General features: G+C 41.1%; 3 protein-coding genes across 3 annotated transcripts in view; 2 read left to right on the top strand and 1 right to left on the bottom strand.

The window, feature by feature from the left end:
* The window catches only part of LOC124026615 (serine/threonine-protein kinase 35-like), a 9339-nt gene extending 310 nt beyond the window's left edge, over nucleotides 1-9029 (top strand). The window contains exons 1-3 of the mRNA XM_046339487.1: nucleotides 1-358; nucleotides 2576-3336; nucleotides 6371-9029. The exon at nucleotides 1-358 is cut by the window's left edge and continues 310 nt beyond it. Coding sequence (XP_046195443.1) covers nucleotides 1-358; nucleotides 2576-3297 — 1080 coding nt within the window. The 3' untranslated portion in view covers nucleotides 3298-3336; nucleotides 6371-9029. The remainder of the gene's footprint in view (nucleotides 359-2575; nucleotides 3337-6370) is intronic.
* Nucleotides 9030-26576: 17547 nt separating this feature from the next.
* On the top strand, nucleotides 26577-39243 carry LOC124026631 (fibronectin type III domain-containing protein 11-like). The gene is made up of 2 exons (XM_046339488.1): nucleotides 26577-26778; nucleotides 38159-39243. The coding sequence occupies exon 2, from the start codon at nucleotides 38164-38166 to the stop codon at nucleotides 39154-39156; it is 993 nt and encodes a 330-aa protein (XP_046195444.1). The 5' UTR covers nucleotides 26577-26778; nucleotides 38159-38163; the 3' UTR covers nucleotides 39157-39243.
* A 9779-nt stretch (nucleotides 39244-49022) lies between these two features.
* On the bottom strand, nucleotides 49023-53131 carry LOC124018673 (P2Y purinoceptor 1-like). The gene has a single exon (XM_046334018.1). The coding sequence runs from the start codon at nucleotides 52979-52981 to the stop codon at nucleotides 51962-51964; it is 1020 nt and encodes a 339-aa protein (XP_046189974.1). The 5' UTR covers nucleotides 52982-53131; the 3' UTR covers nucleotides 49023-51961.
* Nucleotides 53132-60948: the final 7817 nt, after the last annotated feature.

Consider the following 60948-nt stretch of genomic DNA (forward strand, 5'->3'; position numbering starts at 1 on the left):
GATGCCATGGAGGATGACGCTGGCTTTATCAAAAATTGGAGTTTGGAGCGAAAGGTCATGGCTCCGCGGTACAGTTTACTCCGTGAGGTCGGAAGGGGCAGCTATGGCGTGGTCTATGAAGCCATTGCACGGAGGTCGGGTGCAAGCGTTGCAGTAAAGAAACTTCGATGCGATGCACCAGAAAATGTCGAGCTTGCCTTGGCAGAATTCTGGGCCCTGGCTAGCCTTGAGAAACGACACGAGAATGTGGTGCAATTGGAAGAATGTGTGCTACAAAGAAACGGTATGGCTCAGAAAATGAGTCATGGGAACAAGAAATCCAAACAATACTTGCGGTTGGTGGAGACGTCATTAAAAGGTATGCTGCCTATGATGATTGTGTGGAAATCACAGTTCCATATAGTTCTATATATCAATTCACGTTACGTCATTTCTCTATGCCGGCAGCTGTCTTGTGGTATATGGTGGGCATTTTGTGTCGGTTCCATTGTCTAGTCAGTTCAACGAAAGTGTCAAATGAAACCAATGCGTGGAAGCGATTATTTATTTTTGTCCTCCAGTGATGATGCAACCTAATTTAGATGTATTATAGTGGCCTCTTTTTGTCAAGCAATTGATTATCATATCCACTAGACTGGGACGTTTTTAATATTCTAGTAGTATGAACACCGTAGATTTTGACGCTCACCGGTCATTTTCAAGATCAGTCGAGACGGTATAGCCTAGGTCAGGTTGAAGTGAAATGCTTGGAAACGATGTTACAATGAAGCAGCAATTGCATCAGTTATTGTCCGGTCTTGGGAGCTGTTTTTTACGTGAATACTTCAATCGGAATGCTTTTGAGCAAAGCCATTTGAGATACGTGAGTTGGTGTCACGTACCAGCTCTCATTGGGGGTCTTTGTGAGTGTCGTCATCTTGGCTCACTGAATGGAAGCCTCTTAAATGGTTGTGTCGCCCTCTTGTCACAATGCTGGCCCTCTCTGTTATGCAAGTGCTATTAGCCAGGCCATACCATACTCTGTAAGCCCTAGGGTTCACCCTGAAATATTTGTTTTCATTACAGTATAGAATGTCGATTTGCTTTTTGTTTTGAAGCCTTACGTTTACTTGCGTACAGTTATATACCACTTTATTTGGTGATGGAATCAGTATTTAAAATACTTATTCGAGTGGGATCATTTATCCACAGAGGACAGCTAATGATTGAGGTTCTCGTTCTTCGCACGTAGATAATTGTATCCTGTTTTCAAGTATGACCAGGACGATACCAGTAATCACGATACTCATTAGTATTGTGGTAAGGAAATAAAACACGAACAGGTTTTAACAACCGCCCTAATGTTGTAAACAAACATTAATTATGGTGTCATCTAGTCACATTTATTTATTGTCCCCAGGTAGGGCACACAATATTTAGCATGTATCAGGTTTTAAAGGACTAAAGAATAAGGTCTGCTTCGTGTTTTCATTTTTGCCATGGAAAGAATATCGCAATAAGGCTATTGTCACAGCCCTAGTTTCTGGTAGGCATAATTGCTGTATTTTATAGTGGGTCAAGGTCTTGACAGTTTGCTATGAGTGCATTCTTTACCACTCTTTCCACTCACAAGTTCAACTGCCTTGTCATGTGAAGTAGTTTCTCTTGTTTGTATTCAAATTAGTACCTATGATAGGATCACAGTTTGCCTGATTTTATTGCCTCATTAATGTTGTGTTTAACCCTTTAGCACCGTTTGTCTTTAAATGGGGATCCATTTGATAAACATTCCTTCTGATTTCTTGAGGTCATGCTTTGTTACAAAGCTTTGCATGAAGTTGCTCAAGGTTAGATTGTTGTTCAAGTAACAGAGGCATAGTGAAGAAAGCAGTTGCAGATATCACTGTCTATAATATAGCCTAGGTTAATATGTATTAATGTAGGCCTAGGTTAATATGTATTAATGTAGGCCTAGGTTAATATGTATTAATGTAGGCCTAGGTTAATATGTATTAATGTAGGCCTAGGTTAATATGTATTAATGTAGGCCTAGGTTAATATGTATTAATGTAGGCCTAGGTTAATATTAGGCTTATAAGAAGTTTGTGTAGCACCATAGTCATATCTGTTCCTGTTAGACGGCATTGTGTTGACAGTATACAAACAAGAGAACATTAAAGCTACTCCAAACCTGTTTTTTTTAACAGCCTAGCCCACTTGTAATTCCTATATTTTGCAGCTTGTCACAACCTTTTTTCCTGGAACACACACACCCTAGATAATGGGAGTTGGATTAACTGAGGTTATAGACTGAAATGTCCAATATGACTTCCTTGGCAATGCTGTGGCGAAGGATTTTGTAATTAAAGCATCTTATGTGTACATTTTGTAATATTATCCAGTTTGGGTATTAAACTGTGATCAGAAAAGAGAACCTGGTCATGATTGTCTTTTTGTCAAGCTAATCATTCATCTGTTTATTTCCTTTATTTTTCACAATAGTGGCTCATTTGGTATCCATGGTTCTGTAAGGTAGGGGTTTGTTTTACTGTTTAGTACTGCTGCACTTTTTTTGATTCATGTCCATCCATTGCAGGTGAGCGAGTGCTGAGCCACCCAGAGGAGCCCTGCTACCTTTGGTTCGTCATGGAGTTCTGTGAAGGTGGAGACCTGAACCAGTTCATCCTGTCGCGACGACCCAACCCGCTGACCAACAACAGTTTCATGCTCCAGCTCACCAGTGCCGTGGCCTTCCTGCATGAAAACAACATTGTCCACCGAGACCTCAAGCCTGACAACATCCTCATCTCTGAAAAGTCGGGGACACCAGTTCTCAAAGTCGCCGATTTCGGCCTCAGCAAGGTGTGTGCTGGCCTAGGGGGCGCTGGGAAGGACGACGAGGGCGAAGACAAGAATAAAAACGTTGTCAACGTCAACAAGTTCTGGTTGTCGTCGGCATGCGGCTCAGACTTCTACATGGCACCCGAGGTGTGGGAGGGCCACTACACGGCCAAGGCGGACATCTTCGCCCTTGGCATCATCATCTGGGCAATGCTGGAGCGGATCACCTTTATCGACGCTGAGTCCAAGCGCGAGCTGCTGGGAACTTACGTGAGGCAGGGCACCGACATCGTGCCAGTTGGCGAGGCACTGCTAGAGAACCCAAAGATGGTACTGAACATCCCGCAGAAGCGCAAGTCCTCCATGTCAGATGGGGTGAAGAAACTTTTGCAGGACATGCTGTCGGTCAACCCACAGGACCGTCCCGATGCGCTTGAGCTACACAACAGGATGGACCAGCTCACATGTGCTGCGTGACCCCCCCCCCCGAGCATCGGAACTAGAACTCTTCCCCAGGTACTTATCCATACATTTTAATCTTTTGTCTTGTTTTTGCATTGTCTACAATCAATGGTTGTTTCACGCTGGTTGTTTTGTCTAGATGTACTTTATTATCCACAAGCACTGTTCTGTTGACAGATTGGCTTTGAAAGATGTCTCCGTAGCCCAGTAGAGAGGTATGCATAGTGACAGAAGGTTCTGGTCAGGGCATCGGCTCATAAGTTCCAAATGTTTGTGCTGCCTGCTCCCCAGATGTTTTCAACTGAATTCCTTTAGCTCCGGCAGTTTAAACTGGTTGAGGAGTCCAGGGCTTTCTTCCTCATCCCAGCTGAAGGGCAGAGTTATTTCTATGTAGAGAGACACTAGTGAAAACATACGTGCAAAGAGATTAATTAATGGAAAATGTAATACATTTTTTATAATCAAGGCACGTCTTGCATATAACTGCATCCTTGACTTGTTTTGTTCATAACACCACTTAGGAAAAACTTAACAGCAGTTTGTGTTTCCTGTTCTGATAAGTCAATACTCCTTATGGGAAACTGCTTGGATTATGTCAGGGCTTGACTGAACAGCGTGTACTGTATGTCCTCTATGGGTGTATCCATGTGTAGAGAAGAGCGCTGTTCTCAGTAGATATAGACTGTGTTTGTGTGAGGGTCATTTCCATGACCACCAACATGTGAAGTTCATAGTAGCATGGAGCGCAGGTAGCCTAGTGATTAGAGTGTTGGGCCAGTAACCGAAAGGTTGCTGGATCGAATCCCGAGCTGACAAGGTAAAAATCTGTCATTCTGCCCCTCAACAAGGCAGTTAATCCACTGTTCCCCAGTAATCCACCATTGTAAATAAGAATTTGTTCTTAACTGACTTGCCTAGTTAAATACAGGTTCAATTAAAAAATCTCCATGGACAGAGAGCTGAGGCTTTAAATCCCCTTTAAACCAGTTACATAACAGGTTGGTGAGCAATCAGTAGGCAAGAATCTGCCACTGGCAGCCAAACAATGACAATCTGCATACAGTCCTCAGTCCTCAGTGGTAAACGCAATGGATTTCAAATAACTGCACAATATATGGAATACTAAAATTACTCTGGATTGATTCATGGGGATCCTAATAAAATATTATAGAACCCAGGCCTTCCTTCAGCAAAGGACCATGTGGATTTAAATCTCTCATGAGTCTTAATAATTCACATACAAGTGACTGTACTCCGACTGTAGAATTCGACCCTCCCCGGTGGAGCTACTGTCACTAAAGTTCAGGTAGAATTTTCCTATTCCTTTTTGATATAAATGTCATGTTTTATAGAAGGGTTCAGACTTTTCCATTTTTGGGGGGATGGGGGTCTTGTTTTTCTGAAACAATTAACTTACTCGTGTAGTATCAAGGCACGTAAAGTACATGAACAAAAAACACCCAAATACGTCCTTTTAGAAACGGACACACTCAGTAGAGTGGTGGTCTTTAGATGTATTATACATGAAATTGTCATTCCAAACTTTATCCGCTATATTCCATTTTGTGCATCACATGCCGATTCCTCTACCAGCTGTGCTGTGTGGGCTGTGTCTGTACTAAAGACACACTCGGCCTCCACAACTGCGAGGGGGAAACGACTCAACCAAAATTGATAATAACGTTGCGGATAAAGTTTGTAATGACACAATTTAATGTTTACAACATCTAAAGACTTGCATCACTATACTGAGTGTGTGTCCGTTTCGAAAAGGTGGGTGGGTGTTTTTTTTGTTCCATGTCTTTTGTGTGTCCCGATACCGCACAACAAGCAATGAGGAAGTGAATCGCAGCTGGGCAAAGTTTCCACAAAAAAAAAAACACAAAAAAAGAGTCTGGACCCTTCTATAACAAGCCATTTACATCACAAATAGAGGTTTTCTTCAGGAAAAGGTTAGTTCTCCTTTTACCCGTTCCTTATCCCTTTTATAGTACCTTCTATCAGGAAGCCAGGACTTAGAAGAAGCAAGGTTGTCATGTCTGGAAAATGGTATCTGTAATCAAGTTAATAAAAATTCCAGTGCAGTGCCTAACTAACAAAATCACACTGTCACAAACTAGCCTCTTCATATTTAAGGTGATGTCACATTCAACCCAAATATGACCCTATTACTGGGTTGTGTTCTTGCTGAGTAATGATATGATAAACAGTGCTATTGCGTCTTCGTGTCATGTTAGGGCAAAGTTTCAGTCAGCTGGGGTTTGTGGCTCAGACCCAGACAGTGGTCCCACTGCAGTGGCTGCTGCAGGTGAGTGGGACATGTAGGTAGTAGCCTGGTAATGGTCTGCAGCAGGACTGCTGCATTGACTCAGCAATACTAAACACTGACCTAGGCCACAAGTCTGGTTTTGTAGGCTATAGTAAGATTAATGTATTTATTGTAGTGAATATGGCTGTTTATCAATCTGTTTTTACACACTCCATGCCTGTCTTTCAGACTATGTAAACACACTGGTGAGTGTATAGCCCCTCAGACTAGCTGGTGGTTTGACCAGTTTCAATGTCCTCCGTATGGCCAGTGTGAAAGACCTGGGTGTTTGTTTAGCCTGGCCCGCATTCAGAGAAGGATTTCTGTGTGCAGTGTTAAGAGCCTCTAGTGTTTTAATGTCTCACGCTAGCTGCCGCTGACCCATTTGCGCTTAAGCCACACATTTAGGTCACGCAACCCATTTAGGTTATGCAACTGAAAAAGTCAGCTGGCTTGACATAACAGTACGTTTTTTAATAGCTTAGTCATTGAGATTAAGTTGTTTATGGTTAGGTGTGAATGCTCTCAATTGTGGTTTTAGATTGTTTTATTTTGTCTTGGCCCTGAACTCCTCCTCCTGCCACCCACACAACCTTGTGATGGAGAGGTTGGAAGGCCTAGCTACAAGGCTACATCTCTTTTTCCTGTGCCCCTTTGGGGTTTTTTGTGTGGGTTTTTTTGATTGAATATATACACTTTTTCTTTTAACTGAACATTCTTTGCATGTTAGCTCTGACTTAAATTATGCATTTATTTATGTTTTCCCCCTTGTCTCCTCAGGTACCACTTTCAAACTTCCTGGACCCAATGAATCAGTGAAAGTACACTTTACTTTGGAAGACTGTGAAATATCTACCGTGAGAAAAGAAAAAGGAAGCATTCGAGCCAACTGCTGATTGATACCGCAAATGGAATTAGTATTCTATCAGTACAGTTCTCGACCTATATTCTTACAGGGAATGTTTTACTTGGCCTGAAATTAATTGTACAATAATGATTACACATGTACTCCATTTGTATTGATATACCTGTTATATCTGCTGCTTTGTAGTAGGATGGCCATGTTTGTTTGTTTGTTTGTTTGTCCTGAATGTGTCTGTTTTGGGTTCACCCTGTGAACCGGTGGCACTATGTATCAAGACACGTTTGATATATGTTCAACACCTCGGCCACTTTGTGTGCATGCTTCACTGACACCCCACCATCTTGCCCCATCTTCCATTGACAAACTACATTATCCTACTGACAGCTTTTCATCCAGTTTCCCTTTAGCTTGTCCATCACTTGAAGGCATGACACAAAATGTTGAGCAAATTGTTGATTTGAAACCAGTGGACTGAAAATATATATTTCTTACAGATGGTCTGTGCACCTTTGCTTAAATGATTTAAATCCAAGTAGCCTTTTTTATTATGCCCCACTGTGCCTTGATAATCATCTGAAAGTGGGATTGAAATTACCATTTTAATTGTTTTCTTTCATTTGAATTTTGACTTTTTGGGGGGGGGGGGGGGGGGGGTTGGAAAGTGTGCATTTAAAGCCGATGGGTGCCATTTGAGATGTGATGAGATCGATGCTGTGGATATGGTGATATCACCCATAGGGATATTCTTTGATTTAGACTCAGCCCAGTCGTTGGTTAAAAGAAAAAATCTGTTTAAGGTGTACTGTGTTGGATTGCTCCTAAGAGACTGGCTACCACCTACATCACCTCTCCTCTCAACTCAGTATATTGACTGGTCATGTATTTTTGTGAATTGTTTTTGCCATCTCACACTTTACATAAGAGCAGCATATTGATCTATTTGATTCTGTTTTAAGATTGTTTGTTCTATAAAAAAAATGTTTTTAATGATTTTCTTTTTGAGCCATTTTGTTGAAGGGTATTTTATCTTTGAGCTTCCCAAACACCTGGGAGGATCTTACATATCGCAAATGTGTGACAAACACGGGATGGCACGGTTTTCTATTCGGGATAGTGATGTTGACTATTACTGAGAATCTTGATCACATTTAGAGAAATGTAACCTTTTGATCGGAGGAAATATCGACTGAAATTCACAATTGTTTTAGTTCAAAGTTAATTTTAACTACGTAACAAAACTACAATCTCAGATTTTTGTTTCTTTGTAAATCGTTGCAATTAATTGAGATCACTTTTAGTTCTGCATGGAAGTGTTTTCCTCTTTTGTGGTTTAGTCACTAAGCAGCCGTATAGACTTGTTTCCAATCCTCCTTTGTATTATGCTACCTCATTTGCCTGCACGTTTGCAGAGACTTTCCTCAATTGAGCCATCATGTTTGTCTGTGTATATATATTTTTCTGATTCTTTGGGAAGTGCAAGGTTGCGAATCCCATTGCTATCAGAACTAAGTTTATATAAGTTGTCTGTTCTATTTAACAGTATTTTTTTCCATATTTGTTGCTTAGATTTCATTTAAGCAAAGAAAATGGGTCATTTCTTGTTTAACCTTAAGATCTAAAGGGTTATCCAAATTACACAACTTCTGTCATTTTACACAAGTGGAACGGGTCAGTTAGGTTTTTTTGTTGTCTGTACCCATTTTGAGTTTGGTTTGCATTTAGCTGAAGCTTACTTTTAAGGCAGGCAATTGTCTTTCTAATACAATGGTCATCTTTCTCTTATGGTTTCTGCCATGTTTTGACCACCCTTCCCTTGAGAAATATACCTCATGTTCCACTACTTGTTTTCTGCCCGGGGTTGGTAAACTGTATGACCTGTAAGCAAGCTCACAGTCAGAATTGTTGTTGTTTTTTGAGATACCTAATTTAACGAAAGGGACCATAGAGACAAGTATAAGAGACTATTTTTTTTTTTTTTAAGAATCTTATTTATACTACTTTAATTCAGTTTATTTCAAACTCTTCATGCAATCTTTTTACTCAACTGAAAATATTCCTATAGTGTACTGTGGCAGGTTTTCTGTACAAGAGGTGACACCAAATATCCCAATAGTCTCAGATGTACAGTAAAACTAACTCTTCTTTTGCTGCTGGGTTTGGTCGATTACAGATCTACCTGTCGATGTTTAGTAACGTGTGGTTTGCTGCTGATTAGAGGCGCACTTTCGTCTCATGTTCTTTACTTTCTCAATCATGCAGAGATCGAGTATTTTATAGTTCCATTTGGTGACTCAAACAACAAGCTTCTATGCAACCTTCCCTCACTAAAAACACTGTGCAACGAAGCAGGTTTGACCTGTTTTTAATTTTTTGCTATTGCTTGTCATCTTCCTCTTGAGGGTTTAAAGGAGGAATCTCCATATTATTGTGATGTGAATTATACTTCCTATCATTTCAATGGAATTCACTGTCCTTGGTCTGGTCTTAGAGCGTACTAGAGATGTTAGCTTCAGTGAAGACTTCTCTTTGGTATTGTTGTCTTTTGGTTTCTCTTCCAATAAAGTCTATGAACAAAAAGAACATTGTTTTTTTGTCCTTTCTGTAAGAGTTCTAGGAAGTGTGTAGTCTGCCTGGTGAGACTGCAGTAAAGCAGTTCCTACCAAAGCACTTTGGCATTGGTTTTTATAATGGTTAGATGATGCCTGTGCTTGTTTAAACATGCCTTAAGCCCAATACCCAAAGGATATTTTCACATTATCATTATCGCCTAGTTAAGTAAAAATTAAATATAAAATGAGCTGGGAAGGGGCAAGTCTTTTACAAAGAGAAGCTGTCTCCCTTGAGGCTTGTCTTTTTTGTATTTATTATGGATCCCCATTGGTTCCTGCCAAGGCACCAGCTACTCTTCCTGGGATCCAGTGAAATTAAGACAGTTATACAATTTTAAAAAACATTTCACAACACATTGTGCCCCCTCAGGCCACTACTCTACCACATATCTACTACCAAAACCCATGTGTGTGTGTATGCATGTGTCTGTCTGTGCGCACGTGTCTGTCTGTGCGCACGTGTCTGTCTGTGTGCACGTGTCTGTCTGTGCACGTGTCTCCACAGTCCTCGCTGTTCCATAAAGTGTATTTATGTTTTTTATATTTCCTGCTTGCATGAGTTACTTGACGTGGAATAGAGTTCCATGTAGTCATGGCTCTATGTAGTACTCTGCATCTCCGATAGTTTGTTCTGGACTTGGGGACTGTGAAGAGACCCCTGGTGGCATGTCTTGTGGGGTATTTATGGGTGTCTGAGCTGTGTGCTATTAGTTTAAACAAACAGCTTAGTGCATTCAACATGTCAATACCTCTTAAAAATACAAGTAGTGATGAAGTCTATCTCTCCTATACTTTGAGCCAGGAGAGATTGACATGCATATTATTGTTAGCTCTTAGTATACATTTAAGGGCCAGGCATTCTGCCCTGTCCTGGACAAATAGGAAAAGTACAAAGTCCCTCTGTGGCAGCTAACCACATGACTGAACAGTAGTCCAGGTGCGACAAAACGAGGGCTGGTAGGACCTGCCTTGTTGTTAGTGCTGTTTAGACAGTGCTTTATTATGGACAGACTTCTCCCCATCAGAGCTACTGTTGTATCAATATGTTTTGGCCATGACAGTTTACAATCCAGGGTTACTCCAAGCTGTTGAGTCTCAACTTGCTCAATTACCAAATTATTCATTACAAGATTTAGTTGAATGAATGATTTGTCCCAAATAAAATGCTTTTAGTTTTGGAAATATTCAAATCAAATTTTAATTGTCACATGCGCCGTAAATAGCAGGTGTAGACCTTACCGTGAAATGCTTAGTTACAAGCACTTAACCAACAATGCAGTTCAAGAAATAGAGTTAAGAAAATATTTACTAAATAAACTAAAGTAAAAAATACAATAAAAAGTAACCCAATAAAATAACGAGGCTTTACACGGGGGTACCGGTACCAAGTCAATGTGCAGGGGTACAGGTTAGTCAAGGTAATTTATACATGTAAGTAGGGGTAAAGTTAGTCCTAACTTACCCATTCTGAATGCAGCTCTTAAATGTTGTAGTGGTTTCACCTGCTGTGATAGCTGGTGTGTATAGTGTTGAGTCATCAACATAACTGTTGATTCTCATGAAATACTGGTTTTGTTCATTCTAGAATAACCCCCCCATCACAACAGATGGGCCTTTGGAGCTGCGATGTCAAATGGCCGTCTCCCTCTAAGCAAGTTCAACAGAGGGAGTCTTGTGTGACTTCCACAAACACTGCATTCACACAACAGAAGTACAGTATGTAGCTATTCAAACGTGCTATTGGCACCTCTGACTGCACAATTCAAAATGAAATGCAGCGAACCCAGAGGGTCTTCTCAGAATCTAACACCCTAAAAAAATGTAACATTAAAAAGATATGATAGAACCAAATCATTGCAGGCAGGGCGAAGTGGATCTGCGGATTTCACAGAGATGTTAGAAGGTGCCAGACTGCCAGTAATGATGTCAACAAGCCCACTCATATTACGCGTAATTAGAATCACCTCATGAAAATCATTTCGTAAAGAACACGGGTAACATGTCACAACACATCCCAAGTCACACCAGGTGAATTCCCCTCAGGGGTGATGCTGTATTCATATGAACAGGAGGAAAAACAAGACAGAATAACACAACTGCCGTTTTGTGTCAGGAAGAGGAAACCGCTCTCCAACGGTCTTAAGAACTCTCCATCCTGGCAACTGAAAAGAAAAGGTCATATATAATGAAGAAAATACAACTGTAAAAATAATGCATGGTGTAGGTGAAATTGCCATGGGCCACTGCCTCAAAAAAATAAATTGGTGGGGAGTCTGGAGGGCGGAGGGCCACAGATTGTATATGAACACGTCATTGTGTCGAAATGTGAAGAATTGCAGAGAATTTGCTTTAAAGTAACTGTCCAGCGTTTCCAGATTTTGAAGAAATATGTCCTATAGTTAATTACAAAATGCATGAGTTCCACTTATACTGCATTTTCAAAATACCACTCCATATACACCCCTCCAGATACCCCTTCATATACCCCCCTCCAGATACCCCTCCATACTCCCTCAAAATACCCCCTCCATATAACCTCCTTACACCCCTCCAGATACTCCTCCAGATAACACTCCATACCTCCTCCAGATTCCCCATCCATATACCCCCCTCCAGATACCCCTCCAGATACCCCTCCTTACACCCCTCCAGATACTCCTCCAGATTCCCCATCCATACCCCCTCCATACACCATCCAGATACCCCTCCATATACCCCCTCCAGATACCCCTCCATACCCCCTCCAGATACTCCTCCAGATACCCCTCCATACCCCCTCCAGATACCCCTCCATACCCCATCCAGATACCCATCCATACCCCTCCAGATACTCTCCCAGATATCCATCCATATATCCCCCTCCAGATACCCCTCCAGATACTTCTCCAGATACCCCTCCATACCCCCTCCAGATATCCCTCCAGATACCCCTCCAGATACCCCTCCATACCCCCTCCATACCCCCTCCAGATACCTCTCCAGATATCCATCCATATACCCCTCTCCAGATACCCCTCCAGATACCCCTCCAGATACCTCTCCAGATACCCCTCCATACCCCTCCAGATACTCCTCCAGATATCCCTCCACATACCCCCTCCAGATATCCCTCCACATAACCCCCTCCAGATACTCCTCCATAAACCCCTCAAGAGAATAATAATTTGTCATCTCTAACAGTGTATAATTGCAGGATCTGTGTTTTGTTCGCCCCCCAATATCTACACCACAATTTTGCCTTGTGACGCATGGTAAACACAATGACAACTTTATATTGGTACTTTATATTGGTCCACCGTAACTGAGTTTACTAGTTGCTAATAGTTTCTGCAAGTGGCCATTTCTGTTGATTTCTAGAGATAGAATCTTAATTATGGGAAAGGCTACAAAGGTTTCTGCCTTACTGACTACATATATGAGTCTGGCAGAGCACCAGTCTCCCGGGGTACCCTGGGGTGTGACACCAGTGGCAAAATGACAAAAACAAAGGATTTCTTCCATTGTTCTTTGTGAAACGTCCTTACAAGTCATTTCCCAGCCCATTGTCATTGAGGAGCATTAGTAGTGCAACACATAGTCACCTGTGTAGATGACATAAGCATAATGTCCTAACCATGCATGCCTCTGCACAGTTCTGTTCTAGATAACAAAGACAGTGAGAAAATGGAGGGTTGTGCCCACTGCTCACCCTGGCACCAGAGCACCACATTGGGTCCCCCTCTAATTGTGTCACTCCTCCCAGTACAGGCAAGGCACCGTGGGGAGGGTTGTCTAAGAACCACCCCCCTCCCTTCAGTAAGAGCTCCAACAACATGTCACCTAACAGTGTACTAACATGGCCATGAAAGCCAGGGTCAAAAAACCCACAACAGCCCACCAAAGAGCTGCTGACCTCTCGTAAAAACCTATACACTGCAAACATGCCTGGGTTCACAATAGTCATGTGTGATCACTACTGGGGGGATATATTTTTCACTTTATCAACAAAAGGGTCATTAGATACATGATGGAATGGTCTGTCGACTTCAAGATGAGTAATAAGAAACATTATGTGCTCTATGACAAAGCGCTATTGACATTGATGTTGTTTTAAGGTCAACGGTGACGAAAGGAGATAAAGGAGAGGGCATGTTTCTTTCCCATTTGCTGAAATCCCTGAAGAATTTCCTGGTCTAGAAAACTGACATGAAGAAGGGTAACGTTCCAACTGAAAACAAAGGACCGAAAAAGACTTCAATTAACACATTTTCCTCATTTTATTGTTGTTTTCTCGTCCGGATGGCTGTTAATTAATGAATAAATAGGTACAGAATATTACATAACAATTCACACAAGTTCTATTCCAAGTTCTAGACCCACTTTTCTCAGGGGCTACTGATATAGAGGCCCTTGTTTGTGAGGAGCAATCAAACCAGGTGTTCAGTTGGTGGTGCATTTACAATCATTTTGCTACACCCATAATAACATCTGCTAAACACATGTATGTGACCAATACATGTTTGTTTTCTTGGTGTCATATGCATATCCACTCAAAACCCTTTTTCATGTTTTTCTTCATTAGTCCACTGTTAAAGCTGCAATATGTCATTTTTTGGGTGACCTGACCAAATTCACATAGAATTGTGAGTTATAGATCTGCCATTCTCATTGAACACAAGTGTAAGGAGTGGTACATCGGTTCTATGTGCTATATTTCTATGCTTCCCATTCTTAAGTTTTTGCATCTTTTACTTTCAGTTTTCTACACCAGTTTCAAACAGCTGAAATTACAATATTTTGGTTTAATGAAAATATATTTCACAGCGGTTTAAATGGTACAATGTTTCTCTACACCTTTCAAACTCAACTCGGGACCTCGAAGCCAGTTTCACTGCATTTTGTCATTGTTCCCCTCTAATCAGGGACTGACTTAGAACTGGGACACCAGGTGTGTTTAATTCATTTTCAGGTAGAACAGAATACCAGCAGGCAACGGACCTTGTAGGGTAAAGATGCTCTACATAACCCATGGCTTGTTTTGTCACATAATCTGAAATTAGGCAAACTATTTGTACTTGCAACCAGGAAATGGCGGAGCGCCTTCTGCATATTGCACCTTTAATACAGTCCCAAAATGTTTTGCATGTCAGCAGTCACGATATTGGCCTTTCAAGAAGCGAAGTGTCACTTGCCACATCATCACGATGATGTAAAACGCGTCATCATATGATGCAAAACGCATCATCATGATGATGTGGCAAGTGACACTTTGCTTCTTGAAAGTCCACTATCTTGAAAACTTGACCGCTAACATGCAAAATATTTTGGGACTGTGTCAACAGTAGACTAATGAAAAAAATACCAAAATATAGTTTTTGAGTGGAATTTTCCTTTAAGAGGACCAGACTGACATGTGGTAGTAAGTAAGGACTACACAACAGCCAGCCAACAACCACACAATACAGCTAAACATGGGAGACAAAGACAAAAACAGGAAGCTACAGCAAGAATATGGTGGAAGGGGATTTCGCTAACAGGGGGAGAGTGTGGACAAAGTTAGGTATTTGCTCACTGAACATGGGGGAAGGGTAGCATCTATGAAAATGAAAGGGTGAGTGGAGAAAGGCTGCTAGGGGGAAGAGGAAGAGCATGCGCGTGCGTGTGTGTGTGTGCGTGTGTGCGTTTCTATGTCTGGGTGTGTGTGTGCCTGCACATACATCTGTGTGTCTGCACTCAATGACCGGGCAGAGGGAGGCACCGAGGAATGGCAGGATCACGAGGGTGGGTTTGCAGCCTTGTGTGTGAATGGAGTCAGTTGCTGATGATGTTATGTCAGCTGACTGACAAACACTGGTGTGTGGAAGGCAAGTCTGATAGACAGTAACTGATAGCCCAGTGTGTTAGAGCTTAGTAGTGCTTATTGTGACTGAGTAGTACTTTCAATGTAAATGTGTTGTATTGTTTACGCCACACCTAGACTAATAGGTCTAGAGGCAAAATAGAGGGGCAATAGTACTACTGTAATCGGGAATTAAACCAAACGCTGTAGCTCATTTTCTGACGTACGACATGTTTGTTTGTTTGACAGATTATTCGATTGTATGGATGTGTCTTGATCGCCACAATGGCCAACACACAGTACAGTTGCGTGATAATACGCAAACACATACTGATGTAAGCATTATCATATTACAAAGCCAGAGACCGTTTCCAAGTACAGGTATTCAAATATCTTTTCTCTGCCAATAACCTGTCAGGTAAACTCACTAGGCACACGGCCATCAAATATCTACTTCTCTCACATTACATGCCTCAACGCTCATAGAAAAACAAACAAAACTTCCACTAATTCATGAGCACAGCCGATTGGGACTTTGAAGCTGTCAAATGTGTTTAACAGGTGATTTAGGCTGATATGGTATGACAGATTTCTGTGGCTATTGATCAAAACAAAACAGCCTGACAGAGCGCACCAGTATAATCCCATTTAGCAGGAGCACGTAACCCCAAACCCCTAACCTTATACTTTTTTTTCACACTACTGAGCTATTCCTGGGCTGGCTACACATCCATCACTACTGTACTATTCCTGGGCTGGCTACACATCCATCACTACTGTACTATTCATGGGCTGGCTACACATCCATCACTACTGTATTATTCCTGGGCTGGCTACACATCCATCACTACTGTACTATTCATGGGCTGGCTACACATCCATCACTACTGTATTATTCCTGGGCTGGCTACACATCCATCACTACTGTACTATTCCTGGGCTGGCTACACATCCATCACTACTGTACTATTCCTGGGCTGGCTACACATCCATCACTACTGTATTATTCCTGGGCTGGCTACACATCCATCACTACTGTACTATTCATGGGCTGTCTACACATCCATCACTACTGTACTATTCCTGGGCTGGCTACACATCCATCACTACTGTACTATTCCTGGGCTGGCTACACATCCATCACTACTGTACTATTCATGGGCTGGCTACACATCCATCACTACTGTACTATTCCTGGGCTGGCTACACATCCATCACTACTGTACTATTCCTGGGCTGGCTACACATCCATCACTACTGTACTATTCATGGGCTGGCTACACATCCATCACTACTGTACTATTCCTGGGCTGGCTACACATCCATCACTACTGTACTATTCATGGGCTGGCTACACATCCATCACTACTGTACTATTCCTGGGCTGGCTACACATCCATCACTACTGTACTATTCATGGGCTGGCTACACATCCATCACTACTGTACTATTCATGGGCTGGCTACACATCCATCACTACTGTACTATTCCTGGGCTGGCTACACATCCATCACTACTGTACTATTCATGGGCTGGCTACACATCCATCACTACTGTACTATTCCTGGGCTGGCTAAACATCCATCACTACTGTACTATTCCTGGGCTGGCTACACATCCATCACTACTGTACTATTCCTGGGCTGGCTACACATCCATCTCTACTGTACTATTCCTGGGCTGGCTACACATCCATCACTACTGTACTATTCCTGGGCTGGCTACACATCCATCACTACTGTACTATTCCTGGGCTGGCTACACATCCATCACTACTGTACTATTCCTGGGCTGGCTACACATCCATCACTACTGTACTATTCCTGGGCTGGCTACACATCCATCACTACTGTACTATTCCTGGGCTGGCTACACATCCATCACTACTGTACTATTCCTGGGCTGGCTACACATCCATCACTACTGTACTATTCCTGGGCTGGCTACACATCCATCACTACTGTACTATTCCTGGGCTGGCTACACATCCATCACTACTGTACTATTCCTGGGCTGGCTACACATCCATCACTACTGTACTATTCCTGGGCTGGCTACACATCCATCACTACTGTACTATTCCTGGGCTGGCTACACATCCATCACTACTGTACTATTCATGGGCTGGCTACACATCCATCACTACTGTATTATTCCTGGGCTGGCTACACATCCATCACTACTGTACTATTCCTGGGCTGGCTACACATCCATCACTACTGTACTATTCCTGGGCTGGCTACACATCCATCACTACTGTACTATTCCTGGGCTGGCTACACATCCATCACTACTGTACTATTCCTGGGCTGGCTACACATCCATCACTACTGTACTATTCCTGGGCTGGCTACACATCCATCACTACTGTACTATTCCTGGGCTGGCTACACATCCATCACTACTGTACTATTCCTGGGCTGGCTACACATCCATCACTACTGTACTATTCCTGGGCTGGCTACACATCCATCACTACTGTACTATTCCTGGGCTGGCTACACATCCATCACTACTGTACTATTCATGGGCTGGCTACACATCCATCACTACTGTACTATTCATGGGCTGGCTACACATCCATCACTACTGTACTATTCCTGGGCTGGCTACACATCCATCACTACTGTACTATTCCTGGGCTGGCTACACATCCATCACTACTGTACTATTCCTGGGCTGTCTACACATCCATCACTACTGTACTATTCCTGGGCTGGCTACACATCCATCACTACTGTACTATTCCTGGGCTGGCTACACATCCATCACTACTGTACTATTCCTGGGCTGGCTACACATCCATCACTACTGTACTATTCCTGGGCTGGCTACACATCCATCACTACTGTACTATTCCTGGGCTGGCTACACATCCATCACTACTGTACTATTCCTGGGCTGGCTACACATCCATCACTACTGTACTATTCCTGGGCTGGCTACACATCCATCTCTACTGTACTATTCCTGGGCTGGCTACACATCCATCACTACTGTACTATTCCTGGGCTGGCTACACATCCACCACTACTGTACTATTCCTGGGCTGGCTACACATCCATCACTACTGTACTATTCCTGGGCTGGCTACACATCCATCACTACTGTACTATTCCTGGGCTGGCTACACATCCATCACTACTGTACTATTCCTGGGCTGGCTACACATCCATCACTACTGTACTATTCCTGGGCTGGCTACACATCCATCACTACTGTACTATTCCTGGGCTGGCTACACATCCATCACTACTGTACTATTCATGGGCTGGCTACACATCCATCACTACTGTACTATTCATGGGTTGGCTACACATCCATCACTACTGTACTATTCCTGGGCTGGCTACACATCCATCTCTACTGTACTATTCCTGGGCTGGCTCCATCTTTCTGATCTGCAATGTACGTTAGGGCTAGTCAGGGGCTATGGATTGTCTCTGGACAGTGCCAAACAACTCAGGCACTCAAAACAAACCACTTTTACATTCACTTCCCTCCAGACATTTACATTACATTTAAGTCATTTAGCAGACGCTCTTATCCAGAGCGACTTACAAATTGGTGCATTCACCTTATGACATCCAGTGGAACAGCCACTTTACAATAGTGCATCTAAATATTTTAAGGGGGGGAGGGGGGGTGAGAGGGATTACTTATCCTATCCTAGGTATTCCTTAAAGAGGTGGGGTTTCAGGTGTCTCCGGAAGGTGGTGATTGACTCCGCTGTCCTGGCGTCGGGAGGGAGTTTGTTCCACCATTGGGGAGCCAGAGCAGCGAACAGTTTTGACTGGGCTGAGCGGGAACTGTACTTCCTCAGTGGTAGGGAGGCGAGCAGGCCAGAGGTGGATGAACTCAGTGCCCTTATTTGGGTGTAGGGCCTGATCAGAGCCTGGAGGTACTGAGGTGCCGTTCCCCTCACAGCTCCGTAGGCAAGCACCATGGTCTTGTAGCGGATGCGAGCTTCAACTGGAAGCCAGTGGAGAGAGCGGAGGAGCGGGGTGACGTGAGAGAACTTGGGAAGGTTGAACACTAGACGGACTGCGGCGTTCTGGATGAGTTGTAGGGGTTTAATGGCACAGGCAGGGAGCCCAGCCAACAGCGAGTTGCAGTAATCCAGACGGGAGATGAGAAGTGCCTGGATTAGGACCTGCGCCGCTTCCTGTGTGAGGCAGGGTCGTACTCTGCGGATGTTGTAGAGCATGAACCTACAGGAACGGGCCACCGCCTTGATGTTAGTTGAGAACGACAGGGTGTTGTCCAGGATCACGCCAAGGTTCTTAGCGCTCTGGGAGGAGGACACAATGGAGTTGTCAACCGTGATGGCGAGATCATGGAACGGGCAGTCCTTCCCCGGGAGGAAGAGCAGCTCCGTCTTGCCGAAGTTCAGCTTGAGGTGGTGATCCGTCATCCACACTGATATGTCTGCCAGACATGCAGAGATGCGATTCGCCACCTGGTCATCAGAAGGGGGAAAGATGCTCAATTTGAACCCTGTGACCTCTAGTATAATCCACAAAAGGCTTCCTTTCCTCAGTGTACATCCTTGAGCCATAACACCACAGTGTCAATCTAAACCACGTGACTGGGGCCTTCCTCATAATCTCATACATGGTTAGTTTAGCTTTTCCATTTCCTCTCACTGCAGTCTTACAGCTTTAATAGCAGCAGGTGGTTGGAAGGCACAGTCCTCTTCTATTTCAGGAAGTCGACATGCAATGTAAACCTGGTCAGTGGAGTAAAGTTAACAGACTATTTCATTAAAACCCATTCATAGTTTGTGGATCTTTATTTTATGACATGCATGTGTATACACTGAGTGTACAAAACATCAGGAATACTGTCCTAATATTGAGTTGCACCCCCTTTTGCCCTTAGAACAGCCTCAATTGGTCATGGCATGGACTCTACAAGGTGTCAAGCAATCCAAAGGGATGATGGCCCATGTTGACTCCAATGCTTCCCACTGTTGTGTCAAGTTGGCTGGATGTCCGTTGGGTGGTGGACCATTTTTGATACACATGGGAAACTGTTGAGAGTGAAAAACCCAGCAGCGTTGCAGTTCTTGACACACTCAAACCGGTGCGCCTGGCACCTACTACCATACCCCGTTGAAAGGCACTTCAATATTTTGTCTTCTTTAACCTCTCCTCACCTTCATCTACACTGATTGAAGTGGAATTAACTGTAAGGCATCAAAGCTTTCACCTGGATTCACCTGGTCAGTCTATGCCATGGTGTGTGGAGCAAAGCTAAGGTGAGAAGATGGTTGCCTTGACTGTTTGTGACAGGACCATTTACTGCTGGAGTGAATATCTGACGGTAATTGGAAAGGAGAGACGTTCTGTGTAATTACATGAAAAAATACTTTATTTATTTTCCTGGGAGTCTATCTATACAGGACGGACAGATGGAATCTTGGAATGTGACAGTGGGATTTTGTGAGTTCAATTATGGAAACGATTTAACCTTGTAATTGCTCACACAATCTGTCACCCACGGTGACAAGCCTGTCATTACAATTACAATCATGGCTAAAATATTTTCTGGCACAACCCACCTGCAGGTGTGATCTACCAACACGTGAGTAGATATCAGAACACTGGTTCCATTGTTGAAATGCTCAGATTTTCCGACTATCATCCATTTACTTCCCTTTTGATTTTGAGGAATCTCTTTATAGTTGTGTCACTTGACTGAAAGTACAGTACCAGTCAAAAGTTTGGACACACTTACTCATTCAAGGGTTTTTACTATTTTCTACATTGTAGAATATTAGTGAAGACATCAACGCTATGAAATAACAGATGGAATCATGTAGTACCCAAAAAAGTGTAAAACAAATCAAAATATATTTTAGATTTTAGATTCTTCAAAGAAGCCACCATTTGCCTTGATGACAGCTTTGCACACTCTTGGCATTCTCTTAACCAGCTTCATGAGGAATGCTTTTCCAACAGGCTTGAAGAAGTTCCCAGATATGCTGACCACTTATTGGCTGCTTTTTCTTCACTCTGCGGTCCAACTCATCCCAAACTATCTCAATTGGATTGAGGTCGGGTGATTGTGGAGGCCAGGTTATCTGATGCAGCACTCAATCACTCTCCTTCTTGGTCAAATAGCCCTTACACAGCCTGAAGTTGTGTTTTGGATCATTGTCCTGTTGAAAAACAAATGATAGTCCAACTAAGCTCAAACTAGATGGGATGGCGTGACGCTGTAGAATGCTATGTGCGGCAGGGTAGCCTAGTGGTTAGAGCGTTGGACTAGTAACCAGAAGGTTGCAAGTTCAAACCCCCGAGCTGACAAGGTACAAATCTGTTGTTCTGCCCCTGAACAGGCAGTTAACCCACTGTTCCTAGGCTGTCATTGAAAATAAGAATTTGTTCTTAACTGACTTGCCTAGTTAAATAAAGGTCAAATAAAAACTAATGAAATACATTCCACAAATACATTTAACAAGGCACACCTGTTAATTAAAATGCATTCCAGGTGACTACCTCATTAAGCTGGTTGAGAGAATGGCAAGAGTGTGCAAAGCTATCATCAAGGCAAAGGGTGGCTACTTTGAACAATCTCAAATCATATATTTTGATTTGTTGAACGCTTTTTTGGTTACTATATGATTCCAAATGTGTTATTTCATAGTTTAGATGTCTTCACCATTATTTCACAATGTAGAAAACAGTAAAAAAATTAAGAAAACCCCTTGAATGAGTACGTGTGTCCAAACATTTGACTGGTACTGCATGTATGTGTCCCTCAGATGTTGTAACACCAGGATATGGACACTTGCCCGTACTTCCTCTCCTAGTGTCTGTGACACTGTTGAGTTTCCTGTTTCAGCGCACAGACAGGTTGAAGTTGCTCCTAGACGGTGATCTTGGGTCAGTTTTGCATTTCCCACACTAATGGTTAAGGTTAGGATTGGGGGAGAGGAAGTACCTTGGGGAAACTTTACCCTGGGGCCATAGAGAGAGGCACAATATAATTTATTTTCTTCTTGCCACTCAAACCAGGTTAATCCTAATCTCATTGGTCCTATTATAACATGGCAGGGCTAGGATTCAAGTTCGTAGTGAAATTGGTGGGTAAGGATCATTGGATGAATAGGGACACTGACTGGAGCAGTGATTCATATCTTCATATATTGGGCCTATAAGTAGCCTTGGCTTGTGCACGCCAGAGCAGCTCGTAGGAGCAGGAGCCTATATCCTGTTTCTATGGCGTGAGGCATCTTAATGGCAGCTTTGGATAAAAATGTCTTCTAAATGGCATAAATATTGATGTACATGTACACCACCTGGACAGGACGCTAGTCTATCGCAGTTAATACTAAGTGCCAAACAGAGATGCATCTGGCCCCATTTTACAGCGTTTTGTACGACTTAGCCAGGGATCGAACTCCCAACCTTCCAAACTTTAACCACAAGCCCACTAAATAAGTTAAGTCCTATACTGACAGATATATTTTAGCAGATCCAATAGGCATGGAGGTGTATGTTCTTTAGACCATAGGTTATGGAACATGTTGAGACATCACACTAGTTATGATAGTGATGATTCACAGTTTGTGCAAATTCAAAGTGGTGACTGATATCAAACCAATTGAGGGGTCTAAAGCAACATGTTTACGTCAATGTGCCAGGCCATGCAAAACTGAAAATGCAAAACTGATCCCAGATCAGCATCTAGGGGCAACCTCACCCTACACCCGTATTGTATAACCAGGTAAGGCCATGTAAAGTCATTATCTGAATTTAAGTTAATCTCTACTGCTGAAATGTTAGTTTGACCTCATGAGGATTATCACTCGGCAGAGTGCAGTTCCGTTGCTTGAGCAGAGAGTCATGGTTAAAATTGGATTATTGAACCAGGTGGCCTTCTCCCCACCCAAGGGAAAGAATGGAACTGATAGGAATTGATTTGTCAAATCTCATGATATTTCTCAGACAGCAATAATAAATAAAACAATTCAAAGTGTTTGAAACTAAACATACATATTTTATCTTAAATTGTCTTTTAGACCTAGCAAACAAGAGTACTTCTCACGGTCGTGCTGCTAATCATTTATATCCAAATCTTCAGTCATCTTTTTACAGTAATTGATTAGTTCAATGATTTCATGGACGCACAAAAAAAAAAAACATTCTGGTCAGTAGGTATTCAGATGTTGCATTCCCACGGCTGCTACCAAAGGAAATTAGGTCACCTAAGATGGAGGGTGTGTGTGTGTGTCAGTCACCAAAAGGGTTGAGTTCAAAAAGGGTTATGACTGCTTCTCAAATGGAATACTATTCCCTATATAGTGCACTACTGTTGTAGAGCTCTAAATGGGAAAAAGTGTGCCATTTAGGATTTAACCTAGTTCTTCTTGCTAGAACAGAAAGAGTGAATAGTGAGTGGACTTCTGCACCTTTAAAAGAGAAGCAGTGAATGATAAAAGGACTACTGTACCTTTAAAAGAGTAACAGTGAATGAAGAGATGACTACTGTACCTTTAAAAGAGTAACAGTGAATGAAGAGAGGACTACTGTACCTTTAAAAGAGTAACAGTGAATGAAGAGAGGACTACTGTACCTTTAAAAGAGTAACAGTGAATGAAGAGAGGACTACTGTACCTTTAAAAGAGTAACAGTGAATGAAGAGAGGACTACTGTACCTTTAAAAGAGTAACAGTGAATGAAGAGAGGACTACTGTACCTTTAAAAGAGTAACAGTGAATGAAGAGATGACTACTGTACCTTTAAAAGAGTAACAGTGAATGAAGAGAGGACTACTGTACCTTTAAAAGAGTAACAGTGAATGAAGAGAGGACTACTGTACCTTTAAAAGAGTAACAGTGAATGAAGAGAAAGCTACTGTACCTTTAAAAGAGTAACAGTGAATGAAGAGATGACTCCTGTACCTTTAAAAGAGTAACAGTGAATGAAGAGAGGACTACTGTACCTTTAAAAGAGTAACAGTGAATGAAGAGAGGACTACTGTACCTTTAAAAGAGTAACAGTGAATGAAGAGAAGGCTACTGTACCCTTAAGAAATAAACAGTGAATGAGGAGGGGGTGGGGGGTCCTGGGCCTCACAACCAATGGAGAGGTACACATTGTACAAAGACAAAGGTTACCTCACAAATGGCACCCTCTTACCTCTATAACCCGCTACTTTTGACCAGGGCCCATCAAAATCTAAAATCATATCAGAGTTTTGTCTTATGCACAGGATACAGTGGTGTGTAAACTGTACAATTAAATGTTTACTGAGTGGTCTGGCCATAGGGGTCTGGTCAAAAGTAGTGCACTGTCTATGTAGGGATAGGGTGTAATTTGGGACGCAACCAGAGACAGAGACAGACAGTCTGTCAACATGTAGGCCTGATGCTCATATTTCGCCTTATCAGGCTTGCCATGAATGGGCAAAATGTGACCATGTGCTGACAAGCAGAGGCAAAACTGGTGCGCTTTGGGGGAATTTCCCCCTTGTAATCACTGTATGATCTGAAGAACCTTTATTGGTTTCTTGGTAACAGATTCTCTCTATGGTGTTTTTTGGTCTGAATAGAAGGTCATTGGGTTATTAAGATCTCCGTTGGAGAGGTCCATCATCACAGATCAGTCCTGGAAAGCAATGGTGTTGCTGATAACAGACTGCATAGACTTTTACTGGAATATCTCCCACATAAACAATGTAAAACATAATAGACGCTGCCCCTAATAGTAGAATCTATACATTGCCATATTCATGCTATCTATGGTTTATAAACAAATCTCAACCTAATTGGATAAAACAAATATTTTAAATTGGGTGTTGGATGAAATGCAATGTGGAATCCAATAGAAATGACAGATTTATAAGTTAAGGCGAAGCAAAACAACTATGTTGACAAAGTGATGGTAATACCATTATAGAATAGAGCTTATATAACGATTCATCCAATTATAGCCTTATAAGATGTCAGAGATGTTGTCATTTCAATATGAAAAACACTGGTGACAGAAGACTTAATCATGTAGCTAGAATAAACATTTGGAATATTCTCTTGACAAATCCAGTCATATGATTGAATATAATTGTTGAAACAAGCCTATGTAATGATGATTTAGTGTGTGTCCCAAATTGTACTTTGTTCCCTACATAATGCACTACTTTTGACCATAGGTCCTGGTCAAAAGTGGTGCACTATATAGGCCAGGGAATAGGATGCCATTTGGGACGCAACCCAGCTTTTAACACTATCTCACTCAGCTGTGCTGTGCAAATACAACTATCTTCAATTGAACAGACAGTGATCAGTAATGTAGTAGATCTACACTTGATAACTCTGATATACTCATATTATGAGTACATCAAAGTTATTACATTACTCACTGGACTATTACAGTCACAGATTGGAATGAATGCATTAGAGGTTGATAATGTCATCTCTGTCATAATGTCATCTCCTTAATGTCATGTCCATCCAATAATGTCAGGGGTGAACCATTATCTCAAATCAATGTTTATTGGTCATGTAGGCTACACAGATTTGCAGATGTTATTGCACGTGCAGCGAAAATACTTGTGTTTAGGGGTTATTCGCCTGGCACCAGTCCGCCAGGGCTCTCACCTCCTCCGTGTAGGCTGTCTCATCGCTGTTGGTAATCAGGCCTACCCCTGTTGTGCCAGAAGAGGCCTTATAGAAATGCTTTGCAATCGAAACTGTCTATAGGCCTATGGTCATTTATGATCATTTCAATTAATATAGACCATAATTCTTGGTCTTACATTGTGAAACAACAATTCATTTCCAACTGAAATGCAGCTAGCCTTTTGATTTGGAACCTGGGCACCCTTGAAAATGACAATTTCCTTCAGCTGATTTTTCAGTAGGCTACTTTACCTCATAAGTTTGTTATTCATTTTATAATTACATGTATTAAAAGTACATTTCTTCTTTGAGAAGTTTTTGGTACAATATGATGCTGACAGACATGGAAGCTCTGCTTCTAGCTCCTAAGTCCAAGCATTTCACTACACCCACAATAACCTCTGCCAAATATGTGTATGTGACCAATAACATTTGATTTGATCTTCCCAAGTGCACATGGTATGATTAGCCTAATGAACACACAAGTGAAATGACTTGGGACTGGTTTTCCAATGTTAGGCTATATTTGTGCGTGTATACGGCTTTAGATCATAGTCCTAACAATTGTTTTGAAGGTTCAGTCCTATAAATCTATTGATCAATCAGATGATGTGATTAACAAGTCATTACTGCAATTCCAGTGACAATTGCATAAAGCAACAGATGGTCTTTACTGCCACTTTGTGGTCGTCAATAGATGGTGCAGCTTTCAATATTCTCTCCACCATAGGTTTAAATGTCGGATTACGTCCTGTATTATCTACTGGAAAACATAGATTTTGGAATGAAAATGTCTTGCATTTCATGGTATTGGGGTAGGCCTAACGGGTGTAAAAATAGGCTAGTAAGTGCAAAGTCATTCGAAAAGACGCATGATCTCGCAAATGATTAATAGGCTAATAATCAATGTTATCGAACATTCAGTTTGCAAACGCATTATAAAGAGGTATAATATGTAAACAAATATATATACCATTTTATATATATAAATAAAAAATCGTTTACAATCTGATAGGTTTCTGGAAGCAGAAGATGATCCATTATATTGTAATGAAACGGCAGGGAGCAGGTCTGGAGTTGTGCCTAGAAATTAAGCCAAGACCTCTGGCTAATGTTATCGTCTCAACATGTATTCGAGTATGACCTCACAATGTTGCACCTGTGCCATTTGAGTTCGTAGCTATGGTAACTTTTAAAAGCACCAATTAAAAACAACATTTATTTTCAAACTATTCGTGGTGCAAGACGGCAATGCATTAGACCGAGCAGGTAAGACATTATGCTTGAATACAGTAGGCCTAATGAACACCGTCGGCTGGTCAAAGAGTTGAGCTTCTGTGAAATGAGCTTCGCCGTGCATGTTTTGAACACTGCATCGAAAGCCTAGCCCTTCTGTACATTTGCACAATGTTTTTAGTAGAGGAAGAGACGAAGCGAGAGTGATAACTGGGCCCAAAATCTGTCTTGTCCAGCAGGTTGCGGTTTTTAGTTGTTGTTTTTTTCGCTCAACAACCGATTCGTTTTTGTATGGAGGTCAGTGAGTGTCGAATTTGGTCCACAAAAAATGTAATGGCTTATTTGCTACGTGCGGCGTATTTGATCGAATAGAAGTGCGGTACTGCTTACGTTGTTACGAGTGTACCCGACAGCTAGCTAGGTAGGACACGGGGAGAATTGGCCAAGATGGCTGCTTGAACAGACGCTTTTTTACCGAGCTCCGTACCAAACTTCAGAAAGATTGTGAAGTTTAGTCATTATTATTTTTATTTGTTCAAGATATAAGGCCTTTCCTGTGACTGGAATGATAATTGGATAATTTATTTCAGCATGTCCATGCAAAGTCGTGACAAAAAAAGAAAGGAAAAAGTTAGCCGTTCTATTGCTAATCAACAAGAGAGAAACGTGCTTATAGACAACTGTCATAACTACACTTGGCCTATGGATAATATCATGCTTTCGAATGCTGAAGATGACGAATTCCCCTCTTTACCGGTTACTCCGTGCAAACCTCCACCCTCCAAAAAACCCAACATGAACTCTGACATCGTGGCTACCCTCTCCTTACTCATCAACTCCAGGTGTGACGCCATTGAGAAAATGGTAGGCGCGAACACCATGGTTATCGAAGGCTTGAAAAAGACTGTGGAGTTTGAATGTGGTGAAATTAATGATGTGAAAACGAGAGTGGCAAAAGTTGAAAAAAATGTGGAAAGGGTGGAAAAGAATAACAATGTCTACCATAGACGTCTCACTGATCTGGAACAATACACAAGAAAATGGAACCTGAGACTCTACGGCTTGCCAGAGGTGGAGAATGAAGATGTGCGAGTGTAACAGTATAATTTTAAACCGTCCCCTCGCGCGAACCAGGGACCTTCTGCACACATCAACAACAGTCACCCTCGAAGCATCGTTACCCATCGCTCCACAAAAGCCACGGCCCTTGCAGAGCAAGGGGAACTACTACTTCAAGGTCTCAGAGCAAGTGACGTAACCGATTGAAACGCTATTTAGCGCGCACCGCTAACTAAGCTAGCCGTTTCACCTCCGTTACACGAGGAAAGGCTATCCATATCTGCCAAGAAGTTTTGCCTGCAGAGAAGAACAAAGTTGGTGATACCATCGACGTTGTACATCGCCTCGGCAAGAAGCAACAGCAAAGCGATTCAAGACCCAGGGGTATCATCATCCTCTTCACTACCAGATTCTACAGGGATGCTGTCTGGAAAGCTGCTAGGAAGAACGCCTTCCTTCAGAGCCATGGTATGCGTTTCGCCGAGCATCTCAGCCCGGAAGACATAGAAAGAAGGAACAAGTTGTGGCCAACGATCAAGATAGCACGAAGTGAGGGGAAGGCTGCTTACTTCGTTGGAGGACGAGGCTTCATCAACGGTTCAGAAATCCATATTCCTCCCTAAAATCTCACCAGAAGGAACAGGTTGATGGTTTCAGCCATGGTATTCTCATTTTCCTTATGTTGTTTACCTAACAAGTATCAGGTGACTATTTTAAAGGAATACTCAGGTATTTCAATTCATTAGTTTGTTCTTGTATGACCAGAAGTCCTATTTTGTTTATAAACTTGTATGACCAGAAGAATAAACTTACGATTGAAAGCTGAATTTATGTTTTATGTATACAGTAACTAAGATACTGTTTTAAATGGCATACAGGTTTGCTCTGACTTTACACGGTTATTGTTCTATTTAGTTATTAATACTTCTTTCCAAAAAAGGTCTTAGGAACGTTTATATGTAAAACATTTTGTTATTCAATTATTTTATGATCAGTTTTCATATGTACTTAAAATAGTAGGTACCCTTTTATTTAAATTATTATTTGTTTGATTTCTCAGAATAGTTTCTGACTACTCTAAAGAGGGTTTTTAGTCTCTCTTACTACAAGAACCCTTGGTTTGGTCTTGAACATAATTTCCAGTTGAGTTGCATTTCAAAGGTTATGGAATAAGCTATTTTCACTTTAAATTGACTTAAATGGTGCAGATCTCGGTTCCTTATCGTTTACGTTCACTGCTCCTACGTCTTTGACTCATCCTACTACAGTTTATACTTTTATATAATCTTTGTTGTTTTGTCTTTGTCTATATTATCTCTTAATGCTAGGGGGTTACGAAACAGTCTGAAGCGCAAGGCCTTATTTTTATTTGCTAAACAATTTCGAACAGATTTTTGCTTTTTTCAAGAGTCTCACTCAATTTCTGCTGATGCCAACTTCTGGAGGTCACAGTGGGGCAACGATATTTGGCTTTCCCATGGATCTGAACGCTCTGCTGGTGTCACTACAATGAAAAATACCTTTGGCGGTAATATTCTACACTCGGAATGTGACCCCTTTGGTCACTTTATTTGTCTTGTGATCAGTTACAATGACATTACACTCATTACTGTAAACTTCTACGGGTACAACACCAAACATGAGAATGATGAGTTGCTTGAATCTATAGAGAAACATATACTTCATTGGTTATCTAAATTTCCCAATTCGTTATTATTGATAGGAGGGGACTTTAACATTACAATAGATAATTCAACTGATAGATGGCCCCCAGGTAGGCCAACCAATCAGAATTTGGGTTTAATACTTTTTATGGAAAAGTTTGATCTTACTGATATATGGAGAGAGAGGTTTCCGGCCGAAAGATCATTCACTTGGAGTAACAAAACAGGCTCCAGACAATCCAGAATAGATTTTTGACTTATATCCAAATGTATTGATAGTGAGTGTGTTACTACAAATATTTGTACTACTCCCCTCACAGACCATAAGGCTATTTACATTGATATCAAAATATTTACCCCTCTTTTTAAAGAGTATTAAAAACAATGTTCTCCCTCCTACAATGAGTCAGGGGTTAATAACACTGATACCTGTAAGCCTAAAAAAGAAGTGCTGCTCATCGATAATTGCCGTCCAATTTTTCTTCTTAATAATGACTATAAGATATTAGCCTCACTACTTGCAAAAATAATTAAAGAAGTTCTGGATGCAATCATTGATGAAACACAGTCTGGCTTCATGAGGAACAGACATATTTCTAACAATGTCAGACTAGTAATTAGACGTACTTGACTACTCAGACCTAATAACTGAGGATAGCTTCATATTATTTTTTAGATTTTTATAAAGCATTTGACACAGTAGAGCATCAGTTTCTCTTCCACTCCCTTGAGAGACTTGGCTTTGGGGATTTTTTCTGTGAGGCTATTAAGACTCTCTATGCAAATGGTAACAGCTCTATCAAATTGAAATATGGCACCTCACCTAGATTTGAATTAAAGAGAGGAATTAGGACAACCTTGCCTATCTCTCAGTACCTGTTTTTATTAATCACCCAACTTCTTGCAAATTCTTTAAATAATAGTCCTGTACAAGGTATTTCCATAGCTGGTAAAGAAATTATTATAAGCCAGCTGGCTGACGATACTACACTTTTTCTGAAAGACGCTAACCAAATTCCCATATCGATCAATGTGATACAATCCTTTTCCAAAGCGTCTGGTCTATATCTTAACATTAAGAAATGTGAACTCATGGCTGTCAAAGATTGTGTGACACCTTCATATTATGGTATTCCAGTAAAAGAAGAACTTACATATTTAGGCATAACCATTACAAAGAATCAGAAGTCTAGAGGCTTACTAAATTTTAACCCTCTTATTAAAAAAACCCAGAAGAAACTAAATCAATGGCTACAGAGGGACTTATCTTTAAAAGGTAGAGTCCTAATAACCAAGTCTGAAGGTATCTCTAGACTAACATATGGTGCTCTATCTTTATATCTTGACCGTAAAATAAGCAAGGAGATAGACCAGATGCTTTTCAACTTTCTTTGGAGAAACCGTACCCATTACATTAGGAAAACTGTTGTAATGAACACTTATGAGAATGGTGGACAGAATTTTCTGGATTTTACTACTTTAAATAATACTTTCAAGATCAATTGGATAAAACAATTCCTAAGAAGACCCACTTCTATCTGGAATTTTATTCCTCATCATGTCTTCTCTACTTTTGGTGGCCTTAAATGTTGTTTTGCAATTATAATATTGACAAAGTTCCAGTGAAACTTTCTGCTTTTCATCGGCAGGTTTTCTTGTCATGGTCCTTAATTTATAAACACAATTTTTCTCCACACAGATATTATATATGGAATAATCGGGATATATTGTATAAAAATACCTCTCTGTTTTTAGAATATTGGTTCAGAAATAATATCCTATTGGTGAGCCAACTGGTAAATGCAGAGGGTCTTTTACTCAGTTATAAAGAATTCTTATCACTTTACAAAGTCCCTGTAACACCTAAAGATTTTGCAATTGTTTTAGATGCCATCCCTTAGGTGTTGCTATGTTATTCAGGAACATGTCAAGACCTGACCCTCAGAGCCTACCTTCTATTGACCCTGTTGACTCATCAGTAGGAAAGATTTGTTTCACTTTTGGTCCATTCAACAACAGAGTGATTACGATCCTTGTTTCAGCAGGATGTTGTATCTATACCTTATGTCATGCCTTATTGGAATGGATTTATTGATAATATCTGTTGGGAAAAAGTTTGGATGTTGCCACAAACATACCTACTTGTTAACAAAATTAAGGAAGTTTTCTTTAAAATTATTCATAAATATTATCCTGCCAACCACTATATGAAGAAGTTTAAGGAAAACATCAACTCAAATTGCTCCTTTTGTAATGACCACCCAGAAACAGTTGTGCATCTTTTTTGGCATTGTATGCATGTAAGAAAACTGTGGCAAGACATGAGTAGGTTTATAATTGAACACATTTATGAAGATTTTACACTATTGTGGAGAGATTTACTGTTTGGATTCTTTACATAAAATAGAAATAAGCGGAATCATTTTTATGTAATTAATTTCATTATTCTTTTGGCCAAATTTCATATACACAAATGTAAATATACAAACAGAAAACCACATTTTCATATCCTACAAAAAGAAATTGAACTGTATTTTAAGACGGTTAAATGCTCTACTAACAAAAAAGCTGTTAGAATTGTAAGTATATGCATGTCCCTTAAGGTCCTTGTGTAATTGTAATGTGATATTGTACCCCCTAGCTCGATTGTCCATTGTTTGTAATCTATGTATGCTTGTGTTCCCTCATGTGCTTTATGTATTGATTTGTTGTTAATAAAAAAAAAAATTTAAAAGCTAGGTAGGACACGTGACATCCTGGTTACTTTGAGAAAAAATATATTTTTTATTGGAGTTGTGCCTATTGTTCACATGCGTATTTGCCCTTTCATTGGCTAGAAGGGTCCCACCTGATCTCGACTCCTGACTGCCTCCCATTTTCGAAGGCATTTATTTTAATTGTTAGAGCAGCCATTTGAGTATCTGGTCAATAGTGTAACGACCCTGGGTTTATGAGCGCGAGACCTGCTCCCTGCTGTTTCATTACAATATAATGGATCATCTTCTGCTTCCAGTAACCTATCAGATATGAATTGTCTGGATACCGTCTCAATCATTTGAGGAGTGAAGATTAATATATTTTCAACTGGGAGAATTTCCTGGTGCTACTGTAGCTAAGAATTAATCATGACTATTAGATTAGAATATATTTTAGATTCTTCAAAGTAGTCACACTTTGCCTTGATGACAGCTTTGCACAGTCTTGACATTCTCTCAACCAGCTTCATGAGGAATGCTTTTCTAACAATCTTGAAGGAGTTCCCACATATGCTAAGCACTTGTTTGTTGCTTTTCCTTCACTCTGTGGTCCAACTCATCCCAAACCATCTCAATTGGTTTGAAGTCGGGTGATTGTGGAGGCCAGGTCATCTGATGCAGCACTACATCACTCTCCTTCCTGGTCAAATAGCCCTTATACACCTGGAGGTGTTTTGGGTCATTGTCCTGTTGAAAAACAAATTATAGTCCCACTAAGCGCAAACCAGGTGGGATGGTGTATCGCTGCCGAATGTGTTCCCTGAATTCTAAGTAAATCACTGACAGTGTCACCAGCAAAGCCCCATCACACCTCCTCCTCCATGCTTCACAGTGGGAACCACTCATGCATTCACTGACTCTGCATCTCACAAAGACAGTGGTTGGAACCAAAAATCTCAAATTTGGACTCATCAGACCAAAGGACAGATTTCCACCAGTCTAATGTCCGTCCATTGCTCGTGTTTCTTGGCCCAAGCAAGTCTCTTCTTCTTATTGGTGTCCTTCGGTAGTGGTTTATTTGCAGCAATTTGACCACAAATGCCTGATTCACACAGTCTCCTCTGAACAGTTGATGTTGTGGTGTGTCTGTTACTTGAACTAAGTCATTTAGCATTTTTATCCAGACTGCAATCTGATTCACCTTATGACATCCAGTGGGACAGTTAACTCATCTAAAACTTAGAATTTATCCTCTGTAGCAGATTTAAGTCTGGGTCTTCCTTTCCTGGTAGGGAGGCGAGCAGGCCAGAGGTGGATGAACGCAGTGCCCTTGTTTGGGTGTTACTTGAACTCTGAAGCATTTTTTGGACTGCAATCTGAGGTGCAGTTAACTCTAATGAATTTATCCTCTGTAGCAGATTTAAGTCTGGGTCTTCCTTTCCTGTGGTGGAAGCGGTCCTCACGGGAGCCAGTTTCATCATAGCACTTGATGCTCTTTGTGACTGCATTTGAAGAAACTTTCAAAGTTCTTGAAATTTTCCAAATGAACTGACATTCATGTCTTAAATTAATGATGGACTGTCGTTTCTCTTTGCTTATTTGAGTTGTTTTTGCCATAATATGGTCTTTTACAGGGCTATCTTTTGTATACCACCCCTACTTGGTCACAACACAGCTGATTGGCTCAAACACATTAAGAAGGAAAGAAATTCCAGAAATGAACTTTTAACGAGGCAAACCTGTTTGTTGAAATGCATTCCAGGTGACTACCTCTTGAATGTGGTTGAGAGAATGCCAAGAGTGTGCAAAGCTGTCATCAAGGCAAAGGGTGGTTACTTTGAAGAATCTCAAATAAAAAATATGTTTTCATTTGTTTAACACTTTTTTTGTTACTACATGATTCCATATGTGTTATTTCATAGTTTTGATGTCTTCACTGTTATTCTACAATGTAGAAAATAGTTTTAAAAAATAAGAAAACCCCTTGAATGAGTAGGTGTGTCCAAACTTTTGACTGGTACTGTACATTGAAATTGAAAAATATTTTGGTGTATTTGTTTAACTTGTTAATTTATTCCTAGTTATATGTACTGTACATTTCTATTTCAATTACCTTGTGCCCTTGCACATTTACTCAGTACTGGTACCCTGTATATAAGTTATTGTTACTCTTTGTTTATTATTACATATTTACTTTTTCAACGTACCCTGCAATCACACCTGCAACCCTGTACATGTGACTGTTAAATAATCTGAATCTGTTATTTCTCTATTTTCTTTCTCAAAGCATTGTTGGGAAGGGCCCAAAAGTAAACATTTCACTGTTAGTCTACACCTGTTGTTTACAAAGCATGTGACAAATAACATTTAATTTGATTTGACATACAACTGCACAGGACCAAGCATCAAAAAATCTCAACAAAATTTAGATTTTTCACTTCAAAGTCAAAAATGTCCTGGACTAAATGATAAAAAATTCTGATGAATTTACTTGGAGGCAGTTATTCTCATTTACTGTATAATTTATCACGTATTGTAAGTTGCAGGTGCCTACAGGGGGAAAATAACAATTCAACCAGTTTTGAAAAGAGTAAACAGAACATTCTGCTCCATTCAACTGTGCCAATATATTTGACCGCATCGATCTGTAAATAGCGATTTCATTGTATATTTAATTTATTCAGACATATTTTAACCAACAAGCAATCAATGTATTATTTAATTTCATTTTGGATTTCATTTAGGATTTTTTGTTCAAGCAGGTAGCCAATTGTTTTTTATAAAAAGGCCAAACGTTGGCCAACTTACTTTCGGTCTTGCTGTATTTGTTTTGAGGGCGTAAAAACATTAACGTTGATCATTGGCTAGGCCTACTTCTTACCTGCTGTACATGTGTTAATGTGTTCTGTTTGGTCTAGCCTATATCTCAGTCTGACCTTTGGATCTGGAATTTTTCACACTCCTTCTATACAACTGGAGCTCTCCAATATTTTGAATGTGAAACATGCTGGCAATGCAATTGTGATGGAAATGATCATGTTCAAGGGAAAGAAAACTTCTACCATTTGTACAAAAAAATCATGAAAAAGAGAACACTAATATATCTTGATAAGATAGGCATTCTTACTTACTTACTGACTTTCAACTCCCTGAGTCAATACATGTTAGAATCACCTTTGGCAGGGATCACAGCTGTGAGTCTTTCTAGGTACGTCTCGAAGAGTTTTCCACACCTGGATTGTGCAACATTTGCCCATTATTATTTTTTTAATTGTTCAAGTTTTGTCTAATTGGTTGTTGATCATTGCTAGAGAACCATTTTCAGGTGTTTTTATAGATTTAAAATCAGATTACAGTCAACTGTAACTCGGCCACTCAGACACATTCACTGTTATTGGTAAGCAACTCCAGTGTATATTTGGTCTTGTGTCTTAGGTTATTGTCCTCCTGAAAGGTGAATTAATCTCCCAGTGTCTCCCAGTGTCTCCCAGTGTCTGGTGGAAAGCAGACTGAACCAGGTTTCCCTCTAGGAATTTGCCTGTGCTTATCTCCATTCCATTTTTTTTTATCCTGAAAATCTCCCCAGTCCTCAACAATTACAAGCATACACATAACATGACGCAGCGACCACTATGCTTGAAAATATGGAGAGTGGTACTCAGTAATGTGATGTATTGGATTTGCCCCAAACATAACACTATGTATTCAGGACAAAAAGTGAATTGCTTTGCCACATTTCATTTGCAGTATTACTTTAGTGCCTTTTTGCAAATGGGATGCATGTTTTGGAATATTTTTTTCTTTACAGGTTTCCTTCTTTTCCCTATTTTCCCCATGTTAGGTTAGTATTGCGAGTAATTATAATATAGTTGATCCATACTGTTTTCTCCTATCAAAGCCATTAAACTCTGTAACTGTTTTAAAGTCACCATTGGCCTCATGGTGAAATCCCTGAGCGGTTTCCTTCCTCTCTGGCAACTGAGTTAGGAAGGATCAGTGGTGTAAAGTACTTAAGTAAAAATACTTTAAAGTGCTACTTAAGTAGCTTTGGGGAGTATCTGTACTTTACTTGACTATTTATATTTTTGAAAACTTTTACTTCACTACATTCCTAAAGAAAAATATTTACTTTTTACTCCACACATTTTCCCTGACACCCAAAAGTACATGTTACATTTGGAATGCTTAAAAATAGTCCAATTCGCATACTTATCAAGAGAACATCCATGGTCATCCTTACTGCCTCTGATCTGCCAGACTCATGAAACACAAATGCTTAATCTGTAAAGTATGTCTGAGTGGTGGAGTGTGCCCCTGGCTATCTGTAAAGTATGTCTGAGTGGTGGAGTGTGCCCCTGGCTATCTGTAAAGTATGTCTGAGTGGTGGAGTGTGCCCCTGGCTATCTGTAAAGTATGTCTGAGTGGTGGAGTGTGCCCCTGGCTATCTGTAAATTAAAATAACATGAACATTGTGCTGTCGGATTTGCTTAATATAGGGAATTTTATACATTTACTTTTGATACTTATGTATATTTTAAACCAAATACTTTTAGACTTTTACTCAAGTAGTATTTTACTGGGTGACTTTCACTTTTATTCGAGTCATTTTCTATTACTTTTACTCAATTATGACTAATGGGTACTTTTTCCACAACTGTATCTTTGTTGTGACTGGGTGTGTTGGCACATGATCCAATGTGTAATTGATAACTTCACCAGGCTCAAAGGGATATTCAATGTCTGATTTTTGTTTTTACCCATCTACCAATAGGTGCCCTTCTTGGGACGCATTGGAAAACCTCCCTGGTCTTTGTGGTTGAATCTGTGTTTGAAATTCACTGCTCTACTGAGGGACCTTACATTTAATTGTGTGGGGTACAGAGATGAGGTAGTCATTGAAAAATCATGATAAACATTATTATTGCACACAGAGTGAGTCCATGTAACTTATTATGTGACGTGTTAAGCACATTTTTACTCCTGAACCTATTTAGGCTTGTCCTAACATAGGGGTTGAATACTTACTGATGCAAGACATTTCATTTGTTTTCCATTTTTTAAATTAATTTGTAGAAATTCCACTTTGACATTATGGGGTATTGTGTGTAGGCCAGTGACAAAAAAACATTAATTGAATCTATTTAAAATTCAGGCTGTAACAAGACAAAATGTGGAAAGTGTCCAGGGGTATGAATACTTTCTGAAGGTCCTGTACTTAGGCCTATTTCATGACCTCTAGCATTCTCTTAGGTCAGATGGCACGACAGCTTTCACATTAGAATAACACCATCTGCCGGAAGACAGTGGATCTCTAGCCTATTCGTTTTTCCCTTAATGTTGCATCATTTCAACTGTCAAGTGGTGGACCACAACATTTTTCTTTACAGGTTGACAGTTTGTGGCTTTTCTCTTGAAAGCAGAAGTCTCAAATCTGTCTTCAATGGAAAGCCTGAACAAAGAAATAACTAGCCAAGTTTGTCGTTGCTTATCAATCTTCAGAGTACATTCACTGTAAAGAAAAGTTTGTGGTCATATGCTCATCCTTAAAAAAAGTAGGCGCCTGGCTAATGAAGTATACTTAAAAATAACAGAAAGTTCTGCACACTGTGTATGTGTCCAATTACCACCTTTATTGACGATGTTTCCATCCACAGAAATCTTCTACAGATCAAACGGGCTGAATGCTCACATACACAATTATATATACAAATTTCACCCATAGGTTAGAGTGTACAAGGTGGAAAATTGGTCAATGTGCCCTTGAGCAAGGCATTTAACCCTCATTTGCTCCAGCGGCGCCGTACTATTATAGCTGAACTTGTAAAACAACACATTTCACTGCAACTATCCGGTGTGTATGACAATAAAACATAATGTTTTTTTTTCATTCAGTTTAATTTTTACATAAGAGAGAAAACATGTAGCTCGCCAAAGTAATACAGACAGAGATGTTTAATTATATGACGAAGGAAAATCTCCTTGTGTGTTTTGCAGCTGACATGAAAAGAATGATGACCCCCCCGAGCGATGACAGTGACGTAAGCGATCAGCGCCACCCCATGAAGACACGCTGCGCTGGTGGCCAGGGAGGAGACAGCCCCGGCATGGACCCGAAAAAATGGATCACCTTCAAAGACCTCCATGACCGGGTCACGCAGCTGCTCTCCACTAAGCTCAACCCCTGTAACATCAAGCAGTGCAAGTCCAAACTGGACATCCTCAATAAGTGCTCCTATTACCTGGAGGTCATGCGCCAGGACACACTCCACCAACCAGACCTGCAGCAGAACTACCTGTCCAACTCCACCATCCTCCACCTCATCGATCCCTGGAAGTTCCAGCGGATGAAGAAGCTGGGCCACAGCCAGGTGCAGATCCAGCTGAGCCTGCTGGAAGAGCTCTACGAGCAGTTCTGTAAGGGCAAAGTGGAAATGGAGGCTATAGCCAGCCAGAGCGACTATGGCGATCAAGAGGTCGCCCACATAAATGAGAGGATAGCGCATCTCATTAAGGCGTTCACGGACTTTGACTCGACACTGATGCCCGGGGAGCTGCACACAAAGCACCGGCTCATCTCCGAGACGGGAAACGCCAAGGTACCCCAGATCCATTTGAGGTTGTCCGTCAAAATGCCCGTGATGTTCGACACGTCACGCTCGGAGGCTCTGGCTGACTGTGCCCGGCTGCACTGGGAAATGGCCGGGCAGGAGCAGCAGGAGCCTGGGGAACAGTTTGAGATCCGCTACAAGCTCCTCCAGCCGACCAACACGGAGGAAGGGAACCAGCTAGGAACGGTGACCTGCAACTCCTACTGCATACAGGTCAACAACCTGTTGCCGCAAAGGTGCTACGAGTTCACAGTGAAGCGGGCTGACGCCTGCTGCCTGGTCTACGGGTTCTGGAATGACACCATGGTGCTCAGAACCATGCCACTATCCCCAGGGGGCTTCACCGGGAGCCAGGAGAAGAGGAGGAGGCTGTTCCCCTGGTAAAGGGCTAGCGTGGCATGAGTGCATAGCAATATGAATATAAAGACATTTTAATTTTTTTTATCTCTCTAATAAAAGACATTGTCAAGATTTTGGGGATTCGAGCCTAGTCCTTTAATCATGATACAGAGCAAAACAAATATTGTCCTTGAGAATGTGTCTGATATGTTGTTATGGAATTGTTATGTCTGCCACCTAGCCATATGGCCATACCAGACATAACTGTGGAGAGAGTGAAGGTTTTTCATTTCCAATAGCAGCATAAACATGGACATTTCAATATAATAGCGGATGTCCATAATTATGGCGGCTCCCATGCACTTGTCACAAATGCCTTGTTCGCCGTATTGTACATTGATCTCTTTTTTTTTCTTTGCATTGTCTTTAGCAGAGTAAACTGTACATGATCCCAATTTTAGCTCCAAGACCGTGGAATTAAATTTAAAAACGATACAGTATATTGGCGTATTGAACCATGTTGTGCACCGTAGTTTCATAACTCTGTGGATTATGCTAAAACAATGAAGTCATATCTGAATCCCACTATCTTTATGCAATTTTGCCATTGCAGATGAAATACATTGTTGATACTTTGCGTTCGAGCAGTGCTTTGACGGTGAAGAAAACACATTTTTTTGTGCACTTTTTGTGGTATAGCATCTCTGTGGTCAGGATTACTCACAATCAAACAATCTGATGTTTAACTTAATACACTGATGTTTAACGTAATACACTGTTTAACTTAATACACTTTAACTTAATACACTGTTTAACTTAATACACTGCTGTTTCACGTAATACACTGTGCTTATACAATCATATAGGTTATTATTGTACTAACAATGACCTATATTAATTGGGTAACTAATGACTATGACCAGCTCGCCCAGCTACTCACTGGACCCAATGATAACTTGGTTACGTATGCCTCTCCCTAATGTCAATATGCCTTGTCCATTGCTGTTTTGGTTAGTAATTATTGCCTTATTTCACTGTAGGGCTTCTAGCCCTGCTCAATACTCCTTAGCTAACCCTTTAGTTCCACCATACACACATGCGGTGACCTCACCTGGTTTAAATTATGTTTCTAGAGACAATATCTCTCTCATCGTCACCCAATGCATAGGTTTACCTCCACTGTATTCACATCCTACCATACCTTTGTCTGTACATTATGCCTTGAACCTATTCTACCGTGCCCAGAAACCTGCTCCTTTTACTCTCTGTCCCGAACGTTCTAGATGACCAGTTCTTATAGCCTTTAGCCGTACCCTTATCCTACTCCTCCTCTGTCCCTCTGGTTATGTATAGGTTAATCCAGGCCCTGCAGTGCCTAGCTCCACTCCCATTCCCCAGGCGCTCTCATTTGTTGACTTCTGTAACCGTAAAAGCCTTGATTTCATGAATGTTTACATTAGAAGCCTCCTCCCTAAGTTTGTTTTATTCACTGCCTTAGCACACTCTGCCAACCCGGATGTCCTAGCCGTGTCTGAATCCTGGTTTAGGAAGACCACCAAAAACCCTGAAATGTACATTCCTAACTAAAAAAAATTCCATCAAGATAGAACTGCCAAAGGGGGCGGAGTTGCAATCTACTGCAGAGATAGCATACAGAGTTCTGTCTTACTATCCAGGTCTGTGCCCAAACAATTTGAGCTTCTACTTTTAAAAATCCACCTTTCCAGAAACACTGTTGCCACTTGCTATAGACCACCATCAGCCCCCAGCTGTGCCCTGGACACCATATGTGAATTTATTGCCCCCCATCTATCTTCAGAGTTCGTTCTGTTAGATGACCTAAAATGGGACATTCTTAACACCCCGGCCGTCCTACAATCTAAGCTTGATGCACTCAATCTCACACAAATTATCAATGAACCTACCAGGTATAACCCCAAATCTGTAAACACGGGCACCCTCATAGATATCATCCTAACAAACCTGCCCTCCAAATACACCCTAGCTGTATTCAATCAGGATCTCAGCGATCACTGCCTCATTGCCTGTGTCCGTAATGGGTCTGCGGTCAAACGACCACCCCTCATCACTGTCAAACGCTCCCTAAAACACTTCAGCGAGCAGGCCTTTCTAATCGACCTGGCCTAGGTATCCTGGAAGGATATTGACCTCATTCCGTCAGTAGAGGATGCCTGGTTATTCTTTAAAAGTGCTTTCCTCACCATCTTAAATAAACATGCCCCGTTCAAAAAATTGAGAACCAGGAACACTCCAGACCTGACTGCCCTTGACCAGCACAAAAACACCCTGTGGCTTTCTGCATTAGCATTGAATAGCCCCTGCGATATGCAACTTTTCAGGGAAGCTACGGAGCAATATACACAGGCAGTTAGGAAAGTAAAGGCTAGCTTTTTCAAATAGAAATGTGCATCCTGTAGCACAAACTACAAAAAATTCTGGGACATTGTAAAGTCCATGGAGAATAAGAGCACCTCCTCCCAGCTGCCCACTGTACTGAGGCTAGGAAACACTGTCACCACCGATAAATCACACGCTCGCGCTCCAGCAGGTATATCTCACTGGTCACCCCCAAAGCCAATTCCTACTTTGGCCGCCTTTCCTTCCAGTTCTCTGCTGCCAATGACTGGAACGAACTGCAAAAATCAATGAAGCTGGAGACTCATATCTTCTTCACTAGCTTTAAGCACCAGCTGTCAGAGCAGCTCACTGATCACTGCACCTGTACATAGCCCATCTGTAAATAGTCCATCCAACTACCTCATCCCCATACTGTTATTTATTTTGCTCCTTTGCACCCCAGTATCTCTACTTGCACACTCATCTTCTCCACATCTATCACTCCAGTGTTTTAATTGCTATATTGTAATTATTTCGCCACTATGGCCTATTTATTGCCTCCCTTATCCTACCTCATTTCCACACACTGTATATACAGTAGACTTTTGTATTATTGACTGCATGTTTGTTTATTCCATGTGTAACTGTGTGTTGTTGTATGTGTCGCACTGCTTTGCTTTATCTTGGCCAAGTCACAGTTGTAAATGAGAACTTGTTCTCAACTAGCCTACCTGGTTAAATGAAGGAGAGAAAAAAAATGAGCAGTAGGGATAGATTCTCCGCTAACAAATGGAAAATGCTAATATTCATAATGTTTATCTACGAAAACACGTGTGAGGCCTTAGTAAGCACTAGACAAAACAATGTATGCATCCCAAATGGCACCCTATTCCATATAGCACTCTATTCCCTATACTATTCACTATAGCACTCTATTCCCTATAGCACTCTATTCCCTATACTATTCCCACTCTGGCACTCCAGATTGAATTTACGAATGCACAGAAGAGCAAATTGTCTACAATAGGCAGAAAGCAATATAAATGTGATGACAGATCATTGATATGCATTTCACTCACACTGGTGAATCTCAGAGAATGTATCTCTTCACATACTGTATATTTCCCAGAGCGAACAGACTTGTTTTGAAGATCCTTTAAAATACTCCATTGTTCATTATTATCACGCAGCTGCAAACTGCTTTTCGTTTTATTCGACAAATCCCATGGTTTAGCCTGCCCGTTATCAGGCAGATGTAAGATTGATATGTTTCAATGATTCATTTTCCAGACATGATTAATCTTCTCCTGTCTATGTAAAAACGGCATTTCTATTTTGCATACTGTCTATCCACCAGTCTATATTAACCGTTCAAGTAGTAGTCTTGTGTGACAATAAAAGGAGGAACTCTCTACGACCTTCTCCTAAATCTATGGGTTTATAATACTCTGTCATGTTCTCCAGTGTACATCATGACATTAAAGAAGTTGAAGTGAAGTTTCAATTGTCGTCCTCTCCATTCTTTCACAGTAAATCTTATACCCGGCCTCCCACGTACCAGACAGATAAGAGGGTATTGTGAAATATGTGCATGTTTATAGTCAAATCAAATTTCAAATCAAATGTATTTATATAGTCCTTCGTACATCAGCTGATATCTCAAAGTGCTGTACAGAAACCCAGCCTAAAACCCCAAACAGCAAGCAATGCAGGTGTAGAAGCACGGTGGCTAGGAAAAACTCCCTAGAAAGGCCAAAACCTAGGAAGAAACCGAGAGAGGAACCAGGCTGTGTGGTGGCCAGTCCTCTTCTGGCTGTGCCGGGAGGAGATTATAACAGAACATAGTGCATAAGAACCTTGCAGCATTAAGCCCAAGAACACACCCATACTTCCTAGTTTTTACATTGTGTCATGTTGGCTATGTGTCAATTATTTCACCAGAAGGGCACTGGGCACTAAAGTGCAGCATTATTGTGCGGAAATTTCTCCAGTTCATTTCAAGTTCTTGAGTCCAGGGGGTTACTCTGTCTTTCCCTAGTCTGGTCCCATATCTGTTTGTGCTATCATATCACATCCTCCTCTTCAACTGTGTAATCCTATTTACTGCCGTGTCATGAGCCAAAATGCAAACCAGAGAGGAAGTGCTGTGTGTCATGGACTGCAGATTAATGAATGAGCAGCTTCCAGATCCTGTTGATCACTGCAAAGACAGGACACGTTGACCACAAGGGGCCAGAGCTGTTTGTGACTAGATGGAGTATAGCCAAGACTAGAATTACATTTATGTAGCAGGTTAGGAGACCATTTGAACTAATCCTAACCCTAATTCCCTTTTCCTGCCATGTTAATTCTCCTAACCTGACATGTTAATTATTTTAACCTGCCATGTTAATTCTCCTAACCTGACATGTTAATTATCTTAACCTGCCATGTTAATTCTCCTAACCTGACATGTTAATTATCTTAACCTGCCATGTTAATTCTCCTAACCTGACATGTTAATTATCTTAACCTGCCATGTTAATTCTCCTAACCTGACATGTTAATTATCTTAACCTGCCATGTTAATTCTCATAACCTGACATGTTAATTATCTTAACCTGCCATGTTAATTCTCTTAAACTGCCATGTTAAATCTCCTAACCTGCTCCAAAAAAGTAACTTCAGGTCATAGCTGTATACCACTTACAGATGTATGATCTTAATTTGAGCCAGTTTGCTACAGCAGGCAAATAATCCTGCAGCAACAGGAAATGTGAATTATTCTGGGAATTATAATTAATAGACATTTTTGTAGCGAATGATACATTTTTCATTTGGGCAAATCAAGTCTGACATTTTAAAGTGGAAATTACACACATTTGAAGCCTTCTTAAACCCTGAATAAAAACGTGACCATGCCCCAATGTAGCCTACAGCCATAGGGTACTCCTGTTACTCCCATGTAATTAGCCTAACTTTGGCATCATCCTAAACGGACACTTTTTGTGTTGTTTCAATAAAGGCTTTCAGCTGCCTCACATGTCATTATTAACATACTTGGATGTTACAACAACAAATTATTTGGATGACACTAATTTGTTACCTGACCTGCTAACACTGACAGTAAAGCTAGTAAAGCTGTCGCATTAAAATGACGTCACTGTTTGTTCACCTCCAGCTTTTTTGCCAATTAGTTGACGTTAGCTAGAGAAGTTAATCTTGTTCTAATTCGTGTAACTACTTCGATCTCGATCAACTGGTCGATCTCCAAGCCACTCCTAGTGACTCATCAAACATTTCTGTAAAAAACAACAATGATAAAACCTTGCGTTCCTATTTATTCAAATGTTTTCTGCTGTTGGTGGTAGGGGCACTTGATTCAGCAGCCATAGTGCTGGGAAGGTGAAGTATTCCCATTTTTAACCATTTCATGTGTCTTTTTATTTATTTTACTTAACCTTTATTTAACTAGGGAAGTTAGTTAAGAACAAATTCTTATTTACAATGACGGCCTAACAAAAGGCATGCTGTGGGGGGCAAAACACACATCACGACAAGAGAGACAACACAGCACTACATAAAGAGAGACCTAAGACAACAACATAGCAAGGCAGCAACACAACATGACAACAACATGGTAGCAACTCAACATGGCAGCAGCACAACATGGTAGCAGCACAAAACATTATTGGGCACAGACAACAGCACAAAGGGCAAGAAGATAGAGAACAATACATCACGCAAAGCAGCCACAACTGTCAGTAAGAGTGTCCATGATTGAGTCTTTGAGTGAAGAGATTGAGATAAAACTGTCCAGTTTGAGTGTTCGTTGCAGCTCATTCCAGTCACTAGTTGCAGCAAACTGAAAAGATGAGCGACCCAGGGATGTGTTTGCTTTGGTGACCTTTAACAGAATGTTACTGGCAGAACCGGTGTTGTATGTGGAGGATGAGGACTGCTGTAGATATCTCATATAGGGGGGAGTGAGGCCTAAGAGGGTTTTATAAATAAGCATCAACCAGTGGGTCTTGTGACGGGTATACAGAGATGCCACTTTTATATGTTTACATACCCTACATTACTCATCTCATATGTATACACTGTACTCTATACCATCTACTGCATCTTGCCTATGCCGTTCTGTACCATCACTCATTCATATATTTTTATGGACATATTCTTCATCCCTTTACACTTGTGTGTATAAGGTAGGTGTTGTGAAATTGTTAGGTTAGATTACTCGTTGGTTATTACTGCATTTTCGGAACTAGAAGCACAAGCATTTCGCTACACTCGCATTAACATCTGCTAACCATGTGTATGTGACAAATACAATTTGATTTGATTTACAGAGTATAGAGTGTAGTGATGTGTCCTATAAGGAGCATTGGTGGCAAATCTGATGGCCGAATGGTAAAGAACATGTAACGGTTTTCTTCCGTCGAAGGAGAGGAGGACCAAAATGCAGCGTAGTTCGTGTTCAACATGTTTAATGAAAGACAATAACGTGAACACTACACAAATACAAAATAACAAACATGGCAAAACCCGAAACAGTCCTATCTGGTGCAGAGAACACAAAGACAGGAAACAGTCACCCACAAAGTACACACAGAATATGGCTGCCTAAATATGGTTCCCAATCAGACACAACGATAGACAACTGCCTCTATTTGAGAACCAATCTAGGCAACCATAGACATACAAAACTACCTACACAGGAGAACCGCCCCATAAACATACAAAACCCCTAGACCAGACAAAAAATCAATCCCCCATGTCACAACCTGACCTAACCAAAATAATAAAGTGAAACAAAGATAACTAAGGCCAGGGCGTGACAGAACATCTAGCTGCTCGAGAGCACCCTTACCTGCCGACCTATAAATTATGTCTCCGTAATCTAGCATGGGTAGGATGGTCATCTGAATCATGTGGCGTGAAAGAGGAGCAATTACAATAGAGGAAACCAAGTCTAGGTTTAACTTCAGCCTGTAGCTTTGATATGTGCTGAGAGGACAGTGTACCTTCTAGCCACACTCCCAAGTACTTGTATGAGGTGACTAGCTCAAGCTCTAAACCCTCAGAGGTAATCACACCACATGACCTTTGTTTTGGAGGTGTTCAGAACAAGGTTAAGGGCAGAGAAAACTTGTTGGACACTAAGAAAGCTTTGTTGTAGATCATTTAACACAAATCCAGGGATGGGCCAGCTGAGTGTCTGAAGGTAGAACTCTGCCTACCCGGCAGGCCAAGAGGACTAATCAAGTGCCCCTATAGGTCTACCGCTGGCCAATCAGATAGCTGTGTGCACAGTTTCGTCACGCCATAGACTTTGAAAATAAGTCTTGAACACACAGGACACCTTTAAAACCATGAATAGAGAGAGACTCAATGAATACGGCAATGAGCTGCTGTTTATATGAGTAAGTTAATATTTAACTTGTTATTCAGCACGGTCAGCACTTTGTTCAACAGTTTTATATGCCATAAAATGCGTGTTCTCCCTACTTCCATTCACGCTACAACTAGAACAGCAGGTGCTATGAATGATAGCAAAGTGTTTCAATAAACTTGCGTTGTTATAATTTGTGTCATGTCTTTTTTTTATATCAAGGAATATTTTACTTTCTCTGGTCATAGGAGTAACAACATAATTGGTGCACGAGGCAGAAATAATGCAGTGTGACTAAGTTTCTCCATCAGCTGGAAGACTGTGTCCCCTCAGCAGAGGGAGGGAGAGAGGAGGGATGGTGAGTGGGATGAGAGGCAGAGAGGAGAGAGAGAGAGAGGGCGAGAGGAGGGATGCTGAATGAAATGATAGGCAGAGAGGAAAGAGAGAGGAGAGAGAGAGAGAGACAGAGAGGAGAGGAGAGGAGAGGAGAGGAGAGGAGAGGAGAGGAGAGGAGAGGAGAGGAGAGGAGAGGAGAGGAGAGGAGGGATGGTGAGTGGGATGAGAGGCAGAGAGGAGAGAGAGAGAGAGACAGAGAGGAGAGGAGAGGGAGAGGGGAGAGGAGAGAGAGAGAGGAGAGAGGAGATGAGGAGAGGAGAGGAGAGGAGAGGAGAGGAGAGGAGAGGAGAGGAGAGGAGAGGAGGGATGGTGAGTGGGATGAGAGGCAGAGAGGAGAGAGAGAGAGAGGGCGAGAGGAGGGATGCTGAATGGGATGAGAGGCAGAGAGGAGAGAGAGGGAGGAGAGAGAGAGACAGAGAGGAGAGAGAGAGAGAGGAGGGATGGTGAGTGGGATGAGAGGCAGAGAGGAGAGAGGGGAGAGAGAGAGAGAGAGAGAGAGAGAGAGAGAGAGAGAGAGAGAGAGAGAGAGAGAGAGGGAGAGATAGGAGAGATGGGAGAGGAGGGATGGTGAGTGGGATGAGAGGCAGAGAGGAGAGAGAGGGCGAGAGGAGGGATGCTGAATGGGATGAGAGGCAGAGAGGAGAGAGAGAGAGAGAGAGAGAGAGAGAGAGAGAGAGAGAGAGAGAGAGAGAGAGAGAGGAGGGATGGTGAGTGGGATGAGAGGCAGCCTCAACGCTGCACCCTCCCCTCAGACTGACCAGCAGATGCAGGCCATCAGTCCAGTAAAAAAATATATATATATATATATATTATGCTCACTCAGCTGTGCCTAACAAGTAATACAACAAATGATCTATTTCCAGTGTGATCATATACCTAACATTTGTAAATATAATTTCAAAATGGTCTGAGAATAACAACATTGGCAGGGCAATTCAAGCATAGCCAATATGCAGTGATAATGTAGTGATAGCCTACTGCGCAAACCACATTGCTGCAGAACTATTTTTAATTGGTTAATGTTGCAATGTTTAAGTCCTCTTTTTAAGAAAATCTGAGCGGTAGATCTTGGGTTGCATTTTGACCCAGAAAGTGATCTTAAATCAGAAAAGGTTGGTGACGCTGGTCTAGGTACAGTAAGTGGACTTTATAAAGGAACATATTGTTTCTAATAAAACAATGGCCAGTTTGTGTCGCAGTTGCACATTATTTTGTAAAACCAAATAGGCTTTCAATATGGCCATTGCACTGATTGCGTTTGACACCCCTGGGCTAGCATATATATTTATGTATCTAGCTATTTATTTAGCAAGCTAGAAACACGGGGCCTAACGTTAGCTAGCTAGATATCTGCTGGGAGGATGTCATGTCATTGGAGGAGTGGGTAAGCGACCAACTTTTTCCCCTCATATCATTTTTTTGGTGACTACAGCTAGGGATGCAGGTGTCATTTGGCTAGATAGCAAGAAATGTGAATCATGTTGCTAGCTATACTGAATAAAAATGACCAACCAAGCATATCCAAATTTTTTATAGAATGACGTTAAGTCACGCCTCGCCATGTGTGTATCTATCTATACACTACAAATTTGCATTTCCTGCTGTGCAGGAACATTCTCAGCAACAAAAGAGTGAACAAAGTAAGATCCTACATCTGTAGTCAAAACTGCCATGGCTTTGACATCAGACCTGGGTTCAAATGCTTTTTGAAATCATTCAAAAACTTTCAAATACTTTAACTTGATTTTCAAAAAGCATTTGAACCCAGGTCTACTGGACAGGACAAAGGATATGACAGAGATGCTGTAGAAGTCAAAAAGAATGAATGACAATTTTGCAGTCATTATGGGTTTCCCCCCCTCATTATCTCCACACACTTTCCTGTTTTACTTTGTGTGATTAATGTGTTTTGGAGGGAAGGGTGGGGTTGCTTGTTTTATTTACCAGAACAGCTGTTGTGAGGGGAACAGATTTTATCAGGTCTGTTCTTGTAAATGGTGGCCATTTTAATTTCAGATGAAATGAAAATACCATTTGGACTTTTATTTACAGTCACCGCTGGAGACAAGCAGGTGTTTGGAGTTTCCCTTGTCTTGCATGGCCAGCCCTGATCAAGAAACACGTAGAGTCTGTACACTGTACACACTGTACAGCATGCCTCTGTCCTTGGCACTAGTTCAGTGTATTATTGAAATTGGTGTATTGTGGTAAGGCTTTAAAAGGGCAATCAGCAGTTGCTACATACATTTCTGGACTTAAATTAACGATATGTAGCCACCGATTCTTGAAGAATATAACGTAAAAATGCCTCATGAGCATAGTTCAACTATCGAACCCCGTCAAAACCCCAAATATAAGCTTCTTACTCCAATGTTTACACCAAGTAAATGTAAACAAACACAATATAGCCTCAAACATGGTTAAAAAGACAGGTTTTATATAATGGATGGTCAGTCCTTGCATCCATAGCTATGTCTATGAATTTAAGAGTGGTTACATTAACTGAAGCTATTGGCTTAGTCTACACCTGTTGTTTACGAAGCATGTGACAAACTAAATGTTCTACAGCAACATCCCTCAGCTTTTTACCAAAATATGGGCGTGGAGTACACTTTGTTATTGTTTCTACTGCTGATCGCCACTTTAACAAGTGTTTTTTAGATAAATGAGTACATTGAACTCTGTTGTACAGTATGTGTGACTGATAGAAGTTCCTTAGCCTGGTCACAGATCTGTTTGTGCTATCATGTCAACTCCTTATCACTCATTGTCATACTGTTATTCTTAGCTGATCTTGTGTAAATCCCCTCGGTGTACATACAGTACCAGTCAAAAGATTGGACAGAGAGTGTGCAAAGCTGTCATCAAGGCAAAGGGTGGCTGCTTTTGAAGAAGCTCAAATATAACATCTGTTTTGATTTGTTTAACACTTTTTTGGTTACTAAATGATTCCATGTGTGTTATTTCATATTTTTGATGTCTTCACTATTATTCTACAATGTAGAAAACAGTAAGAATAATATTATTAAAAACCTGGAAGGAGTAGGTGTGTTCAAACGTTTGTTTGATTCTGTACATGTAGATTGCATTTGATTACTGCTACAGTGTATTTGGGTTGTTAATCAGATTGGTTCTTCCGCTTTTGATTTTCTTCCCCCTTCATTTGAATTGTTTGACATTTGACTAGATTGTTAGAAGTTAGTAACATAACCACTTTGCTGCACCCACTATAACACCTGCTAAACTGAGTACACAACCAATAAACTTTGATCTGATTTAATAGCAAATCGTAGGTTGATGGTTTTCTTAACCTGCTGACCTGGTGAGGTCATTCCCTAGCTATAAATGATCAATGCCGTAGATTCCAGACATTGCACTGCAGACTTCAAATTAAATTAGACTTATTTTGGCACCGTTTTCTCATAACACAAACAGTCATCCACTAGGCCTGCACTAATGTCAACCCCAGCGTCCTCAGAAATTCTCTCAGTGGTCTGTGAAAGTGACAGAGTGGAGAGAAATATCACTGCATGCTTTTGCTGCTGGAGAATGAGACTTTTGAATACGCCTGGATGGATTAAATTACATTATTTATCATCAATCTCTAACTTTGACTTGGAGGATTCAGTCATTCACTATTTACTATAACTCCTGCTCATAAGTCTAAGTGGACAATGCCACTAACATTAGCCTAAAAAACAGACTTGTTTTGTGCTGACAAGCCACTCCTTGTACTCGAATGCTAGCATACTTGTGGTTTGTTTTGTTTTTATTAACTGTTCTTACATGAAAGTTATTTATCCAGGGTATAAACTGCTATCATCCTCTCCCTCTTTTATGTAAGGATGAGAGAAAAAATGTCCGTGTCTGCTAAGAGAGAGTAGACACATTTTTATATAAGATATCTCTGGAAACTAGTAGTTGTTCTCTTATTTTCACTACTCTATTTGCCATTAGGTTTTAATTATTATTTTATTTTTTAACACTATGTTTGCTCAGTCCTCTCAATAAAGTGAGCCTCAAGGCCCCGTTCTGTAACCCGCACCTGAAAAGCACCTGGCCAGTCATATGACATGAATAAACATATAGGACATGCATTTCCAGTGCATGTTTGTGTTGAGGGATTGTTCCCCTTAAGGGAATGAGTTCAAATCTTCTGTTTCCCCTGGGAAGACAATACTTGTGGAGGAGTAGATATTATCTCAAGCACAAGGTAGGATGGACAGTCCTTTGAGCTTGATACCTTTTTATGATTTATGGACAACAGAGATGAATAATCCATCTGGTAGGCTATGTGTAATAAACTGCTGGAATGCATGGAATTATTATGCAATATCTGAAATGCATATTGAGTTTATGTTTATTTCAGTGACATATCCCTGCATATCACTGATTAATCGAATGGAACAGTATTTCACTTTACACAAGGGTATTTACACATTTTTATCTAAGATAGTTATGGAAACCAGTAGTTAGCTCTGCATATCACTGACTAAATGCATGGCACATGATTTCACTTTACACAAGGGCATTCAACCACAAAAAGGATCTCACGTTTACACAATAAAATACTCTGAGAATGATACATAACGTGTAAAGAATAGCATATGTACATACTTACAGGCCTTTGGTACAATAATGGCGTAGACAACATCAAATACTAGAATAGCTGACAGTCAAGTTTAGGTTTTAAATAACTAGCTGGTCAAAGTTTACTGGTTAAGATTCTTCTGTTGCTGGATCTGCCTCGGGTGTATTGCGGTAAATCACGGCACCAGTCCATTGAACAAGAGACATCCTGGCTTGTTTGCTGAGATTATGAAAACGCATGATGAAATCATCATTTCCAACTAAATAAATTAACGGATTGATTGCGCTATTCATGCAAACCAGACCGCGGCTGATTTGATGAGCAACATAAATATCATCGAAGCTTGCTTTGCAGGTGCCTTCCATTTTCAAAATCCTTATTTTCAAATTTAGATTTCTCAAAACATGATAAGGGATAAAGCAAATTGAGAACAACACAGTCAAGATGATGACTAGTTTTAGACATCGTTGTTTCAACAACGTATTTACATTGGCTTTGGTGGCAAGGACCACTACTATATGTCCATAGCAAGCCAGAATGATCAGTAATGGTATAACGAATCCGGTAATGGTCCAGCCAATACTGTACGGAAGGTAATCCTTGATAAAGTCGTCGGCTGTTGAGTCATAGCACGAATATGAGGAATTTTGCGCTGTCTTGTCAAAGAACATATCGGGAAGTATCTGAATGAAAACCAAAATCCAGACAAGAAAACTCATTGCCACTGAGTGGCGAGTGTGGATTTTCCCCATCACTTTCATTGGGTGCACAATACCGAGGTATCGATAGATACTGATGCATGTCAGGAACCCAATGCTGCCATAGAGATTCAAATTGAAGCAGAATCTGGTGATCTTGCAGAATGTTTGTCCAAATATCCATTTACTGTTTAGCGCGTAATAGACAACCAAAAATGGTAAGGTAAATAAGTACAGCAAGTCAGCTATTCCAAGGTTGAGAATGAATATGTTTATACTCCCAATTTTCTTCCAGCTTGTACAAACAGTTTTTAACCCACAGAAGTTTGCAAATGTCCCGACGACAAACACCAGCATGAACATAGCAGGTAAAAATCTGTGCGTAAAACGAAGGTTAATTCCTTCACATGCGGTCATGTTGAGAACGTGTGTGCTGTTGTCATCTGACATTTCCCCGTCTTTTTGATCAAAGTGAAGTTTAAACACAAGCTATAGAATATGAATCGATGACGCCCAGAAGTGAATGAAATCAAACTTGGTCATGGAAACACATCGTAAATCGCAGCCGTCCACCATCATGTTGAGCATGGTGAAACCAAAGATATTACACCCAGTGAGTACAGAAGTCCATGGACGTTGAAAAGACATATGCGTTTGGTCAGTTGGCCCTGGCCTTGATTTTAACGTCCACAAATGTAGTTTTTTTGGGGTCCAGACCAGTATTGATTTCAAAGTCCACAGACTTCCGGACAGGACCGAATCTGAACCAATTATAGACATCCATTTTTGGTTCAAATTTGGTCTTGACTTCACCCACTGGGGAGCCAGGCCCAGCCAATCAGAATAAGTTTCCCCCCACCAAGGGCTTTATTACAGACAGGAATACTCCTCAGTTTCATCAGCTGTTTGGGTGGCTGGTCTCAGACGATCCCACAGGTGAAGAATGTGGAGGTCCTGAGCTGGATGTGGAGGCCCTGAGCTGACATGGTTGCACGTGGTCTGTGGTTGGGAGGCCAGTTGGATGTACTGTCAAATTCTCTAAAACGACTTTGGAGGCAGCTTATGGTCGAGAAATTAACATCAAATTCTCTGGCAACAGCTCTGGTGGACATTCGTGCAGTCAGCATGCCAATTGCACGCTCCCTCAAAACTTGAGACATCTGTGGCATTGTGCTGTGTGACAAAAGAGGGGCCTTTTATTGTCCCCAAGCACAAGGTGCACCTGTGTAATGATCATGCTGTTTAATCAACTTTGTGATATTCCACACCTGTCAGGTGGATGGATTATCTTGGCAGGAAATGCTCACTAACAGGGATGTAAACCAATTTGTATGCACCAAATTTGAGACAATTTTTTTGTTTGTGCGTCTGAAATATTTCTGGTATATTTTATTTCACCTCATGAAACATGGGACCAACACTTTACATGTTGCGTTATTTTTTTGTTCAGTATAAATGTAAGTGAATGTATGTATGATTTAAAGATGGCCATAGGAACAATGACCAAAAAAGGACGTCTTTCAACATCTGTAAAATACCTATTTTCAATGTCTGTGAAATACGTATCTTCAACATCAGTAAGTTACATATTTTCAATGTCCGTATAACACACCTAAAATGAACCTGATTCAAAATTCTGGAAATGAATTCTAAAATATGTATTTTCAATGTAATTTTGCTCATTGAGCGCCCACTTCCTGCGTGGGCACTTCCTTAATTCCATAGTTTACTGGAAGCAATGTGATACTGTATCCAGAAGGAAATTAGCAGAGCTATAGTACAGTTATTTCTGCAAGATATAAGTAACAATAGGCTATAAAGGCTTGAATGTGAAACCTTCAATATTTTATTGGTGATGTTTTAGTTATTATCAATACCGATCTACAAGATAGTAATCCAGGCGTCTTTTTGGTCATTGTATCATAACATAATAACAATATTACTTCAAATATAATATACAGTTGAAGTTGGAAGTTTACAAACACTTAGGTTGGAGTCTTAAAACTTGTTTTTCAACCACTGCAATTGTTGGAAAAATGACTATCACTGTATCACAATTCCAGTGGGTCAGAAGTTTACATACACTAAGTTGACTGTGCCTTTAAACAGCTTGGAAAATTCCAGAAAATGATGTCATGGCTTTAGAAGCCTCTGATAGGCTAATTGACATAATTTGAGTCAATTGGAGGTGTACCTGTGGATGTATTTCAAGGCCTACCTTCAAACTCAGTGCCTCTTTTCTTGACATTGCGGGAAAATCAAAAGGAATCAGCCAAGACCTCAGAAAAAACATTGTAGACATCCACAAGTCTGGTTCGTCCTTGGGAGCAATTTCCAAACGCCTGAAGGTACCACGTTCATCTGTACAAATAATAGTACGCAAGTATAAACACCATGGGACCACGAAGCCATCATACCGCTCAGGTATGAAACACCTTCTGTCTCCTAGAGATGAACGTACTTTGGTGCAAAAAGTGCAAATCAATCCCAGAACAACAGCAAAGGACCTTGTGAAGATGCTGGAGGAAACCGGTACAAAAGTATCTATATCCACAGTAAAACGAGTCCTATATCGACATAACTTGAAAGGCCGCTCAGCAAGGAAGAAGCCACTGCTTCAAAATCGCCATACAAAAGCCAGACTACGGTTGGCAACTGCACATGGGGACATGTCTTCTGGTCTGATAGAACAAAAATAGAACTGTTAGGCCATAATGACCATCGTTATGTTTGGAGGAAAAAGGGGTAGCTTGCAAGCCCGAAGAACACCATCCCAACTGTGAAGCACTAGGGTGGCTGCATCATGTTGTCGGGGTGCTTTGCCGCAGGAGGGATTGGTGCACTTCACAAAATAGATGGCTACATGAGGAAGGAAAATTATGTGGATATATATATTGAAGTAACATCTCAAGACATCAGTCAGGAAGTTAAGGCTTGGTCGCAAATGGGTCTTCCAAATGGACACTGACCCCAAGCATACATCCAAAGTTTTGGCAAATGGCTTAAGGGCAACAAAGTCAAGGAATTGGAGTGGCCATCACAAAGCCCTGACCTCAATCCTATAGAAAATTTGTGGGCAGAACTGAAAAAGCGAGTGCGAGCAAGGAGGCCTACAAACCTGACTCAGTTACACCAGCTCTGTCAGGAGGAATGGGCCAAAATTCACCCAACGTATTGTGGGAAGCTTTTAGAAGGCTACCTGAAACATTTGACCCAAGTTAAACTATTTAAAGGCAATGCTACCAAACACTAATTGAGTGTATGTCAACTTCTGACCCACTGGGAATGTGATGAAATATATAAAAGCTGAAATAAATCATTATCTCTACTATTATTCTGACATTTCACATTCTTAAAATGAAGTGGTGATCCTATCTGACCTAAAACAGGGGATTTTTTTACTAGGTTTGAATGTCAGGAATTGTGGAAAAACTGAGTTTAAATGTATTTGGTTCGACTGTAATTGATAACATTTTATAGGAATTATGACTCACAGCTAAGCTTGCAGACAAAGGTAATTTGGAATCCACAGTAACATCTTCTTACTTACAGTAACTACCTACTGTAGTTTCAGTTCCATGTCTACCTTGAGGAAACTGACACAGCTGCAATAGACTTCCACCTCAGCATCCACCACCATCCATCAATTAGTTGTCCTCTCTCTCTCTCTCTCTCTCTCTCTCTCTCTCTCTCTCTCACTCTCACTCTCACTCACTCTCTCTCTCTCACTCTCTCTTTCTCTCTCTCTCTCTCTCTCTCTCTCTCTCTCTCTCTCTCTCTCTCTCTCTTTCTCTCTCTCTGTCTCTCTCTCTCTCTCTCTCTCTCTCTCTCTCTCTCTCTCTCTCTCTCTCTCTCTCTCTCTCTCTCTCTCTCTCTCTCTCTCTCTCTCTCTCTCTCTCTCTCTCTCTCTCTCTCTCTCTCTCTCTCTCTCTCTCTCTCTCTCTCTCTCACACACAAACATTTTCTAAGAATCTTGAAGAAATTTCAATTAAAGGGACCCAACCATTGGTCAAAAATTAACATTGTTATTACAAATTCAAATGTATTTGAAGTAATGCAAAGAATTTGAGCATGTTTGTTTCCAGGGTAAAAATTAATGGTGCTTTTTTCAGATACTCGGATGCTCAGACACTCAGACACCGAATGCGTCCGAGTGTCCGAGTGCGTCCAAGTGTCCGAATGCGTCCGAGTGTCCGAGTGTTCGAATGCATCCGAGTGTCCGAGTGCGTCCAAGTGTCCGAGTGCGTCCAAGTGTCCGAATGCGTCCGAGTGTCCGAGTGTCCGAATGCGTCCGAGTGTCCGAATGCGTCCAAGTGTCCGAGTGTCCGAGTGCGTCCAAGTGTCCGAGTGTCCGAGTGTCCGAATGCGTCCGAGTGTCCGAGTGTCCAAGTGTCCGAGTGTCCGAGTGTCCGAATGCGTCCGAGTGTCCGAATGCGTCCGAGTGTCCGAGTGTCCGAGTGTCCGAATGCGTCCGAGTGTCCGAGTGCGTCCAAGTGTCCAAGTGTCCGAGTGTCCGAATGCGTCCGAGTGTCCGAGTGCGTCCAAGTGTCCAAGTGTCCGAGTGCGCCATCGCACGTATGTTGATTTTGTCCACCCACACCAAACGTGATCAGGACAAGCAGGTTGAAATATCAAAACGAACTCTGAACCAACTATATTAATTTGTGGACAGATCGAAAAGCAAACATTTATGGCAATTTAGCTAGCTAATTTGTCCTGGAATATAAACATTGTGTTGTTATTTTACCTGAAATGGAGGTTCTCTACTCCAACAGTTAATCCACAGATAAAAGGGTAAACCAATGTTGTCTACCCCTGTCTCTGTGGACGCCTCACAGATCTCTAGCTTGTCTCCCTGAACCCGTTAGGAACTCACCTTTTAGCTCAAATGAACCTTGTCCGTCTATGACAAACAGAAAGGATTTTTGTTTAAAATCTAAAATTGCTGGCTATAAATCGATCTCTGAGTGTGCTACAGCGACGAAACCTCTCTCTCTAGCTGCACTACGATGTAAGGATTCAATTAGTGGCTGTGACGTAGGGGTTAGCCTGGAGTTGAAGAGCCAATGGAAATGGTAGGAGCGACATCCCAGCTTCAAGTGGTGTCAGATTTCACATCCTGCAGTGCTTGTGAGAATCAGGGTGACCGCTCAATGCAAGCCATTTCAATCTATGCTGTCCACAGATCGATTTATAAGCAAAAATGCTGGTCGGAACCGGTACCGGAACCATGCAGGTCCCCAAAACAGGGTCTTTACATCTAGGAGGTTTTAAATGTGAATATTGTGGTTTCAAATGCTTAATTACATTTGACTGCAGGATTCAATACAGCCTGTCTACTGCTGTGCTGTAAGTACTGGACTCCTTGCACACACTCCACACCTTTGAAGCATCTACAGTAGGCTAGCTGCAGAAACGGGTAATACTTTACTTGAAGGGGGTATCCGTACATAAGGCATTCATAACACCTTCATGAAACCAGTCATAACATGTGTTAAGAACGCTGTTATGAATGATACTGTAACCTTCATAAACTGTTATGACTGCTTTCATAAAGGTGTTATGAATGCTTTATGTAAAACCTGGTTCAATGAAAGTGTTAACCAAAAACTGAGTCTCAATGATGTTATTACTTCATTGGAATGCTACTGTGTAAATACTGCCTTGCAGGTTCAATTGAACTGCTCCCTTTTGTCAAACAGGAAATATCTGAAATGCATCCTAATTCCTCTGTGTTTGGCGCTTCAAGATGTTTTGTCATGGCAAACAAGCAGTACATGTCTTTGCAGCACCTAAGTTATTTCAAGACTTTAAGCAAGTAGTTACTACATTTCAACATTTTGACCAAGGGATACAGTTCTCTGTGTATTTTGTTGTTTATGTTTGCATCTGTGCTAGTAATATACACATATACAGTGCAGTGTTGTAAGTTACAGTATACGAATGTTTAGCTAATGTGGGGTAACTAGTAGGCTGTCAGTGTTCAGAAAGTTGACATTCAGCAATTTGAAATAAATTAACTCAGTTAGATGTTTGTACTTTAACTCAAAATGAACAAGTGCTATTGTCAATATGTTAATGTTACTCAAAAGATGACCACAATTTGCAGATTGCCTGTTTGCTATCGTAAAGGTGTAAGAAATTATAGCTAGCTAAGTTACTTACTGCAGAGTAGGGCTAGCTATGATCTAACTAGTAATGTAGGCTGGTAGTTGATTTTAAGGTACAGTCATGACAATGGGGATTTGTAATTAAGATTGAGATTACACTAAAATGTGGGTAATTGGATGCTTACATGCTGACCAGACCGGACACGTCGTGCGCATCGCAAAATAAATGTAGAATTGTTATTCAATTATTGCACCCACACTGCTCGCGCGCACCAACGAGCATCTGCGTTGTGTGTTGTTTGGGGTTTTAGGCTGGGTTTCTGTACAGCATTTTGAGATATCAGCTGATGTAAGAAGGGCTATATAAATAAATTTGATTTGATGTTTGATTTGATTTGATTTGTATGTTTAACACTTATCGACCCAGATGATATATTCATGAAAACAGAGTGACCCAAATCTCTCCTGTGTGTGTGTGTGTGTGTGTGTGTGTGTGTGTGTGTGTGTGTGTGTGTGTGTGTGTGTGTGTGTGTGTGTGTGTGTGTGTGTGTGTGTGTGTGTGTGTGTGTGTGTGTGTGTGTGTGTGTGTGTGTGAGAGAGAGAGAGAGAGAGAGAGAGAGAGAGAGAGAGAGAGAGAGAGAGAGAGAGAGAGAGAGAGAGAGAGAGAGAGAGAGAGAGAGAGAGAGAGAGAGAGAGAGAGAGAGAGAGAGAGAGAGAGAGCTGTAATTCCGAGGTAGAGACACTGACTGATCATAGTATGTTATTAAAGAATTTTAGTGAAGTAACTCTTTTAGACCACACTATCTGCCACTTTGAAGAACTCTGGGTGAAATGAATTATCACTTCTACTTCTAATCAGCAATCATAGGATGCATTTTCTGTCATGGCCATTGGACCCCCTGAAGTAACCTTGGCCACCCCCTGGCCATCCCATGTATAAAACTCTAGTTCCGGCTCTGGGTGGAACACATTGGAGTAGGATTCTATTGTGCAAGACTTAGCCTGTATTCTACACAGACCTGTGCAGCATAACCAATCAGAGCTGCAGTAGGCCTCTATGCAATTAGACCATTGCCATATATGGATCTAAGACATTTACTTTGAACTGGACTGTTTTTACAGTTGTGGTGAAAGCAAGAGCTGCATTTAGCCACATGGGCACATTTTGTTCATATTCTTTGCTAGTTAGTGAGTTATTAGCCCAGTTATAAATAATTTGTAGTCAGCAATCGGGGAGTGAGTTTTGCCTTAAAGGCTCAGTGTTGTATTTTGAGTCAAGTATATGTAAGCTAAGTAGCCAATAGGCAGAGGGTAGCCTAATTTGTCTGATTCTTTGTAACACTGGTATGGGAATAATAATTCATTTTATTTGTGGTTTCTTGCATTAAATAACACAAAAACATTTTCAGTCACCTTCTTGTCTGAACTCCACACATTGGCTGCTACTGTAGGCTGAATGATAGAACAGCTACTTCCATGTTAAAATGTTATGGGATGTATTTTCTACATTGTTTTTGATGGTAGACCACTCTGGTAGGCCTACATTATGATCAAATAGCCAAAGTAGCCTACTTAGCCACTGTTAAAACTGTAACTTAAAGCGGGTACAACCTCAGTCACAGTAAATCAGTCACAGTAAATCAGTCACAGTAAATCAGTCACAGTAAATCAGTCACAGTAAATCAGTCACAGTAAATCAGTCACAGTAAAATCGCACTGGAAGTTGCACAGAATTTTCACAATGTTCGTTTGCGCTCAGCAGACCAGAAATGTGCCCCCCAAAATTAGAGGGAACATTGGTTGGGAGGTGTGGCATTTGCCAACAAGTGTGCAGTAGAATGTGTATTAGCAAATTGTAGCAGATTTGCTTGCTAGGGTTTTGTGGCAGGGTGGGTAAAGGGCGTGAACTGTGGCTTGGACTCCAAACATGTCACGTGTGCGCTACTGGTGGAGAAGTCAGGTGCAGGAGAGCAGAGAGTTGTGAACAGGAGCACACTTTATTAAGGCAGAGGCAAATAAAACAGACGCCACTGGGTCGAAACCTCCAGCCAAAGGTAAAAGTGCTATGCGCAAAACATTTACAAAAATTTAGCAAATGTTGTACGATTAACATCCCTCGTGAAAAGCCACAGAATTTCTGTTTCTGTTTTTCTACAATATTTCAAGCTTTCCTACAGCCTTATGCTAACCTTAACCTCACAGGTGTTATGCCTTGACTGAACCATAGAGGTTCTTGCATTTTGCAAGTTAAAGTTGGACCATAGAATGTCATGATTTTGATGAGCAAATGAGCCCTGCATCTTGGTC

The sequence above is a fragment of the Oncorhynchus gorbuscha genome, linkage group LG03 (genome assembly GCF_021184085.1).
Source record: "Oncorhynchus gorbuscha isolate QuinsamMale2020 ecotype Even-year linkage group LG03, OgorEven_v1.0, whole genome shotgun sequence".
NCBI lineage: Eukaryota > Metazoa > Chordata > Actinopteri > Salmoniformes > Salmonidae > Oncorhynchus > Oncorhynchus gorbuscha.

Bases quoted from the DNA above. Each gene is read 5' to 3' on its own strand.
- LOC124026631 (XM_046339488.1), top strand. From the start codon at position 38,164: ATGAAAAGAATGATGACCCCCCCGAGCGATGACAGTGACGTAAGCGAT.
- LOC124018673 (XM_046334018.1), bottom strand. From the start codon at position 52,981: ATGTCAGATGACAACAGCACACACGTTCTCAACATGACCGCATGTGAA.